The sequence below is a fragment of the Ipomoea nil genome, unplaced genomic scaffold, assembly GCF_001879475.1.
Source record: "Ipomoea nil cultivar Tokyo-kokei standard unplaced genomic scaffold, Asagao_1.1 scaffold3238, whole genome shotgun sequence".
NCBI classification, from domain to species: Eukaryota; Viridiplantae; Streptophyta; class Magnoliopsida; order Solanales; family Convolvulaceae; genus Ipomoea; species Ipomoea nil.
The window spans coordinates 1288104-1360192 of NW_017619666.1; the positions used below are offsets into that span (position 1 = coordinate 1288104).

General features: G+C 36.1%; 5 protein-coding genes and 1 non-coding gene across 13 annotated transcripts in view; 1 reads left to right on the top strand and 5 right to left on the bottom strand.

Annotated features, from left to right (window-relative positions):
• The window catches only part of LOC109168951 (IQ domain-containing protein IQM5-like), a 3425-nt gene extending 2211 nt beyond the window's left edge, over positions 1-1214 (bottom strand). Inside the window, exons 1-2 of one of the 4 annotated variants that reach the window (XM_019317818.1) lie at positions 1071-1214; positions 337-728 (exon numbers count right to left, since the gene is read on the bottom strand). In XM_019317818.1, the coding sequence (XP_019173363.1) occupies positions 337-695 (359 nt within the window). In that variant the 5' untranslated portion in view covers positions 696-728; positions 1071-1214. Of the gene's footprint in view, positions 1-336; positions 744-942; positions 1042-1062 lie in introns of those variants that run through there. The other 3 variants (XM_019317817.1, XM_019317816.1, XM_019317819.1) reach the window with 3 other exon arrangements.
• A 10663-nt stretch (positions 1215-11877) lies between these two features.
• LOC109168984 (NDR1/HIN1-like protein 12) lies at positions 11878-12339 on the bottom strand. The gene has a single exon (XM_019317864.1). It carries the CDS (start codon positions 12337-12339, stop codon positions 11878-11880), a length of 462 nt encoding a protein of 153 aa, XP_019173409.1.
• A 2578-nt stretch (positions 12340-14917) lies between these two features.
• LOC109168957 (pentatricopeptide repeat-containing protein At5g04780) lies at positions 14918-17182 on the top strand. The gene is made up of 2 exons (XM_019317833.1): positions 14918-14944; positions 15013-17182. Exon 2 carries the CDS (start codon positions 15042-15044, stop codon positions 16917-16919), a length of 1878 nt encoding a protein of 625 aa, XP_019173378.1. The 5' UTR covers positions 14918-14944; positions 15013-15041; the 3' UTR covers positions 16920-17182.
• Positions 17183-20131: 2949 nt separating this feature from the next.
• On the bottom strand, positions 20132-20203 carry TRNAQ-UUG. Its single transcript has one exon. It is a non-coding gene; the product is annotated as a tRNA-Gln (tRNA).
• Positions 20204-31470: 11267 nt separating this feature from the next.
• On the bottom strand, positions 31471-32210 carry LOC109168985 (uncharacterized mitochondrial protein AtMg00810-like). The gene is made up of 2 exons (XM_019317865.1): positions 31580-32210; positions 31471-31484 (listed from the first exon to the last, which is right to left on the bottom strand). Exons 1-2 carry the CDS (start codon positions 32208-32210, stop codon positions 31471-31473), a joined length of 645 nt encoding a protein of 214 aa, XP_019173410.1.
• A 6098-nt stretch (positions 32211-38308) lies between these two features.
• LOC109169025 (protein GUCD1-like) lies at positions 38309-43710 on the bottom strand. 5 transcript variants are annotated; one of them, XM_019317923.1, is made up of 11 exons: positions 43409-43709; positions 43088-43305; positions 42377-42478; positions 41183-41590; positions 40925-41049; positions 40662-40773; positions 39719-39793; positions 39331-39419; positions 39144-39205; positions 38937-39009; positions 38309-38744 (listed from the first exon to the last, which is right to left on the bottom strand). In XM_019317923.1, the coding sequence occupies exons 4-11, from the start codon at positions 41348-41350 to the stop codon at positions 38657-38659; spliced, it is 792 nt and encodes a 263-aa protein (XP_019173468.1). In that variant the 5' UTR covers positions 41351-41590; positions 42377-42478; positions 43088-43305; positions 43409-43709; the 3' UTR covers positions 38309-38656. The 5 variants fall into 5 exon arrangements, with proteins under 5 accessions (XP_019173468.1, XP_019173469.1, XP_019173470.1 ...); XM_019317924.1 differs by lacking the exon at positions 42377-42478 and having other exon boundaries at positions 39337-39419; positions 43409-43710; XM_019317925.1 differs by lacking the exon at positions 42377-42478 and having other exon boundaries at positions 41183-41320.
• Between the last annotated feature and the right edge of the window lie 28379 nt (positions 43711-72089).

The following is a 72089-nucleotide window of genomic DNA, read 5'->3' on the forward strand; positions in this document are numbered from 1 at the left end:
TTAGGGCAGAGGTCGGTAAAGGGCTTAAAAGGCCAAGTCCAGCACCCAGTGGTTGGGGGTTGTTGGGCGGAGGCTGGTAAAGGGCTTAAAAGACCAAATCTAGCACCCTATGGCCAAGTCCAGCACCGAGCGTCTCACCCGGTGGCTGGGGGTTATTGGGCATTGGCTGATAAAAGGCTTAAAAACCAAGTCGTCGAGCGCCCCACGTCTAAAAAATGTGTGTCGGTATAAGGAAATAGAGTTGCGTTTTCGCTACTAGCTATAGCTTTTGGCGCAGTAATAAGCGGTTGATCCTAACAAGATCGTTATTTCAGGATTGAGATAGAAGAAACATACCATAGCTCTTCAGCCACAACAGCACAATCTGCGAGGTTTCTTCGAGTCCTATAACTCTTGTACACTTTCTGGAGCTTGACCGCAGCTGCTTCAAGCTCACTAACAGGGCGAGGAGAAAACATGATGGATGGTTCTTGAAGGGAAGTAGGCGTTGGTGTTGGTTTCGCATTTTTAGCATTTGATGATCTTTCTATGTCCAGAACAAGATCCTTGAACGACAGGTTCCTCTCCAACATTAGTTTCGTAGGTTCAAAGCTCCTTAACCTTATCGAATTCTTTCTAATCATCTTTCCCGGCCCATTTGCACGGATTACCCCCTCTGAATCTATTCCTCTAAAGCTATCAGTTTTTACAGTCATTTCTCAGTTCTCCAGCACTATATTATAAATTACCTGCAGATTAAGAATAACAACTCCATGTAAATCAACTCTTCTTATGAAACCCAGAATGTGACAATATGATCATAACAATACTATCTATTTTTTTTCTCTCTAAAATTTCAAATTCAGAAGGTATATATATAACCCCAATCTCCAGAATTATCAGAAATTTGCAGAAAACACAGAAACACCAGAAATAAGAACAAAAGGGACAGAAAACAACCACCTTTTTTAAAAGCAATTCACAATTGAAAGTTGAAACCCAGAGCTAAACAAGGACAATTAAGCATAAATCTTGGATTTTCTTGGGCTAAAAGTGGAAGAATAAAAGCTTCCCAATAGTGAAAGACTGACCTGGAATTGAAAACCAGAGCTTTCAAAGCTTTTCTTGTTCCCTCAGGGAAAGATTTTCGGATTACAGACAACTGAACAACAAAGATTTTATGATATATGACTTTGAGTTTGCTTTGTGTGTATATATATATATACTCTGTATCAGGACAGGAAAAAAAAAATGAGGACTGTTGGGAAAACAACCTTTTAGAATTCCAAAAAGTCTAAACTGACCATAGACTACGCTTATTGGAGGTGGACTGGAAACTATTTACACCTGCTCTTTGAATTCTTCTACGAGCTTCAGTACTAAACTCTTTTATTTTCAGTTTTCAAAAAAAAAAAAAAAGAAAAAAAAAAGACTCTTTTATCTTTCCCTTTTTATTTTTACAGCTAGGTAAGTAAGTTAATATTCAATTTAGTCTTCAAATATAGTGTATTTCTCGATTTAGTTTTAAATAATTTCTTGTACGTAAGTAGATACTTGACTTCGATACTTTGTTAGAATTAAGGACTAAATCAAATATATATATATATATATATATATATATATATATATATATATATATATATATATATATATATCACTATCAGGAAGTTTGATTAGGTTTAATTGAAATTCTTTTATAATGAAATTCAACAACTATCAAAATTACATTGTTTGGTGGAATTACAATTCCCTCCTCGAGCACATGTTACTTCGACACCTGCAGCGGAGCAGATGTCTCGGAAAATCTGTATAAAAAGTAAATAAAAAATCCCTTTCCGCAACAACCTATACGGGTCTCGCGGAAGGCTAACCACTTTCAGAGTCACTGGAATCAGTCACATGTACAGGTGACTCGGAAAGTGTTTTTTGTACTAATAGGCTTCGACACTAATAGTGGAGGTCGATGCTTATATTATGTAGGATATGGATTCTAACTTCTATGGTATTGTGGTCCTAAATAGCAATGACAGTTTTGTTGCTGCTAGAAGTGGTCTTGTTCGTTGCTTAAACGATCCTCATCTAGCAGAGGCTATAGCTGTGAAGGAGGCTTTCTCTTGGATTCTTGAGCAAGGTTGGCGTAATATTGTGGTTCAGTCGGACTGCCAGATGGTGTGTAAGTTCCTTAATCATGATCTATCGGACTATTCTTATGCAAGTTGTGTGTTAAGTCATTGTCGATCCCTAAAACGACACTTTGAATCAGCGTCTATTAAGTATGTCAATCGATTAGCGAATAAGCTTGCTCATGCGTTAGCTAGAGCTGCAAGTTCACAGTCTAGTCATTTTAGTTGGCTTTCTTCCATTCCTTCTTGTATTGAACATTTAATTTTTTAAATTTAATGAAATTTGTTTCCTTTAAAAAAAAAATAGGTGGCACTGATTTCGATGGATAACTTAGAGTAACTCCAATTTTGTGATTATTTTTAGGTTATTTTTAGTCCATATAAAAAAGAGAAGAAGGAGAAAGAAGAGAACTCTAGATGTGACTGATGTGCGATACACGCACCAGTTGAGTGTTTTTTTTTTTTTTTTTTTTAATTCATGTTGGGGCCCACAAAATAATTTATATTTTTGCAACATATTCACATTTTTCTCTCATACTTTTCCTCCCTTCCACCTCACCCAAAAAGTTCATAAAAAAAAAAAAAAAAAAAAAAAAAAAAAAAAAAAAAAAAACTCTATTACCTTTGCTTAGAAATTTATAAGGAGTGTTAAGTACAACTATTTAAAAGTCTTATTTTAAAAATAAAAACCGTATGGCATATATATAATTTCGTCTTGTGATTTCACCTTCTTATAATATGTAGTAATATTTGGATGATTCATTTTTATATTTGATTATTAATAAGTAAATATTTTTTAAATGTTGAGTGGGATCAACCAAATAACAGTAGTCAATAAAAATGATAAATACTATGTAAATTGGGTAACCCTAACCAAGTTTTTCAAGTTGTTGACTTAATAACCACAATGTTATAAATTCGACTCTTGTACTGAAAAACATAAATGAGGTTTTTCCCAAATAACTTTTTATAAGTTGTGTAAATTAATAACTATGTATGATTTTTTTTTTTTTTTTTTACTTTTGAAATAAAAATATTTTACGTGCGACATTATAGCAGTTACTTAAATTACATATCTACATATATTATCTTGTTTATTTACAAAATGTTCAAGTATATATAGCAGCACAAAACGTCAAACATCAAAAGTTGTTTGATGTATTATATGGCATTTGAATTTGAGATGTCAATGTAGTTGACAAATACTAGAATGTTAAAACGTGTGCTATAGTCAAATGTCAAGTTCACAAAGTAGATATGAATAATTCATGAACCATTTCAAAATTTAAGCAATTTATACACTATTATATAAATTCACCCGGGTAAAGTTCATGTGAGAATATACTCCAAAAAAAAAAAAAAAAAAGTGAAGCTTGAAAGGTGAAAAGATGAAATGTTGAGGTTTGTTTAAAAAAAAAAAAACTAATTAAATAAAGGGGAAAATGTGAAATTACTGTTATAAATATTGCAAACTAAAAAGTTTACGATAATTATAAAATTGTTTTGTCTTTTTTATTGAAACTCTCCACCATTGATAAATGCTTATGTGCAACTAAAATCAGTCATCATTTTTTACATGTATATGTCTCAAATTACTTAGTTACCCCATAAAATATTTTCAAAGTCTACCCACATATTTACTAAAGTGAAGATTAAAATAAATAAATAAATAGGTAAAGACTAAAAATTTTAAAAGTAGATAATAAAATTCTGTCACGAGTCAAAAAAGGGTTTGTTAGAGCAACACCATTAATGAGTTTATGCACAGTTATTGAGAGCTGTAAGAATAGGTGGAAGAGAGAGGGAGCAACACCATCTACACACAATCTACTTAGCTTGACAAAATATATAAATTTGATTTTAACTGGTGATGTTGTTCTTATTAGTAATTAAATACAACTGAGAAAATTATTGAATATATATTTACACAGTAACAGTCATGAGAGAATTATCTTTTAAATTGAGTTTGACTAAAATTTAAACGGACGGATTAATTTCATTCCGCAATATACGAATATATCAATGCAGTGTAAATAATTTGCAACATTTTGGTATATTTGGTGAACAGAAAATAGAAAAAGAGAAGAGTGAAGACTGGGATTAAAGGCTTCATTAAATTTTCAAACCCACGAGGTGGTGTTTGAACGATTCAAAGCTGGAATATTTTGAACCACTTTTTTCTTGGGAAAAAAAAAAGTTTTCTCTTCACCATTACCACTTTCCACAATTTTTTTTTTTTTAAATATTTGGTCAAAAATTTTCCACAATCGGAAAATGAAAAAGTATTAAATCTTTGTACATACCTATTTACTCGGCGGTTCTTATATATGAACACGTTTCTGGATGAAGTATGCAATTATGCATAATATAATGCATGCTTTCTGACAATTCTTCTTTGAAAATATCCTAGTTATTCTGTATTTTAATTGCATGCCTAATTTAATGCATGCTTGTATCAAATATTTATTATACTAATTATTTTTAATAAAATAAGAGGTGTAATTATGTAAAATAATAATTGTTCCTTTTTTATTATGTATAATAATAATTGTTCTTTTTTTTTTTTTTTTTTTTTTTGTAAAATTGTGTAGACCATAGCCTCGCGAAAATTTTTGTCTATCAAGATGATAATTGAAGAACTCTCGACACGGCACATGATAAGATCCTGCATGTATGTGCTTTATACTAACAAAATGGGCGTCACCAGTTTGAGAAGAAACACTATTAGATAATATTAGAGTTGTATTTTCGAGATGACTTCCTACCTTTAATTCAATAATAATTGCTACTTTTTTTTTCCTCCATATTTGCTAAGAATAAGAATTGATTACAATAGTTTCGTTCAAAATTTAATGGTGAAATTCTCTCAACTCATGTTATTTCATTTATTATGTTTAATTGAAAAATTTTACTTAAGGGAAACTAAACTCGTTTAACATTTCACTAATAAAGCTATAACGTCTTTGATTTTGTTGTTGCATGCATATTCTAATTAGAGATGTTGAGTATTTAATTGTCTCGACTAATTTACAGCTGAGATACTATCATTCCAATAAAAATGCAACAAAAAAAACTTAAATTCTAAATGCTTATTGCTTTATCGAAAAAAAACTTATTACAAAAAAAGGAGTCATTCTTTATTTAGTATAATTGCAAGTACTATCGACTTAAATTTTCAGTCGAAATAAAATACATCACTCAGTTTAATATTTATAAGTTCACTATCAATTTTAAATGTTCACTTCATGTCTCTATTTTCTATTTATAAGTATGAATCTAGTATTCACTAGTGTTTTTTTGTTTTTTTTTTCATTTCTACAAATTTGAAGAATTAGTTAAATATATTCTCCAAATTCTTTAAAAAAAAAAATAGAGATCAGTTCTCAATTTTTGAATTAAAATAATAATTTTAATAAAAAATTAATTTTTTAGTTTTTCATTTTTCTATTTTCATTTAAAAAAAAAAAACGAGTTATTTTTCTACTTACTATACCGCCTAATATATCTTTTAATTATTCTGCATCGGTATTATAAATATCTTATTTGTGCGAGAGGATTATAAAATAAAATAAAATAAATAAAAAAGGAATTGCTCCATTTATGGAAAACAGCGTTTTGTTTTGTCTTTTGATGACATTTATATATATGTTGGCTAAAAAAAAGATTTCCTGACCCATTTGTAAAAGTCAACTGCTTCTACCAAAAAGTCTAAAGGCTAAAGCCAGTAAAACGCGGCAACAAGAACTCCAGCGACCAGCGGCCACCATATAAATAATAATAAATGTCTAAACGCCTTAACGCCCGTGAAAATGACACCTAACATATTTTTCTTTACATTATACTTCGTATGTTTTTTAACAAAAAATTGTGTGAGACTGTCTTACAAATTCTTATTCATTATTGCTATCTGAAGAGTAAATATTGAGGGGGATTAAAACGGTAGTAATGGAAAAAAAATTAGGGGGAATTTATAAGTTTTAATTGGGGTGGTGGACAGTACCATTTTTAAACTTTACTTTGGATTGCGTTTGTAACTAAATTATTATTTTAAATTCTATTTTATTTTATTTTGTTTTATACTTTTTAATTTTTTTTTTTAACATAAAGAATCAATATTATTGTTTTAAATTTTATTTATTTAATATGCAGCATTTATAATTTATTTAAAGTTTAAAATAAGTTATCTGTTCTAAAATAAATTATACCCAAGTCACTATTTTTGTCTACCTTGGGACATTTTTCTATTGAGTGAATTCTATTTTTGGTTCTACTGTTATAGTGACGTTTCCAATTTTAGTACAACTTAATTTTTTTTGCCACTTTATAACCACTATTATTGAATGTGTTCCACTTTTAGTCCCACCGTTTGTATTTCCATCAAGAGGTCGTGTAATCTAGGGGTATTTTGACATTTCTTCTCATCCAAGACTATGTTTGACTAAAGAAATGAGAACATTAAACCTAAAACCTAATAAACATCGCCGGCCCATGTTGGAACAAACGAAAAGATGTAGCTTTGGCTTCCCATTCTCGTTGTTCGAAGAGCCATCTTCGAATATCGGAGAAGGAGGACGAAGCGACTGGATTAAAAGAGAAGAGACAAACATAAAAAGACCAAAATACCCTTGGATTATACGGCCTCTTGACGAAAATTTTAACGGTGGACTAAAAGTGAAACACATTCAATAACAGTGGTTGTAAAGTGGCAAAAAAAAATTAAGGTGGACTAAAATTAAAAAAGCTCCTATAACAGTAGGATCAAAAATGGAATTGACTCTTTTTCTATATTTAAAGCAATAAATTGTTTGGATAATCTACTACTATAATCTGGGACGATTGATCACTGATGTTTCAATTGGGTCAATATATATACACGGGCATATGATTTTTTAAAAATAATCTTTAAATAAAATTGTATGGTGCCAATTGCATGTATTCAATACTATAATGTATAATATATTTGATTGTATTAAATACTATCAGTAATTGCTTCTCATTGTGTATCCAATACAATCAAGTTGGTATACATGATGATACATACTGCAAAAGACAATGGTACTAATTGACAAAAATTATTTCTTTAAATTTTAATATTTTTATGTTATTACTATAGACACAATAATTTCGTTTGAGTTAATCTTACTTTTGGTTATCAAGTATAGTGATAATTTAAGTGAAGTCATCAATTTTGATATTATTGGTATGAGCCGGTTAATTATAAGCAATTATAATTGGTTTACTTGTGGTCCTTTGTTGACTAGATCGAGTCACAAAGCGGACATTACTTAAAACGCACATTAATTTGTTTAGCAGTTGCAAACTTTTCCGTAATTCAATGTATATTGATAGTTCAACTGAAGCCATCAACTTTTAATTTTGACATACTTGCATCTTTGATCTACTTCTAAAGTTATTGTGCATTAATAGCTGTGAGTTGCTTTCGTCACTCAAAAGTTATCGTGCATTTATCTTAAAACGATTTTACTTTAATTTATGAACATTTAATTAAATTTAGTCATTTTGCACATAAAACATTTCAAACTAGGTGTAGAACAAGTTTGAGAGTAGAACTCTCTAGATGTGTCAAACTTAGAAATAGTTAATCAAATCTAAAATTATAACGGTCTTAAAAGGATTAAAAGTGAAAATAAAAATGTGAAAATATAAATAACATGTTTAATCTCTCAATTAACATAACAGAGTAGCGAAAACCTCCTTATCTCTGTAAATCTAATTTCTTAATTATTGGTATTATACATGGTTACAATCAAAAGGTTAATTGAGTGGAATAACTTTAATTATAATAATTTATTTCAAAACAATATTCTTAATCACACAAGGAATAATAAAAATTTTCTTAGCATGACATGAAAGAACCTTTGATTTGATTACTATGGAATTGTCTGCTTGACCGGTAATATGAATATGATCTTTCAATTCATATTTCTTTTTATTACAAAAATTGTTAAAAGTACCGAGTAATTAAAGGTTTGAATGTTTGATGTCCAAAGATGGCTATTTAATTTATTTATTTACTCATTTATAATTTTAATTATTTTAATTCAATAATTGCATTTTGACTTACAAAATGACAAAAAGAAAAATACAAAACACTATTTAATAATTGACTAATCCCGTCTATTCCGGAGATTATGACCTTCATTAAATGAACAAAATTTATGTTTATCTTATTTGATTTGATTATATATATAAAATCATTATTTGAAATTCTTGTTTTGACTTACAATTTCCCCCCTATAGATTAATTAGAAGAATAATAAAGATACTTTGGCGGCTAGGGTATAAAAATAATAACTAAAAATTAGTGTGAAATCGTCTCACGGATCCTTATCCGTGAGATAGGTCGGATCAATATACAAATATAATATTTGTATTAACAAATGTAATACTAATTAGGAATAAAATGTTTGTTACCTATATAAAAAAAGTGTACTAGTTTCGATAACAAGGAGCCCCCCCACTCTAAGAGGTAACTTCCACATTGTCGCTGGTGAGACTCAATCCTTGGTTATTCTTTCAACTTTTCACCTTTATGACCAGTTGAGCTGTCCATGCATGTATTTTATTCCTAATTAATATTCCATTTGTTAGTATATAAATATTACATTTGTATATTGACTCAACCAATTTCACGGATAAGGATCCATGAGACGGCCTCACACAAGTGTGATTTAAAAAAAAAAAAAAATCTTTGGATAGGGTTGCATGTATCTTTCATTTTATAACAAATAAAAATAAAATAAAAAACACAACAACTTCAAGTAATAATTTTCTTTGTTTGAAAATGTTAAACAGGGAAAGAACAAGGACATTTGTCTTAGTATTCATTTAGTGCCATCAAAGAGTTGTTGATTAGGAATTGAAAATTCTGTAAATAGATAGACTTTTGTTAAATAGATTAGCGGCGCATGTTGAACAGTTACGATTTAGCCTTCAAGTCCTAGGCTCTTCTTGGAATGACATTTACCTTATACCATGATAAAAACTTAAAAAGAAAAATCAATGAGTTTGCTCTTTATGTGTTTAGCAAAATTATATTATTCTCTTAGATATCTCTAGTAAAACAAAAGATAATGTTAAATTTCTTTACAATTTAGGCAACGGTAATGTATAATACTACTTAAAGCAGAGCGTGGGGTAGTGTGTGTCTAGACCATTCTCTTAGCGGTATTGCGGCTCTGCTTGAGAAAAATGCCAACAAAATTACTACGAGAAGAATTTATTAACCTTGGGGCTCCGGTCCCTCTGGCGCACCACCAAAAAAAAAAAAAAACTCTTATATTTGATTATTAGAAGTCGCTCTATAAATTTGAAACCATGCATTCTGCTCCAAAATTTTGAGACAAACTAACAATAGTTTAGTGGTTGACATACATATCTTGAATATGGTACATAATAAACTCAAAATAGTATCAAAAAGAAATTATTAACATTTCAAATCAATAGAAGTTAGTAGGCATATTATGCGCTCAAATGTACATACATGTGCTCTTTTAATTAGCCTAGTATATTATTATGATTGTTTTCCATGCTCATTGAAAATATGAACCACATTCATCGCAATTATGCCATTATGATATATACATGTGCTTAAAATAAAATAAAATGTTAGTCAAATTTCATGAGTTCATTCAAAGTGATTTTTTTTTTTTTTTTTTTTTTTTTGAGAAATCAAAGTGAAATATTAAAAAAAAAAAGTGAAATATTTATTCATCCAAATAAAATATTATTGTAGTTGGAATATTTTATTTTATTTTTTGAAAATCGTACTTGAATATTTAAAACATTAAAAAAATAACAGTTTCTTAAAAATAAATAGTGAATAATTAATTAATGTGTGTCAAGCATGTTGTGCTTAGATGGCACCTTTGTGCTTCTTATTGAGAAAAGATCACATGATCAAACCCTAGTGGTGGAGTATTAACTTTTTCTAATAACAGTCCATTGAATATTGATATTTATTTATCAATTTGATCATAATATAATGACTATTGATTTTATTCTAGATTTGGTCATTTGGTCGAATATTCGTTTAATAGGTGTTAAGTATAAGAATGTAAACATTAGGTACTAGAATCGTCTTTCAATTTCAATTTTAGTCATATGACTATAAGGACTTTGTTAATTTCAGCACCTGACTTTCAAAAGTGTCAATTTAGTACCTTGACTATGCAATTTTTATCAATTTTGATCACTCCGGTCAAATTGTCGGCCAAATTTCGCCGGAAAGTTTAAACAGTTAAAATAATGAGGGTATTTTAGTCATTTCACATCTCTTCCTTCTTCTCCGGTGAATTCATTTTTTACGACGAATCCGTCGCAGCAGCACACCTTCCAAAGCATACTTAAACTCATTCGTCAAAGCCGTCGCCAGCGATTTCTTAGGGTTCAAATGGCCAAAATTCCGGTTGAAAACATATGGCCGTTTGTGTAAGGGGAGCTTGAGATATCGGCGGACCTAGAAATCTCCGAACTGCACTTCTCTTTGTGCTCGTCCTGTGCACCTCCTGCCAAAATTCCGGTTGAAAATTTTTCTGGCAAAAAATAGACTTGCTCGAAGAAGAAAGCGAAATAATAAAACTGATGTTGGTGCCTATTTATTCTAAAACTTCTCTATATCAACTTTATGCTAAAATTGATGTTGAATAAATACTTCTCTTTTTGGATAATGTTGAATAAATACTTCTCTTTTTGGATAATGTTGAAAGCATCGCATCGCACCTCATCCTCGGATTCGCCGGAGAAAAAGGAAAGAGATGTGAAATGACTAAAATACCCTCATTATTTTAACTGTTAAAATTTTCCGGCGAAATTTGGCCAACAATTTGACCGGTGTGACCAAAATTGATAAAAATTGCATAGTCAAGGTACTAAATTGACACTTTTGAAAGTCAGGTGCTAAAATAACAAAACCTCTATAATCAGATGACCAAAATTGAAATTTTCTCTTTGCATATTTAAGGTGTTGGAACAAAATATATGATTGACTCAAATTTGGGGCAAAAAATTATTAGTAGTATGGTCCAAATTGATTTATGTATCAACTTGTTCTTCACATTCTCACTAAAAATGAACCTAATGTATAAAGTTTATGAATTCAATTTGTCCATCTCAATAACAAGTTAATTTTTATATTCTTACTCTTAAATTTAACGCTTACTAAATGGATATTTAACTGGATAACTAATATTGAACAAATCAATAGTTAGGGGATCACTGTCATAAGGTTCATTTTATATATATTAAATGTGTTAGGAACATTTTGTAAGAACAAATTGCACTTTTGCTCCTGTGACTATTAGGGTACTGACAATTTGAGTACGTGACTTTCAAAACTCCCAATTTAAACCTTTAACTACGCAATTATTAGCAGATTTGGTCCTGCCGGCCAATTTTGGCCGGAAAAATATAATTCTTTTAAAATTATTTATTTATAAGGACAAAATGGTCATTTAACGTCATTTCTTATTCTTCATGGCGACCGGAGTTCCCGTTTGCGTTGGCCGCGTTCTTCCCAGGTACTCCCCAGATTTCTCTGCTTGCTTCTCTTTGTTTGTTCCCTCATTGTGGACATTACTACTTGGAAATGGTGACTGGAGTTTGGTCTTCGTTGGTGATGGTCGTGGATGACTCCCACCATCTGACCTTGGCCTGTGATTTTTCCGGCTATTTTTGTGTGGTTCCCGTCCGTATCGTGGGTGGCTACAAAGGTGATGTCTCTGGACTGGGTCCTTCTTCTGCTTGTTTGTGAGATTTACTTTGTGGGTTTGGTCTCTGATTTTCTGGGTTTCTCGTCGGCGGTTGTGGCTCCCATATTGGACTGCTCTTCATCGGAAATGGTGGCTTGGAGGTTGCCGCTCAGGAACCCCGACCAAACGGCCACGTCTTTGTAGGCTTGGTAGGACGCAGTGAGGGGAGCGGGGAGGGTGACTCTCTGGTTTCGGTACACGGCGTAGACGTGGAGGCGGTCGTAGTAGATGCCGCGGTGTTTGTAGGGGATGTGCGCGGTGAGGGCGACAGAGATGTTGGTGGTGAGGAGGTTGCCGGCGGTGAGGTTGAAGTTGTGGAGTGTGGCGTGTCGGAGGAAGAAGCGGGGTTGGGTGAGTGAGATCTGGGCAGACATGGCGACGCAAAGGGAGATGCAGAAGAGGGTAGAGAAGAAGAGGAGCAAAACGCCGCAGCAATTGAAACTCTTCTTCGGAAGATCATCCTTCATCTCGCCGGTGCATGCGGCGCCGGATCGGAGGAGGTTTTAGTTTTCCCCCAAATAAATACGCTCGCAATGACGTTTTTACCCTCATCAGAAATTAATTCGAAACATTAAATGTTTTTCCGGCCAAAATTGGCCGGCAATTTGGCCGGGAGGACCAAATCTGCTAATAATTGCATAGTTAAAGGTTTAAATTGGGAGTTTTGGAAGTCACGTACTCAAATTGTCAATACCCTAATAGTCACAGGACCAAAAGTGCAATTTGTTTTTGATGGTACGAAGCTTAGGAGTTTAGACCCCTCAATTCGTTTACTGTCTTAGACTTAGGTCGAGTCCATCTTCATTCGAAGTATTATTCAAATCGTTAACCAGAGTGATCACTTTAAGCACTCGTGGATTTCAAAGAATGTCATACGAGATGACAACACTCAGGCGAATCAAAGATAACGAATCGAGACCTGACCCAAGAGGTTATCTCTCAATGATTCGTAGTCTTAAACGAAGACTTGAAGACCTGAAGACTTAAAGACAAAGGCCGAGAGGTTGCAAAAGAATGAAGCATAGAAGGGTTTACCTCTTGTGCTATCAAGGCCAATGATAAAGGAAAATCATTCGAGGCATTTTTGGGACGATATGTAAAGTCAACCAATCGAGTTCGAGTGAATAAAAAGGCTCGAGACGATAGTCAAGTCAACGACTCAATAGGACAAGCCAGAGACATTCTTTGTGCGTGTATAGTCCGAGGGTTTTCAGTAGCCAGTAAAGTAGTAGACCGGTACTAAAATGTTTATGTTTGATGTTTCTAGTATCAGTACTTAAATGTTTCTTCTGGTAGATATCGATGGAAGATATTTAAAATTTGTAGTATGAGTAATGGTGATTTTTATTTATAATTTGAAGAATTTCAAAATTTGTTTAAAAATTTCTGTTAATTGATTAACTGACTGATTAGCTGAAAAAAATCGATTTGATTAAATCGTTAACAGAGCATTTGGTTGAAGGGAATTTAAATTCCCTTCCCACTTAATTTGGTTGAAAGGAATTGCAATTCCCTCATTCCCCTCCCCCCCCCCCCCCCCCCCCCCCCCCCCCCGCCGAGTGAATAAAAAGGCTCGAGACGATAGTCAAGCTAACGACTCGATAGGACAAGCCAAAGACATTCTTTGTGCGTGTATAGTCCGAGGGTTTCCAGTAGCCAGTAAAGTAGTAGACCGGTACTAAAATGTTTATGTTTGATGTTTCTAGTATCAGTACTTAAATGTTTCTTCTGGTAGATATCGATGGAAGATATTTAAAAAATTTGTAGTATGAGTAATGGTGATTTTTATTTATAATTTGAAGAATTTCAAAATTTGTTTAAAAACTTCTGTTAATTGATTAACTGACTGATTAGCTGAAAAAAATCGATTTGATTAAATCGTTAACAGAGCATTTGGTTGAAGGGAATTTAAATTCCCTCCCACTTAATTTGGTTGAAAGGAATTGCAATTCCATGGAATTACAATTCCCTCATTTTCATGGAATTAAAATTCAATGTCCCCCCCCCCCCCCCCCCCCCCCCCTGTGATTTTAGGAAGAAAAAAAGATAGTGATGAGTCAAAATTACTCATTCCTTTTTAACCTAAAATTAATGCCTAACAACAACCATGGACATTTTTTACTTTATACTACTTATTCCCTTTCAATTCCCATGTATACCAAACATTGGAATTGAAATTTCTAGTAATTATATTTATGTAAACCAAACATTGGAATTTAAATTCTCACTTTATTCCCAGTAATTCATCTCCCATGGAATTGCAATTTCTTTCCCACGTAATTCCCTCTCTCCAACCAAACGCCCTGTAATAGAAACTTTCGTTCGATTAACGGGTTAAAGAATTTGAAAGTTTTGATTAATTCGATTCGTTTAATCGACCAATTAATCAAATGCACACCCCTAATCAAGACTCAAGAGGCTTCAAGTAAATCACACATGACCTTTGAAGTACAATTTAAGTAGTTAACCAATCAAAACTAATTTTATAAACTTTTTATCTTGTTGTGATCATTGATGTAGAAGTCATTAGATATCTCGTATAGTCGACTAGGGGTGTTCAATCGGTTAACCAAACCGATTTAATCAAAGTTTTTAAACCTTTAACCGTTAATCGAATCGAAGTTTGTGTTACCGAATTAATTGAACCAAAATATTTCTCGGTTAATCAGTCGGTTAACCGATTTACCAATCTTTTTTAAGTTAAAATTTAAAATCCTAAAAATAACACCTAAAATAATAAATTCAATTAAAATAATACATATCATAATAAATTTCATAACAAAATATACAAAAATAATACCATAACAACACTATAAAAATATTACAATTTAAATATTTAATACACTATATATATTAAAAAATTCGGTTAACGGACGCTTTTGAACCAAATTAATTGTTAACCGAACTTTAAAAAAAACCTTTAACCATTAACTGAACCGAAAAAATTCGGTTAAAAAACGGTTAACCAAACTTTGTTGATTCGATCAATTAACCAAAAATTATCCGTGGACACCCCTAATAGTCATCTCAAAACAAAAGTTTGAAATTCATGAGTAAACAGTAGAATATTACGTACGGATATTTTTCTCAAAATGTGACCCGAACCGCAAAGCATTTGGACTAACATCTTCTTCATGCAGGAGATCGAGGCTTTCAATGCACCCATGCAATGGAAGCCATATTCAGACGCAAGACGCTTGATGTTAACTTTAGTCTGCTAGGAAGAAACCTATGTTCCCTAGCAAATGCTGTGCTTGAAGCACCTTCAAGACCTCAAGAAGAAGATGATCCTATTGTGGTGAGCAAGAAAGAATCCATGTTGCCGACTTTACACCGCATCGTTCAACAATGCGCCAGAGAAAGGGCGGCCATGGAAGGGAAATCTTGCCATGCCATGACCATCAAGCTCGGGTTCGGAACAGACACTTTGACTTCCAACATGCTCATCAATTTGTACAGCAAGTGCGGCCTCAACGAGTGCTCCCGCAAGGTGTTTGATGAAATGCCTGAGAGATGCCTCGTTTCTTGGAACACCCTGATTGCCTCATATACCCGGAATCAGAACGGGGAAGGCGCTCTTAAGCTTTTTGTGGAGATGCAAAGGGAGAGGACACAATTTAGTGAATTTACGGTGTCTGGTGTTCTTTGCGCGTGTGCCACTAAACTTGCTGTGTTTGAATGTAAGCAGTTGCATGCTTTTGTGGTCAAGGTTTCCATGGAGTTGAATGTGTATGTGGGTACTGCATTGATGGATGTCTATGCCAAGAGCGGTTTGATTGAAGATGCTTCTCGGATTTTCAATTGCATGTCTGAAAGAAACGAGGTTACTTGGACTACAATGGTGACAGGTTTGGTACAAAACGAGCTCTTTGAGGAGGCTTTGTTGTTGTTTCACAGAGCTCAACAGTCTGGATTGGAGCATGACCAGTTCATTGTTTCTTCAGTTCTTTCTGCTTGCTCCACTTTGCCCGCTTTTATAGAAGGGAAGCAAGTGCACGCCATTGTATGGAAGATGGGGTTTGGTGCCAATGTGTTTGTGGCTTCTGCACTTATAGACTTGTATGCAAAATGTGGAAACATTCAAGATGCTTACTTTGTGTTTTCGAGTGCTGAGGTGAAGAATGTTGTGCTATGGAATGCAATGATCACAGGGCTTGCAAAACATGTAAGGCCCTTGGAGGCTATGATACTATTTGAGAAAATGCAGCAGATGGGATTGTCCCCAAATGACGCGACTTATGCTTCTGTACTATCGGCATGTGGCCACATGGGTTTGGTCGAAGAGGGGAAAAAGTATTTCGAAATGATGGCGAAAGAACATAGTTTGGTACCAAATATCCGTCATTTTTCATGCATGGTTGATGTGCTCGGTAGAGCAGGCCTGATTGACGAGGCTAAGGATTTAATAGAAACAATGCCATTTGAAGCTAATGCTTCCATTTGGGGATCAATTTTGGCATCATGCAAGGTCCATGGGAATGTTGAGGTGGCTGAAGTTGCTGCTAGACATCTGTTTGAGATTGAACCGAATAATGCTGGAAACTATGTTTTGCTGTCAGACATTTATGCTGCCAAGAAAAGATGGGGGGATGTTGCATCGACAAGGAAGCTTCTGAAAGACAGAGAGGTAAAGAAAGTGATAGGAAAGAGTTGGATTGAAATCAAAGACGAGGTTCACTCATTCATGGTTGGGGATAGGAGCCATCCAAGGATTGAGGAAATTTACTCGAGGCTGGAGGAATTGGTGGAGGAGATGGAGAAGCTAGGGTACAAAGGCGAGATAGAACATGAGCTGCATGATGTGGAAGAGAGCAGAAAGAAGCAACTGCTAAGACACCACAGTGAAAAGCTCGCATTTACGTTTGGGTTAATGTGCTTGCCTAGTGGGTTGCCAATAAGAATTATGAAGAACCTTAGAATATGTGGGGACTGCCATTCTTTTATGAAGTTTGCTTCTGAAATCTCTGGGAGAGTAATCATCGTTAGAGATTATAACCGGTTTCACCATTTTAAGGATGGATCATGCTCATGTGGAGAATTTTGGTGAAGTGGTGGCTTGCTCTTCATATGCATATGCAACTGACTCAGAATGTGAAGAACAAAGCTCACAGCCAATGGTATGGTTGGACAACTTACAACCAAAATTTGGGAGATTTCTACACTAAACCACCCTCAAAGAGGTATGGCAACATGTTAACTCAGATATATGTTCCATTTTAGACTGCAAGATTGAGAAATGTTTTCCATAGCCAACCAAGGTGAAATCATTTCAATTTTAACTCCTCGATCATGTATATACCAAATTATTTCCCCTGATATACTGTGACTTCGGTTAATATATGATCTCAACTTCCCAAAATATTACTACTAACAGGTGATTGAGAGTCACTAACTACTCCAAAATGACTGGATTTCCATAAACACAAGAATGTTTCAAGCCATCCCGGCCTGGGAAAGGATTCAGATTCAGATGGCCTGTTACTGTTAGGGGCATCTCTCTGAAACTGCAAGAAGAGGTGCATGAGAGTTAAGGTTGATTCATGAGCTTCAGTAGTAAATTCATGAATGAGATTTATCAATTATTTATTCAATTTTGAGATTGTACCCAGGTTGTGTTCAATTCTTCAGATTCTGAACAAGTGTCCTTTGTGAAATTATTATTTTTGATCCCTCTAACTGGAAAACTAGTTCAATTTTGACGAAAAGGAAGTCTGATGTTTAGCGAATTAAGGATTTATTATGATTTATGATAGTGCTTTAAATATAATTTCTTATATTACTATATTAGTATTTCACTCTGATTTATTGTCATTGGCTCTTCATATTTTTTTTAAGTACTATTGACTCTATTATAAAGTACTATCTATTATATACTTTCCCAAATTATTGCAACATAAAGAGTCAAGACTCCACCAAAGGAGTTCGATCCTGTGACCTTCCCTCAAAGGGAGCTACAGAGGTGTCATCTGAGCACAATGTGCTTGGCCATTGGCTCTTCATATTTAATTAATGAAAAGTTAAATGGTTAATGTGATTTAGATTTAGAGAGAGACTATTACTCATGTTACATGCATTAATCATTGGTTATAGAAATAAAATGAAAATTTTATATACACATACAAAAAAATGTAAAAATGATGGCACAACTTATCCTAAGGTCCAAATATGATCCTTCAAATTTTGTGTCCAACAAAGATAGTTATAGTTACGAGTCATTTAAGACAACCATAATTATCAAATACACTTAACTTAACAATGTACATTTGACACTTTTTACTTTGAATTGATTCGACCGATCACTTTAAAGTCCTAGTTTAATGTAATGATAGGGATCATTGGGAGATTATGAAGACCCTGATATGATCAAGGGTTTGACTTCGCGTTACGGGCATGTGGAGTACTGAAGAGGAGGAAGAGGAAGACTTATCTCTACCTATGGTGGCAAAAGAGAATTCTGAGAAATAAGGACAGAAAGTTGGAAGAAGAGAAATCTTCTTGAATGATCTTTATTCAAATTCCAACTTGTCTTTCAATCACATATTGTTGTCATATTTAAGGACTACCAACATAATTAACTAAGGAAGGAAAGATAATTACCAACTATAAAGAGATTCTAAATAATATTGATTGAGATTAAAAAAAAAAAGAAGTAAAGAGAATAAATCAGACTGCTTAAATCGAGGGCATTGCTGATCTGTGAGATTTGCGCCTTTTGCGGTAGTATTGTTGACCCACGAATGCATCATCACTCCCGTCTTGGAGATCAAGCTTGTCCTCAAGCTTGAATGATGGAAAGCGTTGGTAAAAATCATCTAAACTTTCCCAAGTAGCATCTTCTTCCAGCAAGCCTTCCGATTGCACTAATAAATCCGTATTCCCTCTATTTATACGAGTGCCAAGAATGGTGGCAGGACGCAGTTCAAAATGCCCCTTTACAGTGGGAGGCAACAGGCCAATTATAGGCCCATTATACTAATGTGAGAGTTTGTGAGTGCATCGCATGGTCAATGAGTTTTGGCAGTATGGCTGAAGACGAACCCATACTCATAGGATATATCTCGGTGTTTTCGGTGGGGTAGGTTTGCTCCATACGAGATTGCGGGATCCCTACCACGCAAGTGCGGTGGGGTAGGTTTGCTCCATACGAGATTGCGGGATCCCTCGCAAGTGCGAGAGGAGGATCCTGCCACCCATTTACGAAGATGGTCCCCAACAAACCCATTAGTTGAAACCAGAAGTACATTGTCCCCAACAAACCCACGTGCCCACGTGCGTCCACCCATTTACGAAGATAACCAGAAGTACATTGTCCCCAACAAACCCACGTGTGTCCACCCATTTACGAAGATGGTCCCCAACAAACCCATCACCGCTCGTATGAGAGGAGGATCCCTGCCTCCACCTTCCGCTCGTATGAGAGGAGGACCCCTACCATGCAAGTGCGTCCACCCAACAAACCCATCACCGCTTGTATGAGAGGAGGATCCCTGCCTCCACCTTTCGCTTGTATGAGAGGAGGACCACTACCACGCAAGTGCGTCCACCCATATACGACCCTGCCTCCACCTTCCGCTCGTATGAGAGGAGGACCCCTACCACGCAAGTGCGTCCACCCATTTACGAAGATGGTCCCCAAAAACCGCTACCACGCAAGTGCGTCCACCCATTTACGACCCTGCCTCCACCTTCCGCTCGTATGAGAGGAGGACCCTACCGCGTCCACCCATTTACGACCCTGCCTCCACCTTCCGCTCGTATGAGAGGAGGACCCCTACCGCGTCCACCCATTTACGACCCTGCCTCCACCTTCCGCTCGTATGAGAGGAGGACCCCTACCACGCAAGTGCGTCCACCCATTTACGAAGATGGTCCCCAACAAACCCATGAGCCGTGTCCACCCATTTACGACCCTGCCTCCACCTTCCGCTCGTATGAGAGGAGGACCCCTACCACGCAAGTGAGTCCACCCATTTACGAAGATGGTCCCCAACAAACCCATGAGGATCCCTGCCTCCACCTTCCGCTCGTATGAGAAGAGGACCCCTACCACGCAAGTGCGTCCACCCATTTACGAAGATGGTAGAAGATCCCTGCCTCCACCTTCCGCTCGTATGAGAGGAAGACCCCTACCACGCAAGTGCGTCCACCCATTTACGAAGATGGTCCCCAACAAACCCATCAATTGAAACCAGAAGTAAAGATTGGATCCCGACCAAAGATTGGATCCCGACCACTCACAATAGACATAAACAAAATAGAAAGTCTTACCGGGAATTGAACCCAAATTGCTGGATTCAAAGTCCAAAGTGCTAACCACTACACCATAAAACCACTTGTCTATTGTCTTGTTATTAACTAATAAATTACTTTCAAAAGGGAAATAGGATTATATGGTACGTGGATAGTGGTTGTTCAAGACACATGACTGGAGACAAATCTAACCTGAGCAACTTCAAAGAAATAAATGGTCCTAAAGTTGTTTTTGGAGGAGAAACCAGTCTTCTACTTGGGGGGACATTAATTTTTCAAAGGGGGTGTATTTATCAAAAGTTCCTGATTGATTAACAAAATCCCCAAATTACAAGAAACTAGACATTAATTCCTAAGAATAAAGTCATTCCACATTTGTTCTGCAATCACATCCCTCTTTGCATTCCACTGTCTAACTTTTTGTCTCTCTTCACTTTGGGTATGAGATAAGGGAAACAAGTTATCGTCATCAACATCAACTATTGCTTGATTAAATTCATCATTAGGATCAACTCCCATAATAGGCAGAAGTGTCAAATAGGCTCATCTACTACTGCGAAGTGCTCAATTCCCACCACGAACTCAATTAAAGTCTAATCAGCCATATTTACCAGCTAAATTTGTTCGATTGACTTTTTTTTTCAAATTACTAACAGGTTTCCTATTTAATTATTAAAAAATAAAATAAAAATAATTAAAAAAAAAATTTCCAGCCACTAAAGACTTGTTTTTTTATAAAAAAAAATGCGACCTTTTTAGAATTGGCTCAAAACTTGTGGAAGTCTTCTACCAGGATTGGAATGTCCACAGCTCAAATTTGGTACCAATCGGAGTTCATTTGATAGCATATTTAATACCCCAAAAACCTAAAGACTTGTTTTGTACGAAAAACGACGACCTTTTAAGAATTGGCTCAAAACTTATGGAAGTCTTCTACCAGGGTTGGAATGTCCACATGTTAAATTTGGTACCAATTGGAGTTCGTTTGATACCATATTTAACACACCGAAAACCTAAAAACTTGTTTTGTACAAAAAACCGGCGAGGACAGCCGGTGGCTGAAATTCTTTTTAATTTTTTTTTTAATTTTTTTAATTTTTTTAATTTTTAATAATTGAATAGGCAACCTGTTAGCAACCTGCAAAAAAAAAAAAAAAAACAAAAACAAAAAAAAAAAAAAAAAACAAATCAAACAAATTTAGCTGGTAAATGTGGCTGATTAGGCTATAATTGAGTTCGTGGTGGGAATTGAGCACTTCACAGTAGTAGATGGGCCTATTTGACACTTCTGCCCCCATAATATGATTATGAATTATACAACAAGCTAAAACTATATCCACTTGTGTCTGGTAATCGCAAAAAGGTTCAACATCTAACACACGGAACCGTTTCTTCAAAATTTCAAAAACTCTCTCAATAGATGTACGTAAGGACGAATGACGAAGATTGAAAAGTTCTTTCTTATTCTTGGAACGATGAGCACTAAACTCTTTCAAATGGTATCTAACACCACGGTATGGAGTAAGTATTCCATTCCGTATGCTATATATAGCATCGCCAAGATAATATTTCCCTACAAGTTTACACAATTTGATTACTTATATGCAATTCTTATACAGTATAATAAGGAACAACACCGTGTAAAAAGTGATAACTGTATTTATTTTATACCTTCTGCAATTTTAAATCTATTTGGACGCACCGTGTAAAAAGTGATGGACTAGTTGATGGGGTGTGAACCCCGTGGGCTCGGGGCCCAAGAAGAAAAGAGATCAAGCCCAAGAAGAAGAAGCAAAGCCCAAGAGGAAAATGGAGTAAGCCCAAAAGAGATACGGGCCAAGCCGAGGAGTCGGCGCGAGTGTGGGATCGGCAGGGGTAGAGGGTCGGCCTAAAACTAGCCGTTAGCCCCTATTAAATTCCTAATTATCTACCCTTAAAGTCCTATTTACTACCGCAACATTCCTAACCTCACACTTATTACCCCATCTTATTACCCCATTATTATTATTATCCATAACCCCCTAATTATCACCCATCACTACCCTACTAAATGTCCAACGGACACTTTTGGGATGGGCTAGCTATAAAAAGGAGGGGAAGACAAGAAGAAAGGGGCCACTCACTCATACACACATGGGAGGACTCTCCCAAGCACTCTTCCTACACACTTGAAGACTACTATCACTCTCCTACGACTACTCTCCCAAGAAGGCCTCATTCCACAATATACCAAGAAGGCTCCACCACTCATCCATACACATGGAAGGACTCTTCCACACCATTCCATCACTCTTCTTTCTATTATTATTCTTATATTATTAGAAACACAACACTTTGTGTAGAGAATAGCCCTACAAGTATGTACAAAGACACCTACAAAATACATAGTGGAGTTAGGCTTGGCACCGCCAAAAAAGGCCCTTGGTTTTCCTTTCGGTTTCCACGTCAAAATCATCGAGCTTATATTATTTTTAGCAAGTTTTTTATTGAAAGGTGTATCCTCCAGCTAAAGGTTGTGTTGGACCTCCTTGGGCCCGAAAACCTAAAAACCATCACTGGCGCCGTCTGTGGGGATCGTGACAAAAGGTCGCGTTACCTCTTTTTCTGAGCAATTTCGGAGAGCGTCCGGTCACTACGGACGGAAGATTGAGAAGGTTCACGGAGAACCGTGGACCAAGAAGAGGACTAGATGAGAATTGCGTGTCGAGGTCTACAAGAGGTAACCCTTAAATTAGATATTTAAATTAAAGTACTCAAAGCTGTTGGCAAAGAATGGTCTGTCCGTGATACCGAGGGACTTGGCCAAGAGAGTCAAGGAGTCGACCGTAAAAATACGGCCAACAAAGAAGTAACAGGTAAATGGACGAGTGACGCTAAATAAGGAATTTATCCCCTGCCGACTACGGACTTAGTGAAACTGGCGAGTGGGTAAGGAATGATGAATAATTGCGTCTTTGATGAATAATATTCATTTATACGTCATCATTCGTAAACATATTTTTCGTATGATTAATTATTAGTGAGTACATGAAAGTTAGTTTGGTGATCTTGGTAAGGATGAGGATAATTAGAAACCCACAGCATCAAATCATGTGTACATAGAAGGCTTCAGCATATACGTGTCAATTAAATACAAAAATTGGCACCATATCACGATATAGAAGAGCAAGATATGGAAGTCAGACTCCTGGAAACTTGTGAATTGGAACGTTTCAGTCATATCAAGGCAATTTGTGTTTTGGAAACCTCCGTATATGCATTGTACAAACACTAGCAATCGAAGTACCACTGGCGATCATAAATTACACCGCCTCCAGTAGGCACGTGGAAAAACAAAAGCCAAGACGCAAAAGGAGAAAGGCAAGACGTACCGCCACCCTTTGGTAGTCGGAGCAACCACTATGTCGGTTCAATCCAAGAGCGTCCGCCAGTTAATTCTTGATCGTGAGATCATTACCTTGCCATGCGGAAGTATATTCAGCGCCAAGCATGCAGTCGGTAAAATATATATAAAAAAAAAAAAAAAAAAAAAAGTCAGCAGTCAGCAAGGAAACAGTCGACAGTCAGTGGAGTCGGAATCAGCATCTATGGCAATTAAAGCTCCCAACTTACAGTGTCCGATCAATAAGGAAGCATTAAGCATTCGTGGAGCTCTTCATTAGCAGTCGGCCAAGGAGCATGCCGACTCTTACCACTTTTACCCATTCAGGTCTGGCAGGGTCGAGATGGTTGGCGAGCATATGGCAGGATGCGGAGTCGGAGTAGGTAGCCGGTGATGGGGGACTCGGTGCCATAATCTGACTGGCAATCCGGCGGCCACCCGCGTCACGAGAAGCGACGATCAGTCTCCGACCGTTCATTTGCATCGATATTCCCCTTGCTGACTTCTGTAGTTGGCTTAAGGCTCCTGAGTACGTGACAATCGGGAAACGCGCGGTTAAGCATCCAGAACGTTGGCGAGAGGATAGTCAGAAAAGGAACAGCAAGAAGAAAACGTGTCGGCGATAGTTCACTCTGATCTCTCATCTCTCGTTCATCAAATCTTTAGCAAGACTGAGGGACTCGGCCACCATGTGGCCTGTCGCGGAATCGGAGTGGGAGTAAATGGAGTTGGTGATAGAGCTTGAGTTGGAGTCGGTAGTCGAGGGGTCGGACACCATCATCTCTCGCCTAAGTCAGCCCCAAATTCTGTGAGGGCGATCGGAGAACAGCCGTGTCTGAATCCGTGAAATCGATTGACGACCCTGTCGCTCATAATGCTTGTCGACAAGGACACCATCATCTCTCGCCTAAGAATGAAAGCGTTCCCGGTTATTCTAGCGCTCATGGTTGACCCGCCAAGTCCGTCGAGTCCATCTCCGGCGATTCTCGGAGCTTTGCAAGAAAATTTGAAAGCGGAGGCATGATGGAAACCAAAGTATATGTCTATATAGTAAGCAAGCAGCAATACCCAACGAAGTTGTCAAATCGGCCATCATGAGGTCGGTCGCCGGATCGGAGTCGAGCATTTTTACATCAGAAAATTGCTCCTCATGCGCACTCGGAGGATAATGAATTCGTTGGTCGTGCCAATGACATTTTGAAAAATAGGATCGATCCATCGAGCGCTTTTTCAAAGTCAATCAAATAGCGGTCAAGTGGGCACCAAGACACCGTCTACCATGCAGAGATCTCAGTCGCCGGTTGTTTTAAAATATGTTAGGCCCCGAGTCTTACCACAATTATGTTCGGGAACTGGCGATGAGCAGAAGAAACCAACAACTTGGGCTACAAAGGAAGATTTAGATGCTCAAATATGGAGGATATGGGGCATGAATGGCAAGGGATTATGGAAGATGTTCTCGCCGATGTTACATTTGGAGACAATGCCAAGACAACGATCATCTGTACAATGAGCTCTAAACGGTGATCAATCCTAAAAATGCCGGCAAGAAAGTGACCAACAAAAGGACCAATACGATGATGTGATGATTCTGACTCCTTCAACACTAATTGACATCGAGGATGATGATTTCAAAGACCGGAGTTATTTGATGAACGAGTTGACACATTTCGTAGCTTGCTCGTGGCTGTCTTAGACGCGAAATCTTGACATACGTTAAATTCAATGCTATGGAGATTCAAAAATTCAATTGTGTAGGATTGGTAAAAGCCATGGAAGAAAATAAGGAGGCTAGGGCTCGACTCCTCTTGCCCTAACATTATTCTTTTTTCTCATAAAAACATGGCTTTGAATTCTTGCAGCTCGGAGGGACATACTAGAGCGCTTCCAAGGCCGACTCCAAGAGTCTGACCGAGTAGGTCCGCCCCGCCCATTCGCGCTGGGCCGACCGCTCCGTGTCGGACATTGGATTGTCCGCCCAATCAGCTCCAAGGCCGACTCCAAGAGTCTGACCGAGTAGGTCCGCCCATTCGCGCTGGGCCGATCACTCCGTGTCGGACATTGGAGTGTCCGCCCCATCAACTCCAAGGCCGACTCCAAGAGTCTGACCGAGTAGGTCCGCCCATTCGCGCTGGGCCGACCGCTCCGTGTCGGACATTGGATTGTCCGCCCAATCAGCTTCAAGGCCGACTCCTAGAGTCTGACCGAGTAGGTCCGCCCATTCGCGCTGGGCCGACCGCTCCGTGTCGGACATTGGATTGTCCGCCAAATTAGCTTCAAGGCCGACTCCTAGAGTCTGACCGAGTAGGTCCGCCCATTCGCGCTGGGCCGACCACTCCGTGTCGGACATCGGATTGTCCGCCCACCTAGATTCAAGGTCAACCACCAAGCGCCCGGACCTTGGGTGGTTGACCCACCTAGTCATACAGATAGAAGATGAAGAAGGGGGAAAATTGCAAACACACAAACAGTACCAATGATCTCTCCAAAGCCAGTGAAAATAATAAAAATAGAAGGGGTACATATGTGACATGCAATTTGGGAGCACGACTCGGCAATGGAAATTTAGTGGCAGAAAATGCATATACATTCCAAAATATTGCTCGGAGAATTCCTCATCTACAAAGGGCTATATGAAAGGAAGAAGAAGTAAAGCTACAACCGAGAGTCACTCGAGTTAGTAGAAGAACCAAGAGTCCAAGAAGTTTACTAAGAAAAGAAGAATCATAGCCAGGACTCGCCTCGAGCAGGGACTCGGCGAGAGAAAAAGAAAAAGAAACAATGGGGCACTGACCCTAAACTGTTTCTGAGAAAAGAAAAAGCCTAAAGGGTCGCCTCGACTGAGGGACTCGGCGAGAAAAGATAGGGAACAAGGGCCCAGACTCTTAGTCGTTTCCGAGAAAAAGCCAAAAGGAGTCGCCTCGACTGAGGGACTCGGCGAGTATATAAAGAAACAATGGGGCACTGACCCTAAACTGTTTCTGAGAAAAGAAAAAGCCTAAAGGGTCGCCTCGACTGAGGGACTCGGCGAGAAAAGATAGGGAACAAGGGCCCAGACCCTTAGTCGTTTCCGAGAAAAAGCCAAAAGGAGTCGCCTCGACTGAGGGACTTGGCGAGTATATAAAGAAACAATGGGGCACTGACCCTAAACTGTTTCTGAGAAAAGGAAAAGCCTAAAGGGTCGCCTCGACTGAGGGACTCGGCGAGAAAAGATAGGAAACAAGGGCGCTGACCCTTAGACGTTTCCGAGGAAAATCCTACAGGGGTCGCCTCGACTGAGGGACTCGGCGAGGAAAGAGAAAAGAAACAAGGGTTCCGACCCTTAGACGTTTCTAGAAGAAAAGAGAAAAGAAACAAGGGTTCCGACTCTTAGACGTTTCTAAAGAAAAGAGACAAGAGACAAGGGTTCCGACCCTAGGCATTTCTTAGAGGAAAAAGAAGCTACCACCGAAGAGTCGCCTCGACTGAGGGACTCGGCGAATAAAGAAGGAATTGAGGGTCCGAACCCTTAGAAGTTTATTAAAGAAAGAAAAAGTTACAGCCGGAGAAAAAGGGGCTCAGAGCCAGAAGGTCACATCCGCTGAAGCAGTCGGTCATACGGCAAACAAAGAGAAGTCATGAGGATGGAGTCGTGTAGAATGTTGAATAAAGAGTCGGCAAAAATCGAGGGGGCTAATAAAGGAAATTTTGAGGCAAGACAGTATACTTTTCCATGCCCTGCTAAGCGCGAGACATAGAAAAGTGAGGGACTAGTTGATGGGGTGTGAACCCCGTGGGCTCGGGGCCCAAGAAGAAAAGAGATCAAGCCCAAGAAGAAGAAGCAAAGCCCAAGAGGAAAATGGAGTAAGCCCAAAAGAGATACGGGCCAAGCCGAGGAGTCGGCTCGACCCGGGAGTCGGCGCGAGTGTGGGATCGGCACGGGTAGAGGGTCGGCCTAAAACTAGCCGTTAGCCCCTATTAAATTCCTAATTATCTACCCTTAAAGTCCTATTTACTACCCCACCATTCCTAACCTCCCACTTATTACCCCATCTTATTACCCCATTATTATTATTATCCATAACCCCTAATTATCACCCATCACTACCCTACTAAATGTCCAACAGACACTTTTGGGATGGGCTAGCTATAAAAAGGAGGGGAAGACAAGAAGAAAGGGGCCACTCACTCATACACACATGGGAGGACTCTCCCAAGCACTCTTCCTACACACTTGAAGACTACTATCACTCTCCTACGACTACTCTCCCACGAAGGCCTCATTCCACAATATACCAAGAAGGCTCCACCACTCATCCATACACATGGAAGGACTCTTCCACACCATTCCATCACTCTTCTTTCTATTATTATTGCTATATTATTAGAAACACAACACTTTGTGTAGAGAATAGCCCTACAAGCATTTACAAAGACACCTACAAAATACATAGTGGAGTTAGGCTTGGCACCGCCCAAAAAGGCCCGTGGTTTTCCTTTCGGTTTCCACGTCAAAATCATCGAGCTCATATTATTTTTAGCAAGCTTTTTATTGAAAGGTGTATCCTCCAGCTAAAGGTTGTGTTGGACCTCCTTGGGCCCGAAAACCCAAAAACCATCAGTTGCAATGGAAGAACTCCAATAGCTAGGATAGCACTTGCTGCACCCAATAACAGTTGCATGCACATGATTTCTATCCATCTATACAAATAAAAATAAATTTTAAAAAAAATATGACAACATAGTCAAATGGTTCTTCTATTCAAGTTTATATCATATTGCAGATTTGTAATAGTAAGTCAAAGCTTTTAAGGACTCAGTTGTGATATTAAGAAAGCATGATACAACACTCATCAAGCATGATACTGTTTACTGAAATACATACTGCATTATGCATTCTGAAATTTTGCATACTACTTACTAGAATACTTTATATTGCATATTGCATTCAAGATTTGTTTCATGGAATTGAACACGTGAATTGTGCAAGGCATGTCCATACCAATTAGAGTACAACTCATAAAGGAATGATGCTTAAAATGTATTTTTAGAAAATTGCTAAGCCACCCATGAAGTTCAACTTTTAAAAAATCTTGAAGCATTATAGAAAACTAGATGCTAGTGCAAGGATAAACATAATATGGTGCTTTCAACATTTCACTAATATGATATTTTACAGTCATTTTGCCATTCTGTTGAGTTCAAATACAACTTACAATTATTTTACCATTTTTTCTATTTGATTGGATTATTGTGATGGAAATATAACATATATTGAACTCAAAAACAAACATTACCAGTAAATTTTTACCCACTAAAACTGCACAATAAATAATTGTTTAACATTCAATTGAAAATATAACATAACATTCAATTGTCTACACAGTAAACAAATTTTACCAAGGAAAGTTAGAACAATTGCAAGAAAATTTTACCTAGTAAAGTTGTAATCACAAGCATTAACCATACAAATTTCCCTTGTACAATCGTTTTTCCAATTTTTTCTCATTTTTCACAAGCATTTCTTTATTCAACTAGTAATTCACCCGCGCGATGCAAGGGAAAAATTATGTTATTATAAATATAAATAAAAATAGAAAAACTAAAATATTTTAAATTATTTAATATAATAATATTTTTGAGCTTCCATTGGTCAAGTATTTATTACTTTTATAGAATACAAAATCACAATTAAAATTAAAATTAAAATTAATATTAAAATTATAATTTCGTATGATTAATATAATCTCTAATTATGTGCATATTCAAATAAACTTATAGAGAGAATTTACATAATTACATTGATTTATTTTTAATTGTATTTCATCTATATTATAATTTTCACAATACGAATAATAACTAAGATAATTACATTTGGAAAGCAAATTTCAAATTTTGTATGTGTAAATTTGAACTCTAATTGAACACATTTTTTATATGATTATATAATATATAGCTATTTTATTTTTAAAAAGTATATTTTTTATATTTTTTTTGAAACCAAAAGTATATTTTTTATATGATTATATAATATTTAGCTATTTTATTTTTTAAATGTTGTGCTTTTTTTTTTATTCTTTTATAATAAATGATGTCTAATTATGTGCATATTCAAATAAACTTATAGAGAGAATTTATATAATTACATTGATTTATTTTTAATTGTATTTCATCTATATTATAATTTTTACAATACGAATAATAACTAAGATAATTACATTTGGAAAGCAAATTTCAAATTTTGTATATGTAAATTTAAACTCTAATTGAACACATTTTTTATATGATTATATAATATATAGCTATTTTATTTTTCAAAAGTATATTTTTTATATTTTTTTGAAACCAAAAGTATATTTTTTATATGATTATATAATATATAGCTATTTTATTTTTTAAATATTGTGTTTTTTTATATATATAATAAAGGATGTTGTGGCATTAATTGTAATATTAATTATTTCCCAAACCATATAGCTTTATTATATAAAGGATTTTGTTTCTTGTCAATACACCTACCCCAATTTCTTTAACTATTTTTCAGTTTCCATTCCACACCAATCAAACAAAGAATTCAACTCAAGCTTTTTTAAACAATTCACAAACAAAATAGGGAAAAAATTCACAAACAAAATTCAATGATATTGCAAAAAGTTTAAGAAACCAATTAGCCAAATTGATTCAGTTTGAAAACCACTCTGCCCAGACTGGTTCGGTAACTAGTCTGGCAGACTGATTTCTGAAGTGAAACCAGTCGACGAGACTGGTTCTCCATAAGTTTCCCACTAGGAAACCCAGAAGATGTTAGATCTGGAGAATCACAACCACCACCACCAACACCACCACACACCACACCACACCACACCACAATTGAAGCATGTGCCCATGACCTTTGGCATGACTCTGATACCAAATTGAAGCATGTGCTCCATCTCAACTAAAAGCCTAAGCTTATTGTTGGATTGCACATTAATGGCTATATGCTCAACAATCACCACCACTAACAACATCAACATCACCACCATCACCACGGCTACCACCACCACTACCAACACCATCACAACCACCACCACTACCACCACCACAACTACCAACAACACCTCCACCACCACCAACACCACCAACACCAACACCAACACCAACATCAACAACACCACCACCACCACCACCACCACACCATCACCACCGCCTCTCCACCATCACAACATATTATTATTATTATTATTATTATTATTATTATTATTATTATTATTATTATTATTATTATTATAACAAATAGTATGTTCATTTTCTGGAAAATGAACTAAACAGAAAAAATGTAATTTCTTAACTTCGAGTCAAATAGAAAAAGATAGTTTTCTAACATTCAACCAAATACTAGAAAATTAAAATATTTTATAGAAAACGATTCATTTTTTAGAAATCATTTTCCAAAAAATATTTTCTAAGTTTTCAAACAGACCCTAGGAGTGTGTTGACAATGTTGGGCCCCACATTTAACACATGAATACAAGATTATCTCACAACAAAAGGAACCCTAGATTGAGTTTTACCCCTCTTGTGCGATATATATTGTGAAAGTGTGAATGGTTTCATCTATTTTTCATCCAAGTGCTGTACATAATACAATAATTTATACAGGACAAGCTATAACCCAATGGGCCCACTGTAACGGGCCTAGGGTTTCAACACTCCCCCTTAAGCTGGAGAGTATAGATCATATGCTCCAAGCTTGTTACAAATATATTCAACTCTAGGAGCTCTAAGAGATTTTGTCAAGATATCAGCTAACTGATCTGCAGAATTGACAAAGCTTGTTTTAATGCACCCTGACACAATCTTCTCTCTGATGAAGTGGCAGTCAACCTCAATATGTTTAGTCCTTTCATGATAAACAAGATTTGATGCGATGTGTAGAACTGCTTGGTTGTCACATATCAATGTCATTTGGGCAACATTGCCACATTGCAATTCTTGTAGTAGGTGTTTAAGCCACATAAGCTCACACATGACAAGTGCCATGGCTCGATATTCCGCTTCAGCACTGGACCTAGCAACCACATCCTGCTTCTTACTTTTCCAAGATATGAGATTACCTCCAATGAGAATACAATAACCTGAAGTAGAGCGTCTGTTAAATGGGCAACCAGCCCAATCTGCATCACAATACCCAACAACTTGTGAATGTCCTCTATCTCCATATAATAAGCCTTGTCCTGGTGCTCTCTTGATATAACTTAGAACACAAACAGCAGCATCCCAATGAAAATCACATGGAGTCTCAAGAAACTGACTCAACACACTAACTGCGTTAGAGATATCCGGTCGTGTGATCGTGAGATAATTCAGCTTTCCAATTAATCTCCTATATTGCTCTCGGTCAGGCAATGACTCCCCATGTCCTGGTAGGAGTTTAACATTCGGATCCATTGAATTATCAACCGGTCTACTGTCCAACATGTCAGTTTCTTCTAAAATATCCAAGGCATACTTCATTTGAGAAATAACAATACCACTGCTAGATTGAGTCACTTCAATTCCAAGAAAGTATTTCAACTTGCCCAAATCCTTGGTCTGGAACCGACTAAAGAGATACTCTTTCAACTGAGATATGCCCTCTTGATCACTCCCTGTAATAATAATGGCATCCACATATACTACAAGGTGTATGCATTTCCCATTAGAATGACGATAGAAAACAGAATGATTAACCGGACTTCTAGTCATACCAAACTCACACACCACAGAACTAAACCTTTCAAACCAAGCCCGTGGAGATTGCTTTAAACCGTATAAAGAACGGCGAAATTTACATACCAGACCAGACTCCCCCTAAGAAACAAACCCAAGTGGTTGCTCCATATAAACCTCCTCGTGAAGATCACCATGAAGAAATGCATTCTTTATATCCAGCTAGTGTAAGTCCCAATGATGAATGGCTGCCAAAGACAAAAGTAATCGAACTGAAGCAATCTTAGCAATAGGGAAAAACGTATTAGTATAATCCAAACCAAAAATCTAAGTATAGCCTTTTGCCACTAGTCGTGCCTTAAGGCGATCAATTGCGCCATCAGGGCCCACCTTCACCGTATAAATCCATCTATAACCAACAACAGTTTTACCAGGAGGAAGAGGAACCAACTCCCATGTGCCACTGGACTGGAGGGCCTCTATCTCTGTTAACATGGCTTGACGCCAACCTGGATCCGAGAGAGCCTCACGAGTAGATTTGTATGGACACAGAAAACAGGTGAGAAAGGAATGCGAAGTAAGGGGAAGAGACACGATGATAACTCAGAAAGCTATATATAAGATGGGAGTTACGAGTAGAACGCGTACCTTTTCGAACAGCATTAGGTGCCTCAGTGAGATTAGCGTCAGATTGCGGTGGAAGTGGTGGAACCGCAGCCGGAGGATCGGACAGCATAAGCGAGTCACCAGGAACCTTAGGAACTACAGGGCGAAGACGACAATGATAGACCTGAAGGGGCGGGTTAGGAGCAGCCGGTTGAACTGGAGGAACATCGGACTGGAAAAGAGGAAGAGTTTCAAGATAAGGTACGGGAAGCACCTCAGAAATAGGGGTCGCGTCTCCTGATGAGGGCTGTAAAAACAGTGTGGACTCAATAAAGGTGACATCTGCAGACACAAAGTGACGCTTGAGCGCTGGAGAATAACACCTATAACCCTTTTGGACACGGGAATAACCCAAAAAGACATACTTGACTGCTTTAGGGTATAATTTGGATCGACCTTGAGTCATGTCATGAACAAAACAAACACACCCAAAAACATGAGGAGGAATAGGGAAAAGATCAACAGAAGGATACACAATGGAATATGGGGTGTCATTGTTAAGAGCAGAAGATGGCATGCAATAGATCGGGTAACAAGCAGTAAGGATAGCATCAGCCCAGAATTGGGAGTGAACATGAGAGTGTAACAACATAGTCCGACCTATTTCTACTAGATGTCTATTCTTACGCTCAGCCACCCCATTCTGCTGAGGTGTGTAAACACATGACCTTTGATGCAATATACCACGAGATGTCATATATGACTTAAAAGGATTAGAGAGATATTCTTTAGCATTATCACTACGCAAAACACGAATGAGTTTTCCAAATTGAGTTTGTATTTCAGAACAAAAAGTTTGAAAAATCTGAAACAATTCAGAACAATCTTTCATAAGGAAAACTCAAGTGCATCTAGAATAATCATCAATAAAGGTTACGAAATAACGAAAACCCAAAATAGAGTTGACACGACAAGGACCCCATATATCTGAATGAACTAAATCAAAGAGGGACGCAACCCGATTATTGACTCTTCTTGGAAAAGACTTATGTGATTGCTTTCCAAGATGACACGACTCACATTCAAAAGACTCAATAGACAGACCCGGGATCATCCGTTTTAGTTTAGAGAAACTAGGATAACCCAAACGACAATGAATAAGCAAAAGAGACTCTGTAGAGGCAGAAGCAGCATCCCGCCTTGACTCTTCCACACCTCCACTGAATTCTGGTACTTCATCTTTGGTTTGTCTTTCACACACCAATACTCCAAAATCTTGGATATTAGACTCGGGTGCTTCAGATCATATTTCCGGTAACCTTTCTCTTTTGCATAATGTGTCTAAGTCTAAGACTTTACCAATGGTCACCCATGAGTAGATACTCTTCATACTCCCTAGGGGTCATCTCAATTGGAGTAGAGCTTGGTTCATGAGTTTGACTCTCGGATGCAGTGGCCTGGACCAGATTAGCATAACAGGGAGGTCGACCATGTAACTTCCAACAACAATCTTTGGTATGACCATCTTTGTGGTAGTAGTCATAAAGAGGACGTCTACCACGACGAGCACCACCACCACTAGATGGTCCAGAGGGTCCTCTATCCGTAGCCCGAGTAGCTAGAACCGATGATTCTCCACTAGGCTCAATTGAGGGAGCTGAGGCAACACGAAGCAATCTAGCAGCGGTTTCAGTGAAGGTAGGCACATTAGGACTAGATAGGATCTGATCACGAACGTGAACCTGGTCAGGCCGAAGGGCCGCCAAGGTCAACACCATGAAGAACCTATCACACTGCTTCGCATGATTTTCTGTTGTCTCCTGATATGGCAGTAAATTATTATACTCCTGTTGTAAAGCTTCAATCCGACCCAAGAAATCATGTGTACTCATATCAGCAGTTGAACGGAAATTAAGCATATTAGATATTAGGGAATATAGCCTTTGGATATCATTAGTATATAGTGACTTAGCTTTATTCCAAACATCATAACAAGTTTCATAAGACTTGTAAATGAGATAGAGTTTAGGGTCAATGGATTGCCACAACATGTTGCACAATAACGCATCTGCCTTTTCCCAATTTAATTTCTTCGATTCTTTAATTTCCCCAACCTTTTTTGTTAGATGGTCAGACATCCCCTGACCTTTGAACCAGAGTTTCACAGATGCGGCCCACGAAGTGTAGTTTTCACTCCCAACCAACTTGTCCATAGTAATGGTGGGATAAGAGGTAAAAGATGAAGCTATAGAGGTTACCAACAAAAATAACACACTGTTTACTGTTTATGGCCGGTGGTCATCGACGGCGGCGGCGGTGGTCGGAGAACGGCGGTCGGCGATAGGGAAACGGACAACACTGCCGGAAGCGTCTCGTCGAGACGTGTCCAACAGTGGTGACGGTGCCTCGATTGGAGATCGGAGGAGGGTGATCTGGCCGGAAAACAGTGGCGGATCTCGGCGCGTGCGGTGGCAGACAGCGACCGAACTTTGGGCTCAGGCTCGCGACGAGGCTCCGGTGAGGCCTGTGGTCTTGGTTTGGGAGAAGAACCACCAGGCAGATGTCGGAAAGCAAAAAACAGTCGCGGCGGCAATGAACTCCGGCGGCGGCGGCAGCAGCGGGAAAGAAAGGAGAAATATTATTTAGGGTTTAGGCTCTGATACCATGTGAACGTGTGAAGGGTTTCATCTATTTCTCATCCAAGTGCGATACAGAATACAATAATTTATACAGAACAAGCTATAACCCAATAGGCCCACTGTAACGGGCTTAGGGTTTCAATAGATATCAAATAGGCATTAAAAATATCATATAAGCCTCAATTCAAACCCAAACAAAACATTCACACATTATATTATATAAACTAAAAGCACATAAATATCAAAGCAACAAATAATAAAAATGTAAATAAGATTAAAACAAGAACACTTATCTTCAAAATAGAGTAGATCGTGAATCATTGTAGGATTTAAGCTAATAAATACAAGAATCTAAACTTTAAGAGTAAATTCCAAGTCTAAAAGATGCGCTGAAAAATATAAAATATTTTGCATACAATTGTGCATTATCTAGTTCTTAAAGATTGACAATCTCAGGTATATTCCCTCATGAGAAGCATACAAGTTTCCTCTTTTTTTTTTTTTTTTTTGTGTTTAGAAGTACTTGGATGTATGATTGAGAAAATACTTTGTGTTTGGTTCGCACATGAGAATCGGAATCGTAATCAGTATCAAATAATTGGTAATGGTACTGGGTTTTAGTGAAAGTATTTTGCATGTTTGATAGTAGGGTGGAATGAGAATGATTATCAATAATACTGTTTGGTTATGTACGATCCTATAATGGGAATAAATATTTTAAAAATACAAGAGCACAAAATCAAGACAATTGATTCTAATATAAAGACATCCAAAACACCAATATGAACAAAAAAAAAATAAAAACAAAAATCTAAAAGCACTCATCAAAGGGGATGAGAAGGAATAAGGGAATGAAAAAGGATGAGAAGGAATAAGGGAATGAAAGGGGATGATACTCTTATTTTATTTGGGTATGAGTTTTTCAATTAAGGGGGTATTTGAAACCCATTTTAGTATTTTAAAAACCTATCAACCAAACAATACCAATCACTTTGATACCCATTCCTTAGAGCTAAACCTATCAACCAAAAACACTCTTAGGGGGCGTTTGGTTCAGGTTATATAACATAACCAAGGGAATGTGACATTCCAAAGCTCACATTCCGGTGTTTGGTTCATATTATCTTAGGGAATCTAACATTCCCAAGGAATGTCACATTCCCTCCACATAGGATTTTGAAGGGAATGTGATTCCCTTCAAAATCTTATGTAATGTAAGATAACCAAGGTTATGTTAGTTTATTATATATATATATATATATATATATATATATATATATATATATATATATATATTATGTTATGTTAGCATATAAAATAATTTTGTTTCTCAAGTTCAAGATTTTAGTTATTATTTTAAAATCATGTAATTATATATGATACAGTTATCTTATTTATTTATTTTAATTTTTAAATTTATTAAAATATATGAAAATATGTTAAGGATATTATAGTGTGTATAAAAGATAACTCTAAACCAAACATGATTATATCACATACACAAATTTAAACCAAACACAGGAATTTAACATTCCCAGTAATCTAACATTCCCAGCAATCTAACATTCCCTAAGGTAATTTGACATTCCGTGAACCAAACGACCCCTTATATTGATACCAAACACACCCTTATATTGATTCCTGCAGATCACTACTTTCTCTTTGATCTCCCGGGCCAGGTGGAGCTATTTTACCTTCATGTAATGATGTAAATGCCAAAGGAGTGATCATGAAACTCATTGGTCTTGTTTGGTAAATGATTGTAAGCTGATTAGGTTAATTAGAGGGTATAACTAGTTGATAACATTAGTTGATTGTAGAAAGGTACGTGTTTGGTAAATTAGCTGTTTGGTATCTTTTTTTTTTTTTTCTCAAAAAGTTAATTAAAAAAGTTACTTTAAGTAGCTTTTTGAATTTTAACATTTTGGAGTACAAAAAAACTAATTAACCAAACATTTATACTAATTTTTAAACTAAGTCAAATAACTAATAGTGACCAAATAAGCCAAAATTAGAAAGAGGGCCTATGAAATTAAATGTGTATAGTCCGGCGTTTCAAATGATATTTCCTTTGTTTCGTCTTTCAACTTTAACTTGGATTCATTGTAAATACTAGTATTTGTGTATAAAATTTAAGTATTTTTATTGTTGATAAAATTCAAACATTAATCATTAAAATTAATTATGAAATGTTACTTTTTTTTTATAATACTAAATTGGTTGTTATATTAAAACATCACAACATACTATTAGCATATATTATAAAGCATTGTGTTATTAGATATCACATGATATTTTAAAATTTTACATTTAAATAAATAAATAAATAAATAAATAAATATATATATATATATATATATATATATATATATATATATATATATATATATATATATATATATATATATATATACATACATAATTTAAAATTAATAAATTAAACTATATACAGTAAATAAATAATTTTTTATTTTTTTCTCAAGACATTTAAAACTCATTGTGATTAATAATTCAGCCATCCACAATTAATCTAGCAATTAAGGTTATACCATGGAATGATGCCATTTCATTTAGGCAGGAAAATGACATGGCAAAAACATTTTACTATTATATAGAGTAAGATAAGATGTGAGACGAAACTACTCAATTTCTTGAGTGATCTACATATAGGCAACTACAACCGTTTTAATTGGCCAGTCTAATCATGAAATTTCAAATTCAAACTCTAAACGAGAACCGCTTATTAATTTTCTTGATTTGAGATGGTCAAGTATGAGTAACCTATGTTAGTTTACTTGTGATTCTTTACTAGATAGGGTCAAAGAAGGTTTCACCTAACACTTTCAAGTTACAACAGAAAGCTTTGGAGTAAATCAAAGTTGTTTCCACTTGAGTCAATGTCAGTGATTTTGATAATGAAAAGGTATTTATTTAAGAATATCTATAACAAAGTATTATATATCACTTGTTTTGTATGAATAACTGTTTCATGCTATTATATATACCTAAATGTCCATAAATATACAAGAAAAATTACACATTCTTGATTCTTCTATGCAATACAAATGAATCTGCCGCAATACACTGGATATCAGCAATCGTGTGAAGTTAAGAACGACAAGGGGCTGTTTGGATTCTCTTTCTCAAAACAAATGTGCACCAAAAAACATCAGGTAATTTATCATACGATGACAAATGCGGGTTTCAACTTCGAGCAGGTTAATAATTACTAACGATCTACCAACGTACCAGTAGTAGATCCTCATCGGTGCCAAACGATTTACGAGCCTCTTCTAGACACCTTGAAGTAACCCTTTCGTGTTTCCTGGAAATGATTCATCATTTATTCAAAGCAAAGCACCCATGTAACTCGAGATTGGTAAGACCAAAATCCTATCATACTGAAGAAGACAACTACATATTTATGTTTTCCATTTTTGTGTTTACCCTTTATCCCAGTTTAAACTTTAAAAGCTATAAAAGCTTGAGGAGCGCAAAAGATGAGAATTAAACGAACCTTGAACTTGCTGGATCTCGAATCTCAAATGTATCCGTGTCTGCATCGTAGCCACAAATGACAACATAGTGACCTGCAAGCAATATCAATGCAAATCAGAAAGATATCGCCTTTGTTGAGGAAAATGTTTTGAAATAACATATTACACGCGATTTTATGTTTAAGCAAATGAAGAGCTGAAAATTGGGGACCGCCAAAAATTCTCACCAGTATACCCAGGCCTGTCGCTACAAAAGCTCAAAACACAAAGGTCCTCCAGCCAAGAATGACTGCACGAAGGCCATATAAGTAAACAAAGTGAATCACGAATTCAAACCGAAAATTTTTCTTCATTTTATGAAATAATACAAGCGGGAGGAAACGGTAATTTTTTGTAGGAAGAGAGAGAAAATACTTTAACTTGTATTGGTCAACTAAAGCAATTGCAATATAGTTTCCCGACAAGATTAATACAGACATCTCTTCTTTGCTAATTGACCTGCACTGTATAGCAGATATACCCGTCAGATGATTATGCTTTTATGTATCTATACACACGCGTGCATGAGCATTATTAAAGCAGTTAACTTTCCTATTTTACAGGTTTCGTACGCTAAATCGTAGAATACAGCTAGATTATCTTACTGATGACACGTCTTACAACTGAGGTGCTACCCAATTGCTGATGAGTACTTCATTCCAATAAAATAAAAAAATTAAAAAAAAATTTAAAAATAAATAAATAAATAAATAAAAGAGTTGAATGATGCAAGAATAGCATGTCCTTAAGATAAATAGCTTGCCTCAATATCAATGCCAGCTTCCCGTGCCTTTTGAAAAAGCGTATTCACACGGACCAGATCACTAGGTAATTGTTCCTGCAAATTGGATTTAATTTGTGGTTTAGTACTAGAAGAATAATGCAGCAGTTTACCCGACAAATAGAGTATAAATAGGAGGCAATTTTATCGGTTCATCAGTTGCATCTAAATCACTTTAACAACAGCTTGTTGTGAAACCAAATGATTTGAATTTTGAAGTTTAGCTAAACTATTATGTTTTCACTTCAAGGCTGGTAGCACTACATGCTTGTTGCATACTCAAAGCTCCCACTTCGTATAAAAACAAACCATCATGCTCCTAGGGCAAGAAGATGCGTGATTATATGCTTCATATACAAAATCATCCATCACGGATGTACTCACATCGTATGCAACCAGTTTTCTTAACAGTAAAAAATAAAATAAAGCACAGTTCAACGAGTAGAATGGCACAATGTTGGAAAGCGAGAACAGGGTTCCAACTAAAAAGCCTGTAGTAACTAAAAGAAGACTAAATTTGGATACGGAGAACATATAAAGTTAGCTAGCCTTCTTCCTCGCCACCTTGGCTCAAATATCTGATGTAGCATAGTATTTCTAAATAAACTATCAAAAATATAGAGTTGCTCAAAATGATTCATAATTCTGAAAGGATTCTTGAAACATAAGAAACAAAGGGTTCAGTTTTAAAAGTTTTTGCAGGCATAAACGATAACATGAAGACCATTGCAACTACTAGTAATGAAAATAAAAATAATTTTTACAAATTGAGAAGATACTCTCTCAAAATTTGAGAAATGCTGGTTTGGCAAGGGATTTTTACAAGATGTAATCTGTAATGACACTATAGTTCAAAGCTGACCAATCTGCAGCATTTAGAAAATATAGCGGCACTCACAAAACCCGTTATGGAGGGGAGAATTACCTTGTAAAACGTCTCCACACTAAACTTGGGGTTTGCTCCTAGTGTGACTGTAAAGTAGTAAAAATCAACAGAATATTTCTGCAACAAATATGCGAGATCAACTGTCCAAATGCTGCAACCAAAAAAAGGCATCAACAAATCATGCAGAAAGATTCTTTATATCTATCAAAATTACAATTATTAAGCTCCAAATAAAGGCAGAAGGGGTTCCCCATAATGACAAAAAGAATGCTAAGTATCATTCGATAGTCGAAGCTTATAACCTTCTCGTGCAACATAGCTCTTCTAGTTCCGCAATATTACAATCACTGAAGCCCAGAGTTCTCAAAACCATCGCAACACAGGCAAGACCGCAATCCCATGTATGTAGTTGGTTGATGTGCGGAACCTAGAGCCAGAACACAAGCCACAAGTGTAATTACGACATTTACAAACATAACTATGTCTCCAACATTTGAACCAGCAAATCTGCTAAAGCAGAAGCAACAATTAATGAAATGTGAATGAACAATTTGACTCACCTCAACAGAAAATGATCGGGAGACAACCATACTGTTGTAAACATTTCCATTTGGTGACTGAATAAAAGGGAAGGAACTGATAAAACTCAAATTGCTCACATCCGGTCCATGAACATTTTCCTCTTGCGGTCCCAAAAACTTGTTGAAGAGAACATATAAAGGCCACATCAGTGACCAAACGATTCAATGAAGCACTTTATAAGATTCGATGCAGTTGTTAAGGTGCTAAATTTCAGAATGCATAATGGATCTCAGAAATTGACATATTTCCTTCCTTGTCAAAGTGTTTGAGAGATTGTCATGCCTTCAACAAGGTTTGAATATAAAGGAATCAACCAGTAAAATGAATAGAAAAACGACACAGTGGAAATCAAGCAGTATTTGGATTTCGGGGAACTGGTTAAATGTCTGCAATCAGAAGAAGCATGTGATAGAAATTAGTTAAAACAATTACCATGATATTTTCTGATTTAAAATATTCAGCAAGATAAGAACAAGACTCCACATAAACCGACCATATGATGCTTGCTAATTATGTGATCACGCTCCAATTAAATTGTTAACATTCGTTGATAAATCAGTTGACAGTTATCTTAGTATGTGACCATACTGTCAATATCTAACATAATTTGCCAAAAAACAAACTATGGATTGTATCTTAGTATGTGACCATAATGTCAACATCTAACATAATTTGCCAAAAACCGAACTATGGATTGTCTCTAGTCCGTAAACACACAATGCACTAGCGAGTATAACTACATATCATTTGATAAATCCTAAAAAAAACTACCCATGGGAAGTTCATATACTTCAATTGGGTTTCCCAACATTTCCACGCCACACAATCATCTCCCATTTCCCCCCAAGTTTAGATAAATGAGATATATTCAACAATACTTGAGATAGTTCTTCTCTATTCTTACATTCCCAATGATATTGTAATCATATATGTTTGGGAAAAAAAAAATTAACCATTGGATTAAACCAGCTCTTTAGAGAAATAGCTTCATTTAAAAGGGAAACATCAATTATCAGTCAAATGAAGTTTAAGCAACTCACTCATAAATCAACTTTTAACAACCTACATGCTCATATTTGGAGGAAAATTTTATTTGAAGTGTTTGAACTTAAATAATCAGTAGATTATAGCTTCACAATAATAAACCAAGATAAAAAATTAAATAAACCCACAATTACTTGGGTGATCCTCCCAAAAACAGTAAGTTTCAATCCATTTTCACCAAATGTAGCTTCTCACCAAAGTGGAACACAAAGTCAGAATTTGCAAAAAGACTGAAAAATAAAGATCACATCACAGCTCAAATTCATGCACAATCAGTAACATCACAAAATTCAAAATAAAACGTAGAAATTAGAACATATCAATAAAAAATAATAAATATAGTAGATGTAATACAATGTTGTAAAAACAACCATTTAACACTTGAGGGATTTAAATTTTGATTGCCCTGTAAATATAAATTATTAAAGTAAAAGTATGTCATTCTAATGCACAATTGTCAATATATCTGGTTTTTTTTGGAAAGACATTCAATTTTTTTTTTTAAATGGCATAAGAAATTAGTTTCATCATTTGCATAACACTTGATAAGAAAGAGTTGTTAGTCTACACAAATAGTGTAATAAATATAAAATGACATGTTATGGATGCTTTGACAAGAAAACCAGTAGTTATATTGTTTCAAACACATGCAAAGATTGTATGCATGATTTTACAATCATAATATCATGGATATGTAATAATATCAGTTTGAACACATTGTGCTTATCTAGGCACAAAGGCTTTAGCATCTTTCACCTAATTACAAAATTGCCAATTACTATGGAAAAACATAAATAAAATTTACCACTCTAAAAAGTAAAAATATTGATAAAAATTACCTTAACTAAATCCAACAACCTAGCAGCAGCAAGACATCATCTTTGTAGAGTTGATTTAGATGACTATTACTCCGCAATTAACAGAACAAGTCTTCAATAAGCAGGCCCAATGGAAAGGTCAAAAACTATAGCTATAATAATGATACCAATAAATTTCTAGGGAAATCTGCAAACCATTGACTGCAAACTGCCTCTATCTCAGATATGAACTTGTATGGCTGTATCAAAGTAAAGCTGGATTCGTCAACTCCTCACAACAGAACCAGACTAAGAACATTCCGCAATGAAAATTATTAAATAATTTTTTTTTAAACACAATACCTTTCCCAGGTAGAAGCCAAGGTAAAATCATCAAAATGTTCAAACTACAAAATAATGGGTAAAATCATAATAACGACCATGAAGTAGTGTATTTTGCTTTCTCTTCAGGGATCAGGAGCTTCCAAGAATGAAGGATCTCAAGGGTGCGGCTGGTGGGGGAGAAGGGTGCTAGAAGAAGACCAGAAATGATGGATTTGGTGCGGCTGAGAGAGATAGGATGTGGAGGAGCGGAAGGTAGAGATCAAGGCTTCAGAAGAATGAAGAATGGGTGTTTAGGGTTTCACATGGGTGGGTTGTAGCCTGTAGGCTTGTAGCTGGGGGATCAGCTGTGGATCATACTATCAATAATGTACTTTTATATTAAAAATAAAAATATATATTGTATTCAAAAAAAATTACATTATTTGAGTCAGTTAATTTTATCAAAAAATTTTTGTGTTTAGTGGAAATTCAAAATTTATTTTAAGACTATTGTTTTTGTCATTTTACACTCCAGATTATTTTTTTTTTGGACATTTTTAGTCATTTTTATAATTTTATAATTATTTTTATTTTTAATAAGGACATTTTTGTCTATTCATATTTTCTTTTGTTATTTTTCCGATTTCAACTAGTTTAATTGGTTTAAGACTTTACTAATTAAAAATTGATTGAAAAATATAGTTACTACAAATCATAGGTTACCTAAAATTCTAAACCAATTAAACTGGTTGAAATTGTAAAAATAACAAAAAAAAATATGAAAAGATAAAAATGCCCTTACTAAAAATTAAAAAAATCACGAGAAGGACTAAAAGTGTCCAAAAACAATAGTCTGGAGTGTAAAATGGTAAAAACAATAATTTGGGACTAAATTTGGAATTGCTACCAAAGACAAAGGACCTTCGGTAAAATTAACTCTTATTTGAGTATTGAAAGTAGGGATGGCAATGTGCCCCGTCCCCATCGGGGATCCCCGCTCCCGTAGGGGATGGAGACGGGGATGGGGGAAAATTTCGGGGATCGGGGACGGGGACAGGAAATTTTTGAAATTTCCCTGCGGGGACGGGGAGTATAGTCCCCGTCTCCACCCCCGCCCCCGCCTCATTGCCATCCCTAATTGAAAGTTATTATTTTGTATAATGTATATTAAGTACACAAATAATATACTTTTAGTATATTAAAAAGGATTAATATTTGATGCATCCCCGATGTATATATATATATATATATATATATATATATATATATATATATATATATATATATATATATATATATATATATATATATATATATAGGGTTGCATTCACATGCAAACCCCCTTAAAATACAAACGTGTGGAAAACATCTAGCCATAGGATGTGATAAGATGAATGGATTAGATGGAGTCTTAATTCTGACACACGGATTGTTAATTACTTAAATGAAGGGCAATAATGTGAATGCAGCCACAATGTAAATAAGGAACGAATTCTATTTTGTATATTAATTCTATAATTAAGGAAGTTGAATACTGACAGGATTTGAATAATGAATTCTATTTTGTATATTAATGCTATAATTAAGGAATTGAAGTTGAATACAGAAAGGAGTTGAATTTTACCCATCGTTGGTAGTTAATTTGTTGAGTTATGCACACAGTTTATCAACATTGTGCACACGTTTTTTATTACTAAGCCTATAAGCTAATACTAAAGTACTCAATATTGTGAAATTTATTTAGTTTTTACCATGGTTGAAATGTATTTAGTAGTGCACCCATACTATTTAACGCCAATGTACACCCACGTATTTAAAAAGTTAGCGCATACGATAATATTGAACTAGTCTGTTTTTAATTTTATCCATGGTTGGCATTTATTTAGTTGAGCTATGCACACTGTTTGACGCCAATGTGCACACCCGTTTGTAATTACTAAGCCTATAAGCTAATAGTGAACTACTCACGCTAGTGAAATTTATTTAGTTTTTACCGATGGATGAAATTTATTTAGTTGTGTGCGCACATAATTAAAGCCAATGAGCACTCATGTATTTAAAAACTAAGCGTATAGGACAATATTGAGCTAGTCGCTTTTGCGAAATTTATCTAATTTTTATCCATGCACCCAGTTAACACAACTGTGCACACATGTGTTTATAAACTAAGCCTACAAGTTAATCGTCCAATAGTCACTTATGTAAAATTGATTTAGTTAATGTCCATGGTTGAAATTTATTTAGCTAACTACGCACACATTTTAACACCAATGTGCACGCATGTATATATTTACTAACCCTACAGGCTAATAGTGACATAGGCACTTCTTTGAATTTTATAGTGTTGTGCGTGCACCCAGATTTCCGCATCTGAGCACACACGTATCCATTTACAAAAAGTACAAGCTAATACTCAACTAGCCACGTCCGTGAGATTTATCGAGTTATTATCCACAAATGAAATTAACTAAGTTGTGTCGGCTAGTGCACATGGTAGTATATATGTGTGTATTCGGTCATACCAGTTTAAGCAACTAGCTTTTACTTCAACTTTCCACGTAACAGTTTAAGCGACTAGCTTTTACTTCAACTTTCCACGTACAAATGTCTAATTTTGACTACTCCATATCAATATGAAAAACAATTAGCTAGTTTAATATCATACTCTCAGATATAAATAAGACAAAACACCATGGATTTGTGCATTGATGTGGTCTGTAACATTATGATAAATGAACATTTACTGATTCTATTGTTAGCAAGGCAAAGGGTTGGAGTGTAGTTATTGTGCGATGTGCTACGTTTACGTCGTCCTAGAATTCATAACGAGGCTAGTCTAACCTTAGGAATTTCGATTTAGGAAGAAGTAGTGAAGACCACCTTGTGATTTAACTAGGCCTAGGATGAATGTGTTCATCTACTGTAGAAATCGTATGCACCCACACTCAACGCATTCGTACCAGATCACAATACAAAATACGTAAGCACACAGTTTCAATCGTATGTGCACACGGGATCTGAACAGTATAAACCACGATAGAGGATAACGAGAATATAAATATTAAATGCCAGTACTATCCCACGACATGTAATCAAAAACCAGTCAGGAAAAAATATGAGGAATAACTAGTCTATACAACTGCAAGTAAGATAATGCAAAAAGACCCTAGCGGCAACCACAAGTTTACATCGTAGGAAAAGGAGCAGAGATACACTGGTACGCCCGACATAGGTTCTGTGATTTGTGCTCATTGAACTTGGACACCGCCAGTTCCTTCGTATACTGTAGCCTAAGCTTGTGCAGCATACTAGAGTCCCCCTTCACAAGGCTGCAATCCCACTTTGAATACTAAAAAAAAACACCACAAACAAATCAATACTGCGCTAAACACAATTAAATACCTGTGCACAGTACAAACAACATGTTTGCAAGGAAATAGGACTACACAAAGCTTCGTAGAGTGCACACATTCGCACAAATAAATGCACAGATCTAACTAAGACAAAAATTCACAACATAAGACCAAAGAACTTGTAAATTAAAACATACAATCAAAACTTAATTAGAACTCGGAAACAAGAACATGAAAACAAATCTGGATAGACTATAGAGTGCACACATTTGCACAAACAAATTCACAAATATAAATGAGACAAAAACTCACGACATCAGACCAAAGAACTTGAAAAACATACAATCAATACTAAATAAGAACTCGGAAACTATAACAGTACTGAACACATATTTTAATGGGAAAACAAATCTAAATAGAACCTGTTTCAAGCTAGCAATCATAGTAACCTAAATCATCATCGTAAATGAAATAGCCATACCTGGCAATTAAATTTACATGCTTAGCTTCAACAGTCAAAGTGGTCAACCTAAGTTTATAAGTAATTATAGAACTAGACTAGAAAAAGGAAATGAAGAAAAATCAATTTAAGCAAATGCAGTTGATAAGCAAATGTTTCTATCACAACTAACAATCTAAATGAAGAAAAATCAAGAAATTAAAAAACATACTGGATTTTGATTCTTCTTCATCTTCATATATAATGATTCATTGATATGTTCTTTTCTACCATTATCTTCCTATTCTTTATTTTATTTTCTTTCTACTTAAACGAACACATTTTCATAACAGCAAACAATTTTATACATTAACACCACTAAACATATTATAACTTTACAGGAATGGATGCATAGCACTACATTATCTTTTTCACTAGAGCAACTAATTTATCTTAAAATGAAAATAAATTTTATTAAAGCAAATGGAACTTTAAAGACAAAAAAAAAAAAAAAAAAAAAAAAAAAAAAAAAAAACACAGACACCAGACACTGGAAAAAAAAAAAAAAAAAAAGACCATAGACACCATTCTCACACCTAATACATGCATAATAATCAACCACAGAAAGCAATTAAACAGACAAATACATACAAAAAAAAATCCCAAAATCAGAAACCCTAGCCCCAATATCGCCCATAAATCAAGCGAAACCCACCGTCACCACAAAAAAAAACACACACCATGCGTAGAATGAAGGAATCCCCCGACAAAACAAGACAAACACGACGAACAAACAGAAAACCAAAAAAGTAAAATAAAAATATGGCGACAATACGCACCTCGGCTGGCACCTCGGACCGGTGGTCCCCGCGGTCCCCACCTTCCACCATTGCAACGTGGAAGTGAAACGCAAGAGATGAAACCGAGATGGACGCGAAGCCTGGAGACGTAAATCACGCTCGGGCCGAGAACTAGAAGCGAAGAGACAGAATAGAGAGCTGTTGCGCTTGGAAGAGGAATAGCTAGACTAATTTGACTAGGTCTCAAAGATAACCAAAATACCACAAATAACCCCCTACCAAAAAAAAAAAAAAAACACTTAACGTAAAAACCCCCGCACGCGCGAAATAATCAGCCACAATCTGGACCATCCAATCCCACCATCCAACGGTCCCAAATTGTCCACAGGTTTGTATTTTAACAAGTGTTTTTACCTTAATGTAATTCTATATATATATATATATATATATATATATATATATATATATATATATATATATATATATATATATACACATATCAGCGGTGAAGAAGAAGAAATCACATCATTAAAAAATAAAGTCAATATTGACCGGATTCTTTTTTACAAAATATTTAAAACTTATATTTTATTATAAAACTCTTTTATTTTTAATGAACAAAATATATTTACTTTCCTAAACATATTTATTACTTAATTATTATATATCTAATTTTCTAAACATTTTTAATTATTAAATACAATATTAATTGTTCTTAGATACATGTTTCCAAACAATTTATATATATTAATCACACCAGTTGTTAAATTGTCTCCAAACATAAATAAAATACCGTACGTGTGATTAATCAAGAAAAACTGTTAAAAAAATTATTAGATAAATCTATGTCCATTTGTATTGCATAAAAAAATCCTGAATTTTTAGACATCAGTTGATGGTTCTTATCAAGAAAAATGTATATATTCTTTACCTAAGCACTACATTTTAAAAAGGTGGACAACATATGCTAAAAAGAGAGAAATTACAAACACATCAAATGAAGAAGAGATGAATGGTTACAATATGTGTTCAACAATATTTTTTAATAATAGGAATAAGGATCAAATAGGCCACTGAACTGCACACCAAAGTGCAATTAGACCATCAAACTCAAAAATAATGCAATTGGGTCCCTGAACTACACAAAATCATGCAATTAGGTCCAAAATGACTTGTTTACTTGAGATGCAGGTTACCAATTTTAAAAATAATTTATAAATATATTTTAAAATAAAATAATTAATTAAAATTATATAATTTAAAAAAAAAAAAAAACTAAAACTGCCGGAGACGAATCGTCTCCGGCAGTCTTTCGTCTCCATGGCCGGAGACGAAAGCTTCGTCTCCGGCCATGGAGACGAAGAGCTTCGTCTCTATGGCCAGGAGACGAAGCTTCGTCTCCCTGGCCATGGAGACGAAGGCTTCGTTTCCATGGCCGGAGACGAAGCTTTCGTCTCCGGCCACTTCGTCTCCATGGCCGGAGACGAAGAGCTTCGTCTCCGGCCATGAAGACGAAGCCTGCCGGAGACGATAAGTCTCCTATCGTCTCCGGCAGTTCTAGTTTTTTTTTTTTTTTTTTTTTAATTTAATTAATTATTTTATTTAAAATTATATTAAAAATTTATTTTTAAAATTGGTAACCGCCACATCATCACAATTTCAGGTCAACAGGTTATTTTAGACCTAATTGTATGATTTTGTGTAGTTTAGAGACCCAATTGCATTATTTTTGAGTTCGATGGCCTAATTGCACTTTGGTGTGCAGTTCAGTGGCCTATTTGACCCTTATTCCTTAATAATATCATGGTTTACTCATTAGAACTTTCTGAAAAGGCTTCAAGTTCAAAGAAGCATTATAACACCAGATAGAAGGCTTGCAATGTTTATTCAAAAAAGTTAGATGCATTGAAAATTGATGATGAGTTTATGACATGACTAGTAGCACTAGTTGTTTGACAAGCATGATAAGTCATCAAGATGACGATGATAATAATGTAGCAATGCGTGATCCTCCTCGTGTGACTACTAAAGGTCGTCCTCGGTCTATCAGAATGAAAGGAGCTTTAGAGCTTAAACTTGCAAAAAGAAATGGCATACCAAACGTACTTATACATTGAAAATTAAAACAAAAATATGGTATGTAATATGAACATATAGTTCCATTTAAATTTTTTTATTTTTAAATATTATTTAATGTTCATAATAATAATTCTCATTAATCTCTTATTGTAGAATTTAATTGTAGATGGACAACAATTGTCAATTGGGACAAATAAAAAGAAATGATTTTGACAATAACAATGAAGACATAAGAAATGTGGTTCGTTTTATGTTTCATCGTCCTAGTTTGCAAATTTGATTTTTTTACATTATTGAATATTGTTGTGTGGAGTATTACATTCTAACTTTTTAAATAAGTTTTAAGATATATTTTGACTATTACATAATATTTGATAAAGTGTTGATTTTTACATTGTCTGATTATGTCATTATCATATAATAATTATACTAATTTAATGTTAATTAAGAGATTTAAATAAAATAAATGTTTGGTCGTACATGTGATTAATATATATAAATTGTGTGGGAACAATTAATAATGTATATCTAACAATTAAAAATGTTTAAGAAATTAGATATATAATAATTAAGTAATAAATATATTTAGGAAAGTAAATATATTTTGTTAATTAGAACTAAAAGAAATTTTTAATAAAATAAAAATTTTAAATATTTTGCAAAAAATTTTTAATTAATATTGACTTTGTTTTTAATGATATGACATCTTCTCTTTCATTACCGGTGTATAACATCATACGCAAATTATGCCATGGAATCGTGTTCACCGAGAATGGTGAACACAAGACAAAACGACGTCGTTTTTAGGCCAAAAAAAAAAAAATTTCGCGGATGTGGAGTTAACGGCGCGTGTTTGATCAAATTATGAATTTTCTGTTATGAGATTATGAATTTTATGAAAATTCATAATCTCATAACAGAAAATTCATAATCGCATAACAGAAAATTCATAATCTCACAACTGAAAATTCATAATCTCATAATAGAAAATTCATAATCTTATAACAGAAAATTCATAATCTCATGGTTCCAAAGTGAATGTGTAGGCATGGTTCCAAAGTGAATGTGCAGGCATGGATTCATAATTTATTAATGTCCGTGATTTCGGACGGGAATATGTAGGCATGGTTCCAAAGTGAATGTGCAGGCATGAATTCATAATTTATGAATGTCCGAAATTATGAATGTAATGAAAATTCATAATCTCATAACAGAAAATTCATAATCGTATAACAGAAAATTCATAATCTCATAACTGAAAATTCATAATCTCATAACAGAAAATTCATAATCTCATAACAGAAAATTCATAATCTCATGGTTCCAAAGTGAATGTGTAGGCATGGTTCCAAAGTGAATGTGCAGCCATGGATTCATAATTTATGAATGTCCGTGATTTCGGACGGGAATGTGTAGGCACGGTTCCAAAGTGAATGTGCAGGCATGAATTCATAATTTATGAATGTCCGAAATCTTTGTTCACTTCAAATTAAAGTGAAACCGCAAAATGTAAAAATAAAGAAGAAAAGTCACGCAATTAATTAAAAAAAAAAAAAAATAACGGTGTACTAACACCGTTAGAACCGTGTTCACCATGAATGGTGAACACGGTTCCATGGCATAACGTCTGAACATCATACGTGTATCAAATATTAATCATTCTAAAAAAAATTAAATTGGACCCGCCCAATAATGATGTTGAATGCCTGGGAAGAATAATTTAATTACATTTTCTTAAATAATTGAAAAAAACTATTTAACCCTCAAGCTAAGTAATTGAAATCAAATCTAATAATAGTGTGAAAGTGTGGAAGATTAAATCAAATACATGTTGCTGCTCCTTTGCGCAATTGCACCACCTCAACAGGTGTCATCCTCTTCTCCAGAAATTTTGAACACAATTCATAAAGAGGAAGAGCATAAGACGAGCCGTTACATACTTGCATAGGGTTTCCCATGGCCTTTCTAACGTTACAGATGTGACAGGTGAAATTTGATTTGGATTTTGGTGAAACTCTGGTAGTTCTCCATACATATATGCATACCCAGACCTCCCCGCACCAAGGAAGATTTTTAAGTCAAACTTACATTATGGAAGGAACTACTGTGATTTATTTCTGCTTCTCAATAGATAAAATTTACCCGGTTTGGTAAATGGCTGTTAGCTAATAGCCGTTAGTTGATTGAGTTAATTAGAGAGTATAACTTGTTGACAACATTAGCTGATTGTAGAAATGTATTTGGTAAATTAGCTGTTAGCAGTGTTGCAAAAATCGGGCCTATGCGACGATTAATCGGCGCCTAGGCGCTAGGCGAACGATTAATCGGCGCCTAGGCGCTAGGCGGTCGGCCACCTAGGCGCCCGCCTAAGTGCCGATTAATCGCTCTAGGCGGTCCCCAGGCGCCTAGAGGGCGCCTAGCGATTTTTTCAACCTTGGCTGTTAGTTGATAGCTGTTTGGTATAATTTCTTTTCTCAAAAAGCTAATTGAAAAAGTTGCTTTGAGTAGCTTTTTGAATTTTAGCATTTTGAAGTATAAAAATCTAATTAACCAAACACTTATATTGATTTTTAAACTAAGTCAAATAACTAATAGCGGTCAAAATTGGCCTATAAACTAACTATTTTACCAAACATGGTGAATATGTCCATAAACACTATCAGTGTTCACATTTGAAAATAGTAGCATATTTGTATAATTTAAAAAATAAGTAAAAAGGTGAAGTTTCCATCCATCTCCATACAGATCACTTCTTGATTAGCATGGTATAACTTAACAAAGTATAGGGAGAAGAAATAAAGATTGAAATTGTATAAAGCAAATAGGAGAGTGGTTACCAATCTCATCAGATTGAAGAAATTTTGTCTCCGTATAATTGTCTGATCGCGAAGTTGCTGACAAGTAATGTAAGCGTCCAGAGTAACTGGAGACCCAACTAGATGGGGGAAATGAATAACAAAGATCAGAAAAACATAAAGGAAATTCATACCTTCTTCAATTCACAAGTCAGGTAACCAAAGGAACATGAGTTTCTACATTATACAATAAAATTACCCCATCCACACTATTCAATGAAGCTTCATTAGATGCCTTAGACCTAGCAGAATCGGGAAGAAGTGCAAGAATAACAAAAGACGAACCATCTATAGCACACGATACAGCTGCATACATGATTACAATAGTTATTCAAATAACCATATATATTTTTTCAAACGGTATATAATTAGAGAACATATGGAGAAATGCAAGAAAAAGAAATAGATCTGTTAGTGTTTTATTTCTTTAAGAAAAATCCCAACATATAATTGACAATATTATTATGGCAAATTAAGATAGGGTTTAGCTTGGTGTCTGACCGTCTCGAAAGAAGACTGATTGATCAATTAAGTCAACAGACGCACCTCTAGATCAAGCCACCAAAGGACTGATAAAGGAAAGTTTCTAAAAGCTGGCACGCGGTTATGAGATGATTATTTTGGAAAGAATATCAGTGAATCATCTTGTGAGGTATGGACCGAATCTCAAGATCTTCTTCTTCACAAAAAGTCCTACCTTTTACAACCAGAGATATATTTGGAGAATGTCCAAATCAAGAAGTATATATATACATATACTATGACACCCCGTGTAACGACCCCTAACCCTAACTAAATATTTAATCACTTACCCTAAAAAGAGAATTAAAAACCCATTAATCAACTAAGAAAGGTCCATCATAGTCCATGGGCCCACATCCCTATAACCAACCCCTTAGTCCTATAAGGAATAGAATTAGCAAGCCCATAGTATTTAGACTCCAATTAGGACTCTTGGAAATATATATATATATATATATATATATATATATATATATATATATATATATATATATATATATATATATATATATATATATATATATATATATATATATATATATATATATATATATATATATATATATATATATATAAAATCGCACTCAGGTGCGAATGCTTCGTCCAGGCGCGAAATAGGAATGAATTCTGTTCGTCCACGTGTCCAGATCTAATGGATGAGAAACACTGATTTTTTAAAAAAATGCGGTGGTATTTTCGTAAATAATTGAACATCGAAGTGCAAGTAAAATGTATTACAAGTGCATGTAAAATGTATTATAGGTGCAAGTAAAATTTACACTGAGCATCAATACTTAGTTGCACATATAGTTCTAAGTAGTTGCACCTATAGTTCTAAGTAGTTGCACCTATAGTTCTAAGTAGTTGCACACATAGTTATAAGTAGTTGCACCTAGGTGTATGAATGTTTGCGAGTGGTTTTCAGGGGTATTACTACCCGCTGAACTCAGATCAATGAATGTTAACAAGGCAAAATTACATGCACTTATAGGTGAAAGTAGGTGCACCTATAGTTATAAATAGGTGCACCTATAGTTATAAATAGTTGCACAGATAGTTATAAGCACACCCAGGTGCATGAATGTTTGCTGAAAGTGAATGCTAACAAGGCAAAATTACATGCACTTATAGGTGAAAGTAGGTGCACCTATAGTTATAAGTAGTTGCACCTATAGTTATAAATAATTGCACATATAGTTATAAGCACACCCAGGTGTATGAATGTTTGCGGAAAGTGAATGCTAACAAGGCAAAATTACATGCACTTATAGGTGAAAGTAGGTGCACTTGTAAGTGATTTTACTTGCACTTCGATGTTCAATTATTTACAAAAATGCCACCGCGTTTTTTTTTAAAAGTTATTAGATCTGGACACGTGTCGCGCGCTGATTCATTCGCATTTCCCTCCTGAGCACTTATTCGCACCTGAGTGCATCCATATATATATATATATATATATATATATATATATATATATATATATATATATATATATATATATATATATATATATATATATAGGGTCATAGGAGGCACCTAGATCTTACACCACAATAATCTCTCACTACACAAGAAGTTCCAAGAATCCCCTTAGGAGAAATCAAGAAAGAAGAAAGCTTAAAGAATGACCCTTCATAGCCAAGGAAATTAATTAAGGCTAAGAGGTAACACATGTCTCAACAAAACCTATTTTCTTCGCTATAATCTCCTTCCTTGGCCTCCCTCTATATTCTCCTGTCTTGATGAATTCTTCTAGGATATTTGTGTTATGTTCTTGATGATTGATAAGATGATTTATATGCTTTCTTGATAATCTTGATGATCTTGGTGATTGAAAAGAAGTTCTTAATTTTGATGTGATGATTCTTGACGAATCTTGATGTTCTTGATGTTAAAGATAAAATATGTTCTTGATGATTTGGGTGGGATTAGAGCCCTAGGTTGGATTGGGAATTTGTATTGTGATGTTCTTGATTTATATTTGGGTGGGAATTCGCATGTTCGGGTGTTGTTTATATTTAGAAGTCGTAATAGGATAAGTCCTATGTGATTCTCGCTTTTGATCCGTTAATTGCTTACGTGGTGTCGTTATTTGCGTTTAAAAGTGTCTAAGCATGGTTTCGGGTTCCACAAAGGTTCCCGGGACGAATATATGAGAAAAGAGTCAGTGGGGGGTAGGGGAACCCGCCACCTACCCGCTGCCCAAAAGGACACTGCCCCGTAGCGGGCAGCCACCTGCCCGCCGGCAACCCGCTGCCCGGAACAGTGCCCTCCGGCGGGCAGCCGGCGGGTGACCCCCACCCACCGGCTACCCGCTGGTCCATACCCCACCCCGGGTCTTTGGCTTCCCGTTTGATGTTCCCCGCTCCCCATGGTGTCTCAACGGACCCCGTTTGTCGTACTTGAGTCTAGTTTGATGTTTCGGGTACCATTCGTAGGTTAGATAAGTCTTAGGAATTGCATCCTAGTTGAATTGGTAACCCGTTGACCTAGGTGGAAGTTGTATGAACCCTTAGGACTATTCTTAATATGTGAATGATCACACATAAGTTTATTTATGTCTTTCCCCTCCCGATGTGCTATTACGTGCTGCTATGTGTTATGTGTTGCATGATCCCCCATTTTGGTTATAGGCCAAATGGGTGATTCCCGGACTAAGGTTCGAAAGTCGGCTGAAGGCCGAATGGATTGTTCCCGGACTAAGGTTCGGAAGTCGGTTGAAGACCGAATGGATTGTTCCCGGACTAAAGGTTCGGAAGTGGCTGAAGGCCAAATGGATTGTTCCTGAGCTAAGGCTCAGAAGTGGCTAAGGCCAAATTGATTCACTTCTTGGACTACAGGTCCAATTATGGGCCTCGGTGCTATGACCCACCGGACCTGAACGCGCCAGGACGGTGTGTAGGGCCAATAAGCCGAGGAAGGCTGTAGTCCACCGACCTGAGTAATCAGGCGGTGTGTAGGGCTACGGCTGGCTGCGATCCACCGAATGATGGGACAGCGGTGTGTAGGGCCATAGTCTTCGAGGATCTTCGCCCACCGACTGAGTATAGCTCAGCGTTAAGCCGGGCTTGATCCGCTATGGTCCACCGACTGTGCGCATCGACAGTGTGTAGGTTCGTAAGTCCCCCTTGTAAAGGGGATCGCGGTCCACCGACTGTGTGCGTCAGCGGTGTGTCGGATCGTGGTCCGACGTTGAGTTCGTCAGCGGTTCTCAAAGGGTTGGTTGCGATTAACTCCCCTCATACCACGGTACTGAGGTAGGGTGCTGCGGGGCCGTGTTAATGCTATAAGCATTAACCCTCATGTTCGGGGCATGCGATTGGTCCCGTAGCGCCATCAACGATTATGTGATATGAATGGTGATTGAATGATGATGTGTTTTGGAATTGGAAAGTGATCTGTGACCTTAGATGAATATTCCTTATGATGTTATCTCTACTTAACTGTTTATTATTGTTTGATGTGCTCATCCCTATTTGCTGAGTCTATTCCTGGTTTTAAAGCTAGAGTCTCTTAAGTATATATCTTCCTGCTTCAAAATGATTTTCGTATATCTATATATATCTATCTATAATGTATTTCAACGCGTTGGAGTGGGTTACCAGCATCTCTCGCTGAACAGATATATTTGGCTTTCAGGCACAGATGAGTAGACACTGGAGCGCGCTAGAGATTTGAAGCGTAGAGTAGATAGTTTCCCTTCCGGCCTGCGTGCCATGCTTATGTATTGACGTTATGGAGGATTTCAGTTAGTTAGCCTGTGCACCTGAGTTCTCTAGCTCAGGCGTGGCATAGCACCCCATACTCTTATGTTATATTTTTGGGATTTAATGAGAATTTACCTTTATTATATAAGCCTTAAAAGTTGAAATATTTCGGGGTGTTACATATACGTTCAAAAGTTAGGGTTGCATTGATTGAAGCTGCAACACTCTATACTAAACAGAATACACATCTCTGGTTGTTGTGCCTCTTCTCAAGATAATAAGTTCATGGTGATTATGAAGATGAAATTGAGAAGAATCAACTTTGCTTAAACGATTGGATGCGAAGATCACTCAATTTTGGGAACAACGTGGGACTGTGTCATTGAAGCGGACTGCATCAGAGTTAGCTCTCCATTGAAGGGATTCCATTGGACTTCTGAATGCGTGGCTCTCCGACTTCAACAATCCACTAAACCTTTGTAGACTGGGTACTGACCTTGTGTGGGGCACTTGGGTGAGATTGTTCTTCTCTACCTTTGTACATTGGATTCTGAGTTAGTGGATTGGACGCATCGGTGATCATCCCCCAGATGTAGATACACACTGTATCGAACTGGGTAAACAAACATATGTGTTGATTTACTTTCTGCCTTAGTCTTCCGCATTACGTAATAGCTGTCTATCTATCTGTATGACTGTCTGATCGAGAATTTGTGTTAGTCAGTGCACTATTCAGTTTGCAAGAAAGTAAATCAATAATCGTAGATTAAGAGAATATGCAAAATTACATGTGGTATCAGAGTTTTTAAGTCTACATAATGACTTGATCCATACGGGAAAAGCTTTTTGCATTTTTCTTTCTTTAAGAAGCTATTTGCTTGGTTATCTATTGAGATATTTGGTCTATTCTCTACTTGTGTGTTCTGGCTGGTCTTCTGACTAAATCAGGATGGATGCAAATATGAAACCACCGGAATTGGATGATCACAACTATTCCTTCTGGAAAGCTCGAATGGAGATTTATCTTCAAGATCAAGGCACTAGGGTTTACCGTACTGTCCTCACTGGATGGACTCCTCCAACAATCCAGAATGATGATGGAACCACTGAGGTCAAACCGATAGAAACATGGACTGAAGATGAGATAACGGCCTCAGATCTGAATAATAAAGCATTGAATTCAATTGTAGGATCTCTACATGAATCAGTTTTCACTCTGGTTACAGGAATAAAAGAGGCTAAACGTGTACGGGGAATTCTTGAAACCAGATATGAGGGTACCAATGATGTCAAACAGTCAAAGGTCCAAATGGTCCTGTCAGAATTCGAAGCTCTTAGAATGAGTGAAGAAGAAACTATATCTAACTTTCACAGTCGTGTTCAGGATCTAATGTGTAACATCCCAGATTTTCAAGACATTTTAAGCTTATATAATAAAGGTAATATCTCATTACATCCCAAAGTATATCATAAGTGTACGGGGTGCTATGCCACACCTGGGCTAGAGAACCCAGGTGCACAGGCTGTCTAACTAATATCCATTGAACACAATGCATAACATGGCACGCAGGCCGAAAGGGAAACTACTCTACTTCTACGCTCCAGTTCTAGCGCGCTCCAGTGCTCTAGTCCTCTGTGCCTGAAAGCCAAATATATCTGTTCAGCGAGAGATGCTGGTAACCCACTCCAACGCGTTGAAATACAATACATATAGAGATATATATAGATATACGAAAACCATTTTGAGCATGAAGATATATCCTACGAACTCTAGCTTTAAAACCGGGAATGACTCGACAGATAAGGCCAGACACAAGCAACAGTTATAACGAGCATATGCAGTTCACAATAGATAAGGCAGATAAGGCAAGGCATAAACAATAATCATAACCCAACATGAACAATCCCCAATATAAGTCCCATAGTCACATCCCCCAAGACACTCATAATCACAACTCATCCATATCACAACACATAACACACTTTGTTGGCGCCACAGGACCAATCGCATGCCCATACATGAGGGTCAGCGCATATAGCTCTGACACGGCCCCGCAGCACCTTGCCCCGTATCGCAACACGGAGGGGTCGATCGCAACCGACCGATGAACCGCAGCTTATCATAGTGTTTGATCGCAACCAAACAGTGCACCGCAGCCCAAGAGAATGTCATCTGACCGCAGCCAGGAAAAAGGACGAACCGCAGCTCGTATAGAAACGTTTGATCGCAACCAAACGGTGGACCGCAGCCCAAGAGTATCAATCTGACCGCAGCCAGCTTCTGAACCGCAGCTCAGGATAACCAATCCGATCGCAACCGAATTGGGGTAACACACACATAACACGTAGCAAGCACATGCAACCCACATTACACATTAGGAAGGGGGAGAAAGCGCATAACAAAACCTATGCGTGATTCATCACTTACTAAGAATAGTCCTAAGGGGTTCATACTTCTTCCACCTAGGTCAACGGGATACCAATTCAACTAGCATGTAATATAATAGACCCATAAACCTACGAACGGTACCCGAAACATCAAACTAGACATAGGCACGATAAACGGAGTCCGTTGGGACACCACGGGGAACGGGGGACGTCAAACGGGGAAGCCGGGGTCCCGGGTGGGACGACTTTCCAGCGGGTAGCCGGTGGGTGGTGGGCCACCTGCCGGCTGCCCGCCGGTTTCTACTGTTCCGGGCAGCGGGTCGCCGGCGGGCAACTGCCCGCCCGCCGGCCACCCGCTGCCAGGCGATGGTTTACGGCTATGGGTAGGTGGCGGGTCCCCTACCCCCCACCTACCCCCCACTGACTCCTTTCACACACTTTACGCCCCGGGAACCGTTATGGAACCCGAAACCATACTTAGACACTTTACAACACAATTAACGACAACCCGTAGACAATTAACGAATCAAATACGAGGAACGAACGGCACATAACCTATCATGCTTTTCTAAGTATAATCAACATCCAAACATGCGATTTCCCCACCCGATAATCCAAGAATAAGATCATACGATACAACCTAGGGTTCTAATCACTTTTATATCAACAAGAATACGGTTCGTCTTCTAATTGCAAGATTCGGTAAGAATAACACATAATCATCAAGATCATCACCCAATTATCAAGAACAACACATAATCATCAGGAACTCCATATAATCATCAAGAATATCATAATTATCAAGAATCTCTCAATATCAAGATTATCAAGATCCCCCATGGGATCATCACATCAATCATCAGCAATAATCATCACAAGTCATTAATACACAATAATATGGGGAAACCCTAAGGGGGAAATCATAGCTATGAAAATAGGTTTTGTTGAGACATGGGTTACCTCTTAGCCTTAATTAGTTCCTTGGCTATGAAGGGTCTTTCTTTAAGCTTTCTTGCTTTCTTCTAGGGGAATTCTTGGAGCTCTCCTGGGGAGGTGGGGCGTTTAGGCGTGTGGGAAGTTCTAGGTGTCTCCTAAGTCCCTTATTTATATATTTAGGAGTCCTAATTAGGAACTAATATTATAGGCTTGCTAATTCTATTCCTTTCAGAACTAAGGATTGGGTTTAGGGGTTGGGTTTATATATGAGGGCCCATGGACTATGGTGGGCCTTTTTCCCTAATTAATCATTATGATTTATTCCTTATCTTGGGCTTATTGATTGATTAATTAAATGGTTTTAGGGGCCGTAACACGGGGTGTTACATAATGAACATAGCATCAGTACTTGGGGAACCGTTTACAGAGGAAAGAGTTGTCAAGAAGATCCTTCGTTCTCTACCCAAACGATTCAGAATGAAAGTGACTGCAATTTATGAAAACACTGGATTGTGTGGGGTACTTGGGTGAGATTGTTCTTCTCTACCTTTGTACATTGGATTCTGAGTTAGTGGATTGGACGCATCGGTGATCATCCCCAGATGTAGATACACACTATATCTAACTGAGTAAACAAACATATGTGTTGATTTACTTTTTGCCTTAGTTTTCCGCATTATGCAATATCTGTCTATCTATCTGTATGATTGTCCGATCGAGAATCTATGTTAGTCAGTCCACTATTCAGTTTGCAAGAAAGTAAATCAATAATCCTAGATTAAGAGAATATGCAAAATTACAAGATCAAACCTTACGCATGAATCTTGCAAGACCATTACTTGAAGATTGTTACATAAGATGATATTAAGGAGACAAATGAAAGAGCACTAACATGAAACTAATAATCCACTAATAGAAACACATGATGACACCACTAAGCACTAACCAGAGATTAGTAATCTGAAAGCTTTGGTCCCAGATTCTTAATTATGAATAAAACCTATTCATTTACATTTTCTAAATCATCCTTTGTAATAGAAAATAAAAAGTGGAATCAATTAATGATCAACATTATTATTCCATATCCAACTATTAGTATTCCAAGAAAATATGCAAAAGAAGGATTATTCTCTTTTAAAAAAACTCTTATATGTTATTTTAAAATCATTTCTTCAAGCAACTTACCACAATACTGTTAAGAGAATATGAAGAAACTAACAAGTTCAATTCTTATAGGATCAAAGAGGAAACATGTTAAACAGAAGAAAGGTAATTCGTGTCGTACCTTTTACATTTTTTTAAAAGACAGGTTAAACTACTTTCGTATACTCGGAGAGATCTTCACAAAAACTTGTAGGAGGCATGCATGAAGTGGAGCAAATTTCAGCCTTGTCGGCTAAGGTTGATAATGTTGCTTCCACGGTCCAAAAGCTAGCTCAAATCACTCTTCAAAAGCAAACTGTGAATTATGTTTCTACTCCACCTACTCCTTCAAGTCAAGTTTTGATGTGTGATCTTTGTGGTGGTGGACATAATCTAGGAGAATGCCTTAATGATTCGAGTTCTCAATCTCCCATGAAGCATATTAATTTGGTGGGATACAATAGGCCACAACAACATTAATCATTTCAACCTTAAGTGGCCTATAATCCAATCATTTCAACCTTAAGTGGCCTATAATCCAAATTCCTCAAGAAACCACTCAGGTTTTCATGGAGCAATCCAATGGGGGTTGCTAATCCCCAACATTTTAATAATAGAGAACCACCAGATTTTCATGGGCAACAATTCCAAAGTATGCAGTCTCAACCTAGACCTCCTTTACCCGCTTTGGAAGTTCCACCACAAAGTGTAAAATGAAATTCATATTAAATTTCATAATCAAAGTGTACAAAATAACTAATACATTACCAAGTACTAGTTACTTGCACAAAGAACAAATACATCAATATGTATTCTTAATTGCAAAAAAAAAAAAAAAAAAGAACACTTCTATATCAATATTAATTGTACTGCATTGATTGTGCTTTCAAAATAAAGTATTGTCATAACAACCCAAGTTATCAATCTTCAATGCGCTTCCAAAAGAAAGTCGCATAGCAAACCATGTTGTCAATCTTCAATGTTCTTCTACACGTGGTGGTTGGTTTGATGGAATGTTACCAGGCTACAAAAAAACACATACATTATGAGTTGATAGGAATATTTAACAATAAATATTAATTATCTTTTGAATCAATGATCAGTGCTAAATTCCGTTGGTGAATCTTTACTAATCAAAGTTTTCCATTATAAGTGCTTTCAATATTTTGTCTTCATCGTTTTTTTTTTTTTTTTCATTTACTTACTTTGATTATCAATTTCGTACCAAACCCTCTTCCCTTTAATTTGAGCACATACATTAAACTAGTTACTCCTCGTGGGATCGACCCTTACTCCCGCTACTACATTTGTAAGGTTATAATTTGGGAGCCTACAACAGCTCGCCAAATTTTGGCGCTGTTGCCGATGAGCTTTTCTTGTTTATTTTGTGTTTATTTATTTATTTGTTTTTTTTTTCATTTGTCCCAAAAAAATAAAAAAAAAACTTTTCTTTCACTATTTTACATAATTGTTGCAATACCTTTCATGGTTTATACCTATAACTCAATCTGCTAATCGAGAAATATTGTCGTATGATCCAAAAATTGAAAGAACTCTATGCAGGTTAAGGAAACAAGCTTCACTAGTACAAAAAACATCAATAAAATCAAATAATTCGCGTCCAAAGTTTGAACTTTGGACGCCTAAAATGTAGTGCAGTGGCATTTCCGTAATTAAAATGACACTATATAATTTTTTTTTTATTTTTATTTTTAATTTAAAAAGAATAGGTGTCCAAAGTTATAGAACTTTGGACGCCTATTATCACGCGTTGTTTTTTTTTTTTAAAAAATAATCTGCGTCCAAAGTTGAATCACTTTGGACGCGTTCATGCTTTTTTAAAAAAAAATTAAATTAAATATTAAAAAGTTACTAATTTCTCACGCCTCTCTTCTCTCTAATCTTCACGCCTCTCTCTCTCTCTCTCTTAAAAGCTCTCCCTTCTCTCTGCGACGGAGATAGTAAGAGCTTGCGACGGCTTGGGAATGACGGCAGAAGACTCTCTTTCATTGTGACCAGAAGCTCCGCCGCGGCTTGGGGATGACGGCAACGACGCTCCGCCTTCAGATCTGTCTCAAAGGCACAAAGGTAACGATATATTTTTTATTTTCTTGTGTTTTTTTCTTAAAATAGATCAGATCTGTCTTCATATGTGTCTTCTAACGCTTCTCTGCTCCACTCCTCCTTCCACGGCGTGTCACTCAAAGTCAACAACAAACCCGCTCACCAATCGCTCGCCCTCCGTGCCGTCTCCGCCTCCAAGCCCCTCACCGTCGTCGCCTCCTCCAAGAAGGCCGTCGCTGTACTCAAAGGCACCTCCAATGTCGAAGGCATCGTCACTCTCACACAAGACGACGATGGTCTGTCTTCTCCGTGCTCTGAACTCGCTTGATTTTTTCTTTTTTAAATCAACCATCGACGAAAATAACAAGCGTTTTCATTCTAGGTTTTGATTTTTTAAGATTTTAGCTGAATTTGTGTATGCAGAAAACTTCTATGTGTTCCAGATATGAAAATTTCGTCTGCAATTAAATTTATTTTATTGTTTTCTGCTTGAATAAATCGATTTTCGCCCAGGAACTGTAAGTATTGTATTGAAGGTTTTGACATTGGAGCTATTAGTTAAATTTGTATATGTAGTAGGGTTTTCTGCCAAAACATAATGCATTTCCCCCTAAATGTAGGTCTATTAGATATGAAATTTGTGGCCATAGTAATAACATTTATGCATTGTCTCTTATTTCACATAGGTCCTACCACTGTGAAAGTTCGTATAACTGGGCTTACTCCTGGACCTCATGGATTTCATCTTGTGAGTATTTAGTTAAAACATAACAGCTAGTATGTTAATTTTCTGCTATTGTATTGAATTGCTTGTATCTAAAATGTATAGGTGGATATTTATAATGTCTTGTACTGTTATGGGCTCTGTTGTAGCATGAGAAAATTAGATTGTGTAGCTCTTGATAAGTATGAAATGCAAGGCTTCTAACTTTAGCAAAAATAAAATGAGACAGCTCTGCACTTATAGGCAAAAACCTATGTTGTATGCTTGATTTAATTTGTTGAAGACTTGAGGTGACTAATTTTTGTTATGATTATTGAAATTCTAGAGGAATTTCATTGCGAGTTTGCATTTAAAATTTTTTCATTTGGTTAGATATAATTTAATGGTCGGCCTTTTCAGCTTTGCAGTGTTGATTTTCTTCTGTTCTTTACTATAATTAAAGTGTGCCTTAGGCCCTTAGTTAATATGTAAGAATTTTAGAAGATGAAATGAATAGAGCAAATATTTGCTTTTGAAATTCTTTGTTTCCTAAGAAACTTTTGATGCTTCAATGAAACAGAGATTGGGCTAGGCTTGACAGGATTCGGAGTGTTATTTTCATTCATTGGAATCATTTTCTTCTTTGACAAAGGGCTAATTGTGATGGGAAATGTAAGTTTCCTTGCTATTATCTCATATGTTTGCCAGTTTGTGTAATTTCTCGAGTTTCTTACATTTATATCCACATGCCAGCCATTAACGTGCCGTCATTTTACTGAACCAGATCCTCTTCGTATCAGGGGTTGCTTTAACGATTGGTCTGAAGCCATCCATGCAGTTCTTCATGAAACGTAGCAACTATAAGGTTTCTGCTTATTTCTTGTGATAACCCCCTGACTTTCTTGCTTCCTGCTTTCCCTCTATGCTTCCATGTATCCCTCTCATATTGATGATTTGTGTGCCTTTGTAATATATGGCATGCATTTATTTATTTGCTTCATTTACCAGTTGGTCTTGTTTTTTAATCATTGCATAGGGAACAATGTTGTTTGGTGCTGGCTTTCTATTTGCTCTAATTCTCTTCCCATTCTTATTTTTACTGAGTTCCTCCCAAGGTTACTCATCAACTTTCTATTTGCTCTAATTCTCTTCCCTTCTTATTTTTCTTTGGCTACTTCCAGAGCAATTGACATTTATCATTAACATGAATGACCTTCCATAGGTATAGAAGTAGGATTCTAACTGGTTCACCTTGAGAATTTCATATTCACTATTTGTAATCAACATACTGCATGTATAATTTAGCCCTGAAAGTCTCTTATTCTTTTGTTTGTTCCCATCAGATTATCATTCATTTTTTTTTACTTTTTTTTTTGTTTACATATTTCTCCTTTCTGCTACTACGTCTAGCATCTTTTTGTGTTTATTTGGTGAGAAATTAGTAAGTATTAATGCAGTTCATTTCATAAAAGTTCTCATAAGTTTCTTTATATTTCTGTTTGCAGGCACGGGGGATGAATTATCTCCTATATCATCTTAGCCCACCACTTGTTCACCGTGATTTGAAGTCTTCAAATCTTCTTGTTGACAAGAACTGGACTGTGAAGGTCTGATTTTGTTTTTCTTTCTTTCATCATGAGTAGTTGTAGCTTACTCTGCCAAGTCAATCTCCTTGCTTCATTTCTTGTTGTTTGGAGGTTCTAGAAACATTGATATTTCAAAATAATCTCATTTTATGATCTTAACAGGTGAATTCTCAGTGGAATAGACTGCTGGTAGTTGTGTTTGATCATCTAGGATTAATGTATTAGTGCTGATTTCAGTTTTTTATCTTAAATATAAACAATATATATATATATATATATATATATATATATAAAATACGCATACAAAGTTCATGAACTTTGTACGCGTATAGTATTTTTTTTTTTTTTAAATACAAGCACCTATACGCGTTCAAAGTTCATGAACTTTAGACGCGTATAGTGTTTATTTTTTTTTAATAAAAAATACTTTACGCGAGAACTTTGGACGCGAATTATCATTTTTCGCGTCCAAAGTATCATTTTTCGCGTCCAAAGTTACTTTGGACGCTGATTGTATGTCCCCAACATCTGCGTCCCAGCTACTTTGGACGCGAATTATGCTTTACTTTGGACGCGAATGACTGTTTCTGTAATAGTGCTTGGAGGAAATTGGAGAGTGCTCTGGCCACCGATTCCCAATCTTCCACCAATTCTGATTTAGAAGAGGACGCCATAGCTCAAAATCGGACTTTGAAAGAGCTTGGAGCTCCAAATTTAGGTTAGCAACCTTTATGCATTACTTTTCCTGGTCTAGATGCTAATGTACAATTTGAATTAAAATATGGATTAATTCATCTTTTGCCTTCTTTTCATGGACTTGCAGGTAAAGATCCTCACAAGTACATAAAGGAGTTTCATGTGGTATGTTCAAGTATGAAACCCATAGGGGTTACTGAAGAACAAATCAAGTTGAGAGCTTTACTCTTTTCTTTGAAAGATTCAGCGAAAGATTAGCTATACTATCTACCTTCCGAGAGCATCACCACATGGAATGACATGAAGACAGTGTTCCTTGAAAAATATTTCTCAGCTTCAAGGGCGGCTAACATTAGAAAGGAAATCTGTGGTATAAGGCAAAACAATTGAGAATCCTTGTATGAATATTGGCGGCCAACATTAGAAAGGAAATCTGTGGTATAAGGCAAAACAATTGAGGGTCCTTGTATGAATATTGGGTGCGTTTCAAGAAGTTTTGTGCAAGCTGCCCACACCATCAAATCAGTGATCAACTACTCATTTAGTACTTTTATGAAGGACTCTTTCCGACTGGTAGAAGCATGATTGATGCAGCGAGTGGAAGAGCTCTAGTTGACAAGACATCATATGCTGCAAGGACTCTAATTGCAAACATGGCTGCAAATTCTCAACAGTTTGGCAATAGACCTGTCCAACCGTCTAAGCAAGTGAATGTGGTAAATATTTTTGCTCTTAAACAACAAATTTATGGTTTAACTACTCTTGTTCGTCAATTAGCTGTAGGCAATATGCAAACTATAAAAGCATGTGGAATTTGTTTAGTAATTGGACACCAAACTGATGCTTGCCCGAATCTTCAAGAAGAACCTATTGAGCATGTCAACATGGCTCGATGTTTTCCTGGATAACCTCAAGGTAAGTATGATCTATTTTCCAATACATATAATCCTGGATGGAGGGATCACTCGAATCTTAGCTATGGAAACTCACAAGGGAACCAGATTGTTCAGAATCGTTCCAATTTTCAGCAGTATAGACAACCATTTCTGTAATTTTGCATATTCTCTTAATTTGGGATTATTGATTTACTTTCTTGCAAACTGAATAGGTGACTGACTAACTCAGATTCTCAATCAAACAGTCATTCAGATAAATAGGCAGATATTGAGTAATGCGAAAGACTAAGGCAGAAAGTAAATCAACACATATGTTTGTTTACCCAGTTCGATACAGTGTGTATCTACATCTGGGAACGATCACCGATGCGTCCAATCCACTAACTCAGAATCCAATGTACAAAGGTAGAGAAGAACAATCTCACTCAAGTGCTCCACACAAGGTCAGTACCCAGTCTACAAAGGTTTAGTGGATTGTTGAAGTCGAAGAACCACGCATTCAGAAGTCCAATGAAATCCCTTCAATTGGAGAGCTAACTCTGATGTAGTCCGCTTCAATGACACAGTCCCACGTTGTTCCTACAACTGAGTGATCTTCGCGTCCAATCGTTTAAGCAAAGTTGATACTTCTCAAGTTCTTCTTCGTAATCACCATGAACTTATTGTCTTGAGAAGAGGCATGACAACCAGAGATGTGTATTCTGTTTAGTATAGAGTGTTGCAGCTTCAATCAATGCAACCCTAACTTCTGAACGAATAAGTATATATATACTTCTTGATTTGGACACTCTCAAAATATATCTCTGGTTGTAAAAGGTAGGACTTTTTGTGAAGAAAGAAATCTTGAGATTCGGTCCATACCTCACAAGATGATTCGCTGATATTCTTTCCAAAACCATCATCTCATAACTGCGTGCCAGCTTTTAGAAACTTTCCTTTATCAGTTCTTCGGTGGCTTGATCTAGAGGTGCGTCTGTTGACTTAACTGATCAATCAGTCTCCTTCAGAGACAATCAGACACCAAGCTAAACCCTATCTTAATTTGCCATAATAATATTGTCAATTATATGTTGGGGTTTTTCTTAAAGAAATAAAACACTAACAATTTCCTTCAAGACAATAACCAGCCCAAAGCTCTAGCTCAGGTATGAATCTTGAAGATATTGCTAAAACTCTTGCTACTAACACTTTGCATTTTCAACAAGACACACAACAATTCCAACAAGAGACAAGATCTAGTATTCGGGAAACAATGGCTAGTATTCAAAACTTGGAAAGACAGGTGGGTCAATTGACAACTGCAGGTTGGAGGCACAAAATTCTAGAAACTTACCCTCTCAAACGGTTGTTAATCCTAAAGAGAATGTAAGTGCAATTAGTGTGAGAAGTATGCCGCTGGAAAAGAATGTTGATTTAAACAAGGAAACAAGTGCAGGTAACATTGACACCAATAAAGAGAAGTCCCAAGGTAAGTTTTTCTCTCTTCCTGATTATAAACTAGTACCCCCATTTCCTCAAGCTCTTTTAGAAACAAAAAGAAGAAAATCAAATAATGATTTATATGAGACATTTCGTGAATGTGAGGAGAATACTCCATTGTCAGATGCTATCAAAAAAGTACCTCGCTATGGGAATTTTCTAAAAGAGTTATGTACTATGAAAAAAGAAACAAAATAAAGGAAAATTTGTGGAAGTGAAAGTGCAAGAGAATGTCTCTATGGTTAGTCAAAGCAATCTTCCTGAAAAGTGCAAAGACTCAGGTATGTTTACTATTTCGTGAATGATAAGTGGTGTGAAACTTGAAAAAAACTATGTTAGATTTAGAAGCTTCTATTAACGTCATGCCATATTCTGTTTATAAATCTTTAAATCTTGGACCCCTGAATAAAACTAGTGTAGTCATTCAATTAGCTTATGGGTCAACTACATTTCCTAGGGCTGTGATTGAGGATTTGATTGTTGAAGTTAATAATTTGTTTTTCCTGTTGATTTTTATGTGCTTGATATGGACAATAATAATAAAATTTCTCATATTTTGTTAGGAAGGCCATTTTTAAAAATTGCAAAAACTAAAATTGATATTCATAGTGGCATGCTTACTATGGAGTTTAATGATAAATCTGTGAGTTTTAATATTTATGATACCATAAAATCTCCTAGTGATGATTTTTACAATTTTTGTTGGTTCATTGAAGCTTGTTAAATTTGATGAAATTGCGCCTAATGAGAAAAAAGAAGAAAAAAATAATAAATCATTTTTGAGTACTAATCAGCAGGAAGAGATTATTTCTTTGAATGATCATAATCATCGAAGGTACTAAAAAGACGATGGAAATTTAAAGAAATATTAAAACCATAAGTTGAGCCAACGACGATAAACAAAGGCGTTACTTGGGAGGCAACCCAAGGGGAGTTTGTTCCATTCTTTTTCTTTTATTCACTATTCTTATTTAATTTCTATCATCTTTTATGCATTTTATTCAACACTGGGGACAATGTTGATAATAAGTGTGGGGGAGAGGATTTAGTTTTATTATTTGTTTGCTTATGTAAAAAAAAAAAATAGAAATATTTTACTACTATTTTATGCAAAATAATTATTATTTTAAAAAAATATTATTATATTTTTCTTTCTCGAAATTCATAACATGATTGAATTGATAGTTTGACAAGTTGCGATTAGTTTGTTAGCATTTCTTGTTTGATATGTAGTGGCTAGATTAAGTAAACAATAAACCTGTGAGTTTATTTTGAGCCATTGATTGACACTTCGGTCTTATTTCCTTTATATTGTCTGATTTCTTCCATAATTTTGTTTCTCTAGAACTTGTCTTGATTCTATATTAAAGCTAATTTGACCATGCATGATTCAAGTGTGATTAAGGCCATTATTTGATCTTGAGCCTCACTATCCAAATAACCGGTTTGTCCTATGATTTATTTCCCTTTGTTAACCCACTTTGAGCTTTGTGGTCATTTGTTTCTTTATTTTGAACCACATTATAATTTATAAGTCTTTTATATCTAAAAAGAATACCTTCACCCAGCTGACTAACTAGTGGAGTAAATTTTAAATTATTTATGTATCTACTTGGGTTTGTGGAGAATATGTATTAGGGAGTACTTGCTTTTGATATGATTGAGAGTGAGGCGGGTTGTATCTTCATTGCCAATTTGTTTTTGGTCTTCTATGAAATGAAAATGAAGGCAATTCATGATTCCAAAAAAAAAAAAAAAAGTGTATGGAAAATTGAAAGAAATGAAATGGAAAAAATGGAGAATATATGTTGAAAAAGAAAAATGTTGCTGAAAATTTATGAGAAAAATGAGAAAGAATCAGCAGTTTGTTTTGAGTTGAAGTTACTTCTAAATGAATGAAGCAAGGGGAAGTTCTGGTAATATTGAGGAAGAACTCTTTATTTTTAAAAATGATAGTCATGTTGAAGCATCAATAGAGAGTGTTTTTGAATGGAGATTGAGGGGCTTGGATTGTTTGTATTTATTTGTTCCTATAGTTTGATGGTTTTGTTTAACCTACTTTCCTAAATATTCCCTACCTTAGGCCTAGCTCCATTACAACCCGTGAAAAACCCTTATGATTTGTGTCATGCATAGCTCTTGTAGTGGTGATTGAGAAGATATGCAAAACTATGGTAGAGCAATTTTATAGAAATGAACTTGAGTGAAATCTATACCCATCAAACACTTTAGTGATGGGTGATATTTTTGTGAGGGCTTACTTATTTAGTTCTCTTCATTTTCAAACGGGGTGCTAACTTATTAATTGAAGGGTGTTTCAGATTGTTGTTCATGATGTGTTATGAGTTTTGCGAATTTTCATTTTGATTTATTTCGCAAATAATATTTTTGCTTGGCAACAAGCAAACGTTTTAGTATGGGAAATTTGATAGGCATATTTGATAGCATTCATGGCCCTATGGTTCGCTGATGATTTCTTCTCTTCATCTAGTGTCTACTGATCAAATGGTTTTTTCTTCTCTTCATTTTGGACCATCATTATGGGAGGAGTCCAAGCATTTTCCACAGCATCCCAACATTCTTTATCCAAGGATTTGACAAAAGCTTTCATCCTAGCCTTCCAATAAGCATAGATGCTTATTCCTTTCAACAATGGTGGTCTTGAAATTGAGGCACCCTCTTCCATTCTGCAAAACAATACTCGAGTATCCCTAGGATCTTGCTAGCAAATTAAGCGACACTGCTTTGATACCAATTGAAAATATGTAATGCAGATATGTAACACAATATGTAGAAATAAATGAATGTTAGTATATGTTATTATTATTATTATTACTGTTATTTCTTTTATACATTTATTGTATGGTTGTAATAGCTTGACTTAGTGTAGCTGGTTTATAGGATTAGTTAGAGTTAGATATACTCTGTAATCCTGCAGTTACATGGTTAACGAAAATTCCTTTTCCAATCTGGTATCAGACTAGGACTTTTCGATCTCTCTCAAACTCCACCACAAATTCTCCCCCTCCTTCCCGCACCTAAATCAACCATGTCGACGGGGTCCGATCGTACGG

What these genes read in the sequence shown, in the direction of transcription:
- LOC109168957 (XM_019317833.1), top strand. Translation starts at nt 15,042, where the DNA reads ATGGAAGCCATATTCAGACGCAAGACGCTTGATGTTAACTTTAGTCTG.
- LOC109168985 (XM_019317865.1), bottom strand. Translation starts at nt 32,210, where the DNA reads ATGACTAGAAGTCCGGTTAATCATTCTGTTTTCTATCGTCATTCTAAT.
- LOC109168984 (XM_019317864.1), bottom strand. Translation starts at nt 12,339, where the DNA reads ATGAAGGATGATCTTCCGAAGAAGAGTTTCAATTGCTGCGGCGTTTTG.
- LOC109169025 (XM_019317921.1), bottom strand. Translation starts at nt 41,350, where the DNA reads ATGTGGCCTTTATATGTTCTCTTCAACAAGTTTTTGGGACCGCAAGAG. An exon ending in GAGCTATGTTGCACGAGAAG is followed by an intron (nt 40,774 to 40,924) that starts GTTATAAGCTTC and finishes TTTTGGTTGCAG; the next exon opens with CATTTGGACAGTTGATCTCG. An exon ending in GTTGACCAATACAAGTTAAA is followed by an intron (nt 39,206 to 39,330) that starts GTATTTTCTCTC and finishes GCCTTCGTGCAG; the next exon opens with TCATTCTTGGCTGGAGGACC.